The 71,912-nt window shown below is 53.5% G+C and overlaps 1 protein-coding gene across 1 annotated transcript; it reads left to right on the forward strand.

Annotated features, from left to right (window-relative positions):
• The first annotated feature begins 33,403 nt into the window (after positions 1-33,403).
• On the forward strand, positions 33,404-56,378 carry LOC144952228 (sperm axonemal maintenance protein CFAP97D1-like). The gene is made up of 6 exons (XM_078882648.1): positions 33,404-33,424; positions 33,620-33,677; positions 41,685-41,765; positions 43,087-43,205; positions 43,979-44,228; positions 55,527-56,378. Exons 3-6 carry the CDS (start codon positions 41,760-41,762, stop codon positions 55,605-55,607), a joined length of 456 nt encoding a protein of 151 aa, XP_078738774.1. The 5' UTR covers positions 33,404-33,424; positions 33,620-33,677; positions 41,685-41,759; the 3' UTR covers positions 55,608-56,378.
• Positions 56,379-71,912: the final 15,534 nt, after the last annotated feature.

A 71,912-nucleotide genomic window follows, 5' to 3' on the forward strand; every position in this document is an offset into this window, starting at 1 on the left:
GGCCGTACGAAGCGCAGCAAAAGCGGCCTCCTCCTCTTCTTCCCCAGCGAAATTTCTGTCCTTTGGCAGAGAGTGCGTGCAGTGGCTTCGCAATGGTCGCAAAATCCCGGACGGACCGGCGATAGTACGATGCGAAGCCCACAAAGCTACGCACCTCAGCGACAGATGTAGGAGTCGGCCACGTCCGTATACAAGCAGTCTTTTCCGGATCCGTGGCCACACCTGACGCACTCACAACGTGGCCCAAATACTTCACCGATGGCTGCAGCAGATGGCATTTCCCGTGACCCCCGAGTCGGACCCCCCAGAGATGGGCCCGTGAAGATGGACCCTAACCCCCGCGAGATGCCATCGGCCGTGCGATGGATGTGTCGCGACTTGCCTGGTGCCCGGGAGGTCCCGCCGCTGGAGGGACGTCTGCGGGAGGAGAAGCCTTGGTGTAGGCCCCGGGGGTGTTGTTGCACCCCCTCGCGAAGTTGCCCAGCTGGCCACAACGGAAGCAAGTGACCCGCCCCCGGACTTGCGAATGGGAAGGAGCCGCTCGGCCCGGCCCCCTGTCCGGCGAGCAGATCCGCCGATCCCGCAGCGATCGTAGGTCGTTGCCGCTGCTGCGAGAGCTTCTTCCTCTCGGCACGCCACCACATCCGCCGGTGCCGGAGCACCTGCGCATGCCGCCATCGCCCCAGGACGCCGCAGCGCCGGTTGAATTTGAATGTTCTGGGCGACGGCCAACAATGTGATCTCGGACTCTGCCGCGATGGACACAGCGACTCCTAACTCCCCCGCGAGATCCAGCAGCCTGTCCAACTCTAGATTTGAAGCTTGAAGACGGAAGCTTGTGCTGCCTCCGAAACGTCGTGATTTTATTGTTTTATTTTTATTAATTTTAATTTCATTTTTTACCTACGTGACTTTACCGAAAGAACTAAGAGTATGAAGCCTGTCCAACGCCAGGGAGTCCATCGCGGCCCCCTCCACGTCGGGGTATGCGGCCTGAGCCAGCGCCAGGAGGCGGCAGCGAAAAGCAAGAGGCGACTCCCCCTCCTCCCGCCGACGCGCCGCGAACTTGAGTCGCGCCGCAGATGGTGGCTCATAGACCGCAGCCATGTGATCAAAGGCGGAACCGCAGCGTGGACTGTAGCGCTGGTCAAATGCCCAAAAAGGTCTGCAAGGCCCTAGCGTCCAAGCATGTGGGCAGCAGCGCTAACAGGGCCTCCTCCTCCGGCCAGCGCACCGACTGGTAGGCCACCACGAAGCGGGCCTGGAAGTCTGCCCAGTCCCCACCCGTAGCCACAAACGGCTCGACCGGGGGCAGCCGACGCAGGCGAGCCCCCCCATCCCCCGACGCACGTCCACCTGCAGAGGCGGTCGCTGGCGTCAACGCGGCGCAGCCCCCGTGCCCGAACGTGGAGCCCCGGCGGCCCCGGCAGGGAGCGGCAGCGCCACCCCCCGACCAGCGTCGGCGGCCGCAGCCGCCTCCACCGGCCTCGCCCGCGGCGAGCCCGCCGCGACATCCGCGGCGACGTACGGAGCGCCGGCGCTCACGGGCACCGCCATTACAGGCGCGGAAAAAATGGCGGCGCCCTGCTCTGGCGCAGCCAGCGCGAAAGTGGCGGGAGCCGAAGTCGCGGCGGCCAAATCACGACGATCGCGCGTCCCCCCGCCCGCGACGTGTGTGCGCGCTCCCACCGCCGCCAGCACGACAGGGCGTCGTCTGGCAGCACCGCAGCTCCCCCAGTCGCCTCCTTCGGCCCCAGCCAGGCCACCTCTCCGGCCCGCGTCTCCGGGGCCCCGGACTCCGGGGTCTCCGCCGATCCAGCCGCAGCTTCGTCCTCCCCCACCGGAGGTACGCCAGGCATGGTCTTCCGTTTCGCGCCGGATTTTGACATTTCTGCGAGTACGGAAGCCACTTCCGACACCAGAACTAAACGGGTGGATCTTGTCAATGATCTCAAGGCAGCTGGGACCATAGTCACCAAGAAACCAGTTGGTAACACACTACGCCGTGAAGGACTGAAATCCTGCAGCGTCCGCAAGGTCCCCCCTACTCAAGAAAGCACAAATACATGCCCGTCTGAAGTTTGCCAATGAACATCTGAATGATTCAGAGGACAACTGGGTGAAAATGTTGTGGTCAGATGAGGCCAAAATGGAGCTCTTTGGCATCAACTCAACTCGCCGTGTTTGGAGGAGGAATGCTGCCTATGACCCCAAGAACACCATCACCACAGTCAAACATGGAGGTGGAAACATTATGCTTTGGGGGTGTTTTTCTGCTAAGGGGACAGGACAACTTCACCGCATCAAAGGGACGATGGACGGGGCCATGTACCGTCAAATCTTGGATGAGAACCTCCTTCCCTCAGCCAGGGCATTGAAAATGGGTCGTGGATGGGTATTCCAGCATGGCAATGACCCAAAACACACGGCCAAGGCAACAAAGGAGTGGCTCAAGAAGAAGCACATTAAGGTCCTGGAGTGGCCTAGCCAGTCTCCAGACCTTAATCCCATAGGAAATCTGTGGAGGGAGCTGAAGGTTCGAGTTGCCAAACGTCACCCTCGAAACTTTAATGACTTGGAGAAGATCTGCAAAGAGGAGGGGGACAACATCCCTCCTGAGATGTGTGCAAACCTGGTGGCCACCTACAAGAGACGTCTGACCTCTGTGATTGCCAACAAGGGTTTTGCCACCAAGTACTAAGTCCTGTTTTGCAGAGGGGGTCAAATACTTATTTCCCTCATTAAAATGCAATCCATTTATAACATTCTTGACATGCGTTTATCTGGATTTTTTTGTTTTTATTCTGTCTCTCACTGTTCAAATAAACCTACCATTAAAACTTTCGACTGATCATTTCTTTGTCAGTGAGCAAACGTACAAAATCAGCAGGGGATTAAATCATTTTTTCCCTCACTGTATGTGTGCAGTGTCTATATGTGTGAAGTGTCTACATATATTTCGATTTAAAGCTTTCGTGACTGCAGGGATTCATCTTCTTGGTTCTTTCGGTAAAGTCACTTAGAAGGGAAATAATAAAATAATAAAACAATACAATTCTCACGACGTTTCGATTGCAACACAAGCAATCATCGAAAGAACCAATAATATGTGCCCATATAGTTTAATGGCTGCAGAGTTTGGTAGTACATGTTGTTTACGTCGTTTATTGTGAAAATTCGGTCACAGTTCCTATGACCTGCACTGTTTCATTGATTTCATGGCTTCATTTTGGTGATTTTCGAAAAGTTTTTTGGTTTGGCCATGTTTGTGTTGTTGTAGTACAGAGTTAGACTGATGGCCTTAGTCTAAGTTGTCTTGTGGTTGTTGTTGTTGTTGTTTGACTTGCATCCCACTGGGATTTTTGCACAGAGCGTTGGTGTACGGGTGCTTTTTCTGCAATATTTTGCTGTCTTTTCTTGGATTTTCTGTTTGCACTCAGTCACACATAGTCACTTTAAGATGTTTTTTTGTTCATGTTTTTGTTTTTTGTTTGTTGCGGTTGCACCCGATTCAAGAGCCGAATGGCTCACAGGGCTACACCTAATACATGAACTTTGAACTTTGAACACTTAGGCTTTCGCGACCAGTATTATAGTCATAATAAAGGTGTTTGGGTCAGATGGCGTTATTTATAAATGTGTCGTAACCCTCCACCACCCGACACGGCCAATCAGCAAAACAAAAGTGTCACGTTGACAAAAGACAAAATAGTTCACTGCTTTAGCCCACCAGTGGTGTGTTGGAGAGTTGATCCACAACATTTACAAATTTTTTTTTTAGTACAACGTTTCGCTGCTAATTACACATCCAGCACCTTCGGGCGATTTGCCAGAATAGTGACGTCATCCAGCTGCTTCCGGCTGGATGACGTCAGGCTGACGTCATCGTTGTTGTTGAACCCCATCGCGATTCGAGATCAGAAGCGGGGGTGGGGGTGAATGTAATTATGTCATCGATCAGTAATCCGCCACTTAGGGGACCGTCCATAAATGACGTCACGCGATTTTGGACGATTTTTGACAACCCCCCCCTCAAATATGACGTCACAAAGCTCTCCCCCCCCACCCCCCCCAAAACCATATTTCCATTTTGACAAATAAAAGATGCTTCAAATCGCTTTAAACTATTGTCATTGTAGTGCGTATTTAGTGTGGCGCTGCACTCTGATGTTGTAGGAGAAAACATTTATTAAAAAGTCTATTTAATTAAGTAGAACGTGTTGTCTATATTCATTTAAAGTTGCGCATTTTGACGTGACGTCACATTTCTCAAACTCCCCAGCCCTCGTGACACATCGTCACAAATGGCTGACCCCCCCCACGTGACGTCATATTTGCGGGTGAGTGTTTGGGTGAGTGAGTGAGTTAGTTGGTGAGTGGTTGGGTGAGTGGGTGATTGAGTGGGTGGGTGAGTGTTTGGGTGAGTGAGTGAGTTAGTTGGTGAGTGGGTGAGTGGTTGGGTGAGTGGGTGATTGAGTGGGTGGGTGAGTGTTTGGGTGAGTGAGTGAGTTAATTGGTGAGTGGGTGAGTGATTGGGTGAGTGGGTGATTGAGTGGGTGGGTGAGTGTTTGGGTGAGTGAGTGAGTTAGTTGGTGAGTGGGTGAGTGGTTGGGTGAGTGGGTGGTTGAGTGGGTGGGTGAGTGTTTGGGTGAGTGAGTGAGTTAGTTGGTGAGTGGGTGAGTGGTTGGGTGAGTGGGTGATTGAGTGGGTGGGTGGGTGAGTGTTTGGGTGAGTGAGTGAGTTAGTTAGTTGGTGAGTGGGTGAGTGAGTGGTTGGGTGAGTGGGTGATTGAGTTGACGTGTGAGTGGAATGGGGGAGCGGCTGGGTGAGTGAGCGGCTGGGTGAGTGGATGAGTGAGTTGGTGAGTGGGTTGGTGAGTGGGTGGGTGAGCGGCTGAGTGAGTGGGTGAGCGGCTGGCTGAGTAGTTGAGTGAGTTGGTGAGTGGGTGAGTGAGTGGGTGAGCGGCTGGGTGAGTGAGTGGGTGAGTGGCTGAGTGAGTGGGTGAGTAGCTGAGTGAATTGGTGAGTGGGTGAGTGAGTGGGTGAGTAGCTGAGTGGGTGAGTGGGTGGGTGAGCGGCTGAGTGAGTTAGTGAGTGGGTGAGTGAGTGGGTGAGTAGCTGAGTGGGTTAGTGGGTGGGTGAGTGGCTGAGTGAGTTGGTGAGTGGGTGAGTAGCTGAGTGGGTGAGTGAGTGGGTGAGTAGCTGAGTGGGTGAGTGAGTGGGTGAGTAGCTGAGTGAGTTGGTGAGTGGCTGGCTGAGTGAGTGGCTGAGTGAGTGGCTGAGTGAGCGGCTGGGTGAGTGGGTGAGCGGCTGGCTGAGTGGGTGAGTGAGTTGGTGAGTAGCTGAGTGAGTTGGTGAGTGGGTGAGTGGCTGGGTGAGTGAGTGGGTGAGCGGCTGAGTGAGTGGGTGGGTGAGCGGCTGGCTGAGTGGGTGAGTAGCTGAGTGAGTTGGTGAGTGGGTTGGTGAGTGGCTGGGTGAGTGGGTGAGCGGCTAGCTGAGTGAGTGGGTGAGTAGCTGGCTGAGTAGCTGAGTGAGTTGGTGAGTGGCTGAGTGAGTGGGTGAGCGGCTGAGTGAGTGAGTAGGTGGGTAGCTGGCTGAGTAGCTGAGTGAGATGGTGAGTGGGTGAGTGAGTGGGTGAGCGGCTGGCTGAGTGAGTGGGTGAGTAGCTGGCTGAGTAGCTGATTGAGTTGGTGAGTGGCTGAGCGGCTGGGTGTAGATTTGCGCGTTGGCCAAATCCAGCGCCTCCCGCTATCGGCGTTTCCCACCAGAGCAGATCAAAGACCAAAGATCACCCGATGCGTCGTTTGAGTTCACGCGATTCTAAAACGGACGTTCCATACCAGGGCCCCTGACCTCACCTGCTAATGGAACCCTCACATCCTACGCCACCAGCGTCACTTTGCAGTAAAACATCAAATACAAAAAAACCACCCCGACTCAAAATAGCCCCCGAACAGACAGAGAGAGAAGCCACAACGGGAACTGAAAGAATTTCGATTTGGTTGGGGGCAGTTGGAGACGTCATCTTGACTGGTACTCAATAAATTTCGATTTAAAGCTTTCGTGACTGCAGGGATTCATCTTCTTGGTTCTTTCGGTAAAGTCACGTAGAAGGGAAGTAATAAAATCACATACCTGCATTTCCCATGACCCCCATCCTTTGATGCTACTAATCCTGCATAACGCACGGGCATAAGTAGTACTAATCACATACCTGCATTTCCCATATCCCCTCCCTTTGATGCTGCTAATCCTGCATAATGCACGGGCATAAGTAGTACTATTCACATACCTGCATTTCCCATATCCATTCCCTTTGATGCTGCTAATCCTGCATAATGCACGGGCATAAGTAGTACTAATCACATTTCCCATAAATATGCTAAATTCCTCTTGATAAGCTTAAATAGACGCTCCAAGATCGTGTGCTGTTTCATGCAGACGCTGTCGCCTCGACAGACCTGGTCTTCACCTGAGGACGGCTGCTTACGTTGTGGCCGAAACGTCGTGAGAATTGTATTTTATACTGGTAGGAACGAAGTGGACCAGACCACCAATAGATTAATGTGTCCGTCCGTCCGTCTGTCCGACAAGATGGCCGCCCGCTTCCCCTGCGATCTGTGAACTAAACAAGATGGCAGTCGCTTCTGGCGCCTCACGGCGAAACTTTAAACTTCGCTTCAAAATTACTTTACTGAAACGCAGCACGTTTTTTAAAAAAAATTACTTTACTGAAACGCAGCACGTTTTTAAAAAAAAAAATACTTTACTGAAACGCAGCAGGTTTTTTATACACAGAAACAAGAAAAATTTATTAACACAGAGACGAGATACATTTAATCGCCTTATTTGTGCACGAAAAGCACGGCGCGAGGCCTAGTGCGGCAGGCTTCGCGAGGCCTAGTGCGGCAGGCTTATTAACACAGAGACGAGATACATTTAATCGCCTTATTTGTGCACGAAAAGCGCGGCTTCACGAGGCCTACTGCAGAGGCTTCGCGAGGCCTAGTGCAGAAGGCTTCGCTAAGTCTACTGCAGAGAAGGCTTCGTGAGGCCTAGTGCAGTAGGCTTCGCGAGGCCTAGTGCGGCAGGCTTCGCGAGGCCTAGTGCGGGAGGCTTATTAACACAGAGACGAGATACATTTAATCGCCTTATTTGTGCACGAAAAGCACGGCGCGAGGCCTAGTGCGGCAGGCTTCGCGAGGCCTAGTGCGGCAGGCTTATTAACACAGAGACGAGATACATTTAATCGCCTTATTTGTGCACGAAAAGCGCGGCTTCAGGAGGCCTACTGCAGAGGCTTCGCGAGGCCTAGTGCAGAAGGCTTCGCTAAGTCTACTGCAGAGAAGGCTTCGTGAGGCCTAGTGCAGTAGGCTTCGCGAGGCCTAGTGCGGCAGGCTTCGCGAGGCCTAGTGCGGGAGGCTTATTAACACAGAGACGAGATACATTTAATCGCCTTATTTGTGCACGAAAAGCGCGGCTTCGCGAGGCCTACCGCAGAGGCTTCGCGAGGCCTAGTGCAGAAGGCTTCACTAAGTCTACTGCAGAGGCTTCGCGAGGCCTAGTGCAGCAGGCTTCGCGAGGCCTAGTGCGGCAGGCTTCGCGAGGCCTAGTGCGGCAGGCTTATTAACACAGAGACGAGATACATTTAATCGCCTTATTTGTGCACGAAAAGCGCGGCTTCGCGAGGCCTACTGCAGAGGCTTCGCGAGGCCTAGTGCAGAAGGCTTCACTAAGTCTACTGCAGAGAAGGCTTTGCGAGGCCTAGTGCGGCAGGCTTCGCGAGGCCTAGTGCGGGAGGCTTATTAACACAGAGACGAGATACATTTAATCGCCTTATTTGTGCACGAAAAGCGCGGCTTCGCGAGGCCTACTGCAGAGGCTTCGCGAGGCCTAGTGCAGAAGGCTTCACTAAGTCTACTGCAGCAGGCTTCGCGAGGCCTAGTGCGGCAGGCTTCGCGAGGCCTAGTGCGGCAGGCTTATTAACACAGAGACGAGATACATTTAATCGCCTTATTTGTGCACGAAAAGCGCGGCTTCGCGAGGCCTACTGCAGAGGCTTCGCGAGGCCTAGTGCAGAAGGCTTCGCTAAGTCTACTGCAGAGAAGGCTTCGTGAGGCCTAGTGCAGTAGGCTTCGCGAGGCCTAGTGCGGCAGGCTTCGCGAGGCCTAGTGCGGGAGGCTTATTAACACAGAGACGAGATACATTTAATCGCCTTATTTGTGCACGAAAAGCGCGGCTTCGCGAGGCCTACCGCAGAGGCTTCGCGAGGCCTAGTGCAGAAGGCTTCACTAAGTCTACTGCAGAGGCTTCGCGAGGCCTAGTGCAGCAGGCTTCGCGAGGCCTAGTGCGGCAGGCTTCGCGAGGCCTAGTGCGGCAGGCTTATTAACACAGAGACGAGATACATTTAATCGCCTTATTTGTGCACGAAAAGCGCGGCTTCGCGAGGCCTACTGCAGAGGCTTCGCGAGGCCTAGTGCAGAAGGCTTCACTAAGTCTACTGCAGAGAAGGCTTTGCGAGGCCTAGTGCGGCAGGCTTCGCGAGGCCTAGTGCGGGAGGCTTATTAACACAGAGACGAGATACATTTAATCGCCTTATTTGTGCACGAAAAGCGCGGCTTCGCGAGGCCTACTGCAGAGGCTTCGCGAGGCCTAGTGCAGAAGGCTTCACTAAGTCTACTGCAGCAGGCTTCGCGAGGCCTAGTGCGGCAGGCTTCGCGAGGCCTAGTGCGGCAGGCTTATTAACACAGAGACGAGATACATTTAATCGCCTTATTTGTGCACGAAAAGCGCGGCTTCGCGAGGCCTCCTGCAGAGGCTTTGCGAGGCCTAGTGCAGAAGGCTTCGCTAAGTCTACTGCAGAGGCTTCGCGAGGCCTAGTGCAGCAGGCTTCGCGAGGCCTAGTGCGGCAGGCTTCGCGAGGCCTAGTGCGGCAGGCTTATTAACACAGAGACGAGATACATTTAATCGCCTTATTTGTGCACGAAAAGCGCGGCTTCGCGAGGCCTACTGCAGAGGCTTCGCGAGGCCTAGTGCAGAAGGCTTCGCTAAGTCTACTGCAGAGAAGGCTTCGCGAGGCCTAGTGCAGCAGGCTTCGCGAGGCCTAGTGCGGCAGGCTTCGCGAGGCTTAGTGCGGCAGGCTTATTAACACAGAGACGAGATACATTTAATCGCCTTATTTGTGCACGAAAAGCGCGGCTTCGCGAGGCCTACTGCAGAGGCTTCGCGAGGCCTAGTGCAGAAGGCTTCGCTAAGTCTACTGCAGAGAAGGCTTCGCGAGGCCTAGTGCGGCAGGCTTCGCGAGGCCTAGTGCGGGAGGCTTATTAACACAGAGACGAGATACATTTAATCGCCTTATTTGTGCACGAAAAGCGCGGCTTCGCGAGGCCTACTGCAGAGGCTTCGCGAGGCCTAGTGCAGAAGGCTTTACTAAGTCTACTGCAGAGGCTTCGCGAGGCCTAGTGCAGCAGGCTTCGCGAGGCCTAGTGCGGCAGGCTTCGCGAGGCCTAGTGCGGCAGGCTTATTAACACAGAGACGAGATACATTTAATCGCCTTATTTGTGCACGAAAAGCGCGGCTTCGCGAGGCCTACTGCAGAGGCTTCGCGAGGCCTAGTGCAGAAGGCTTCGCTAAGTCTACTGCAGAGAAGGCTTCGCGAGGCCTAGTGCAGCAGGCTTCGTGAGGCCTAGTGCGGCAGGCTTCGCGAGGCTTAGTGCGGCAGGCTTATTAACACAGAGACGAGATACATTTAATCGCCTTATTTGTGCACGAAAAGCGCGGCTTCGCGAGGCCTACTGCAGAGGCTTCGCGAGGCCTAGTGCAGAAAGCTTCACTAAGTCTACTGCAGAGGCTTCGCGAGGCCTAGTGCAGCAGGCTTCGCGAGGCCTAGTGCGGCAGGCTTCGCGAGGTCTAGTGCGGCAGGCTTATTAACACAGAGACGAGATACATTTAATCGCCTTATTTGTGCACGAAAAGCGCGGCTTCGCGAGGCCTCCTGCAGAGGCTTTGCGAGGCCTAGTGCAGAAGGCTTCGCTAAGTCTACTGCAGAGGCTTCGCGAGGCCTAGTGCAGCAGGCTTCGCGAGGCCTAGTGCGGCAGGCTTCGCGAGGCCTAGTGCGGCAGGCTTATTAACACAGAGACGAGATACATTTAATCGCCTTATTTGTGCACGAAAAGCGCGGCTTCGCGAGGCCTACTGCAGAGGCTTCGCGAGGCCTAGTGCAGAAGGCTTCGCTAAGTCTACTGCAGAGAAGGCTTCGCGAGGCCTAGTGCAGCAGGCTTCGCGAGGCCTAGTGCGGCAGGCTTCGCGAGGCTTAGTGCGGCAGGCTTATTAACACAGAGACGAGATACATTTAATCGCCTTATTTGTGCACGAAAAGCGCGGCTTCGCGAGGCCTACTGCAGAGGCTTCGCGAGGCCTAGTGCAGAAGGCTTCGCTAAGTCTACTGCAGAGAAGGCTTCGCGAGGCCTAGTGCGGCAGGCTTCGCGAGGCCTAGTGCGGGAGGCTTATTAACACAGAGACGAGATACATTTAATCGCCTTATTTGTGCACGAAAAGCGCGGCTTCGCGAGGCCTACTGCAGAGGCTTCGCGAGGCCTAGTGCAGAAGGCTTCGCTAAGTCTACTGCAGAGAAGGCTTCGTGAGGCCTAGTGCAGTAGGCTTCGCGAGGCCTAGTGCGGCAGGCTTCGCGAGTCCTAGTGCGGGAGGCTTATTAACACAGAGACGAGATACATTTATTCGCCTTATTTGTGCACGAAAAGCACGGCTTCGCGAGGCCTACTGCAGAGGCTTCGCGAGGCCTAGTGCAGAAGGCTTCACTAAGTCTACTGCAGAGGCTTCGCGAGGCCTAGTGCAGCAGGCTTCGCGAGGCCTAGTGCGGCAGGCTTCGCGAGGCCTAGTGCGGCAGGCTTATTAACACAGAGACGAGATACATTTAATCGCCTTATTTGTGCACGAAAAGCGCGGCTTCGCGAGGCCTACTGCAGAGGCTTCGCGAGGCCTAGTGCAGAAGGCTTCGCTAAGTCTACTGCAGAGAAGGCTTCGCGAGGCCTAGTGCAGCAGGCTTCGTGAGGCCTAGTGCGGCAGGCTTCGCGAGGCTTAGTGCGGCAGGCTTATTAACACAGAGACGAGATACATTTATTCGCCTTATTTGTGCACGAAAAGCACGGCTTCGCGAGGCCTACTGCAGAGGCTTGGCGAGGCCTAGTGCAGAAGGCTTCACTAAGTCTACTGCAGAGGCTTCGCGAGGCCTAGTGCAGCAGGCTTCGCGAGGCCTAGTGCGGCAGGCTTCGCGAGGCCTAGTGCGGCAGGCTTATTAACACAGAGACGAGATACATTTAATCGCCTTATTTGTGCACGAAAAGCGCGGCTTCGCGAGGCCTACTGCAGAGGCTTCGCGAGGCCTAGTGCAGAAGGCTTCACTAAGTCTACTGCAGAAAAGGCTTCGCGAGGCCTAGTGCGGCAGGCTTCGCGAGGCCTAGTGCGGGAGGCTTATTAACACAGAGACGAGATACATTTAATCGCCTTATTTGTGCACGAAAAGCACGGCTTCGCGAGGCCTACTGCAGAGGCTTCGCGAGGCCTAGTGCAGAAGGCTTCACTAAGTCTACTGCAGCAGGCTTCGCGAGGCCTAGTGCGGCAGGCTTCGCGAGGCCTAGTGCGGCAGGCTTATTAACACAGAGACGAGATACATTTAATCGCCTTATTTGTGCACGAAAAGCGCGGCTTCGCGAGGCCTCCTGCAGAGGCTTTGCGAGGCCTAGTGCAGAAGGCTTCGCTAAGTCTACTGCAGAGAAGGCTTCGCGAGGCCTAGTGCAGCAGGCTTCGCGAGGCCTAGTGCGGCAGGCTTCGCGAGGCTTAGTGCGGCAGGCTTATTAACACAGAGACGAGATACATTTAATCGCCTTATTTGTGCACGAAAAGCGCGGCTTCGCGAGGCCTACTGCAGAGGCTTCGCGAGGCCTAGTGCAGAAGGCTTCGCTAAGTCTACTGCAGAGAAGGCTTCGCGAGGCCTAGTGCGGCAGGCTTCGCGAGGCCTAGTGCGGGAGGCTTATTAACACAGAGACGAGATACATTTAATCGCCTTATTTGTGCACGAAAAGCGCGGCTTCGCGAGGCCTACTGCAGAGGCTTCGCGAGGCCTAGTGCAGAAGGCTTCGCTAAGTCTACTGCAGAGAAGGCTTCGTGAGGCCTAGTGCAGTAGGCTTCGCGAGGCCTAGTGCGGCAGGCTTCGCGAGGCCTAGTGCGGGAGGCTTATTAACACAGAGACGAGATACATTTATTCGCCTTATTTGTGCACGAAAAGCACGGCTTCGCGAGGCCTACTGCAGAGGCTTCGCGAGGCCTAGTGCAGAAGGCTTCACTAAGTCTACTGCAGAGGCTTCGCGAGGCCTAGTGCAGCAGGCTTCGCGAGGCCTAGTGCGGCAGGCTTCGCGAGGCCTAGTGCGGCAGGCTTATTAACACAGAGACGAGATACATTTAATCGCCTTATTTGTGCACGAAAAGCGCGGCTTCGCGAGGCCTACTGCAGAGGCTTCGCGAGGCCTAGTGCAGAAGGCTTCGCTAAGTCTACTGCAGAGAAGGCTTCGCGAGACCTAGTGCAGCAGGCTTCGTGAGTCCTAGTGCGGCAGGCTTCGCGAGGCTTAGTGCGGCAGGCTTATTAACACAGAGACGAGATACATTTAATCGCCTTATTTGTGCACGAAAAGCACGGCTTCGCGAGGCCTACTGCAGAGGCTTCGCGAGGCCTAGTGCAGAAGGCTTCACTAAGTCTACTGCAGAGGCTTCGCGAGGCCTAGTGCGGCAGGCTTCGCGAGGCCTAGTGCGGCAGGCTTATTAACACAGAGACGAGATACATTTAATCGCCTTATTTGTGCACGAAAAGCGCGGCTTCGCGAGGCCTCCTGCAGAGGCTTTGCGAGGCCTAGTGCAGAAGGCTTCGCTAAGTCTACTGCAGAGGCTTCGCGAGGCCTAGTGCAGCAGGCTTCGCGAGGCCTAGTGCGGCAGGCTTCGCGAGGCCTAGTGCGGCAGGCTTATTAACACAGAGACGAGATACATTTAATCGCCTTATTTGTGCACGAAAAGCGCGGCTTCGCGAGGCCTACTGCAGAGGCTTCGCGAGGCCTAGTGCAGAAGGCTTCGCTAAGTCTACTGCAGAGAAGGCTTCGCGAGGCCTAGTGCAGCAGGCTTCGCGAGGCCTAGTGCGGCAGGCTTCGCGAGGCTTAGTGCGGCAGGCTTATTAACACAGAGACGAGATACATTTAATCGCCTTATTTGTGCACGAAAAGCGCGGCTTCGCGAGGCCTACTGCAGAGGCTTTGCGAGGCCTAGTGCAGAAGGCTTCGCTAAGTCTACTGCAGAGAAGGCTTCGCGAGGCCTAGTGCGGCAGGCTTCGCGAGGCCTAGTGCGGGAGGCTTATTAACACAGAGACGAGATACATTTAATCGCCTTATTTGTGCACGAAAAGCGCGGCTTCGCGAGGCCTACTGCAGAGGCTTCGCGAGGCCTAGTGCAGAAGGCTTCGCTAAGTCTACTGCAGAGAAGGCTTCGCGAGGCCTAGTGCGGCAGGCTTCGCGAGGCCTAGTGCGGGAGGCTTATTAACACAGAGACGAGATACATTTAATCGCCTTATTTGTGCACGAAAAGCACGGCTTCGCGAGGCCTACTGCAGAGGCTTCGCGAGGCCTAGTGCAGAAGGCTTCGCTAAGCCTACTGCAGAGAAGGCTTCGCGAGGCCTAGTGCGGCAGGCTTCGCGAGGCCTAGTGCGGCAGGCTTCGCGAGGCCTAGTGCAGAAGGTGGTGGTGGGGGGTGGTGGGGTGGTGGTGGTGGGGTTGGGTGGTGGTGGGGGGTTGTGGGCTGGTGGTGAGGGCTGGTGGGAGGGGTGGTGTTGAGGGTGGTGTTGGGGGGTCTTTAAATCTCACAGCGTTTCTTGTCAAAACAAACACTTTTAATTAACGTTACACTAGAATACAGTAATTTTTTCTTTAACTCCTCTATACCCGGTCGATATCCCTGTGCCGGTACTGAGTATTATTCCTACCAGCCCACCCCGCAGGGTCCTGTTTTTATTATGTTTTATTTGTATTATTTTATTACTTCCCTTCTACGTGACTTTACCGAAAGAACCAAGAAGATGAATCCCTGCAGTCACGAAAGCTTTAAATCGAAATTTGGTGTAAATGTTCTCTGTGTTTGATCACGTTGATCAACTTGCATTGTATTGATCACGTTGAACATGTTGATCACAAGAAACGTATCGATCACCTTGTCACTTGTGTGGATAGCAGGATCAATAATCCGTCATGTAGAGTGGTGTAAATCTTCTCTGTGTTTGATCACGTTGATCACCTTGCCTCCTATTGATCACGGTGGTCACGTTGATTTGATTGATCACATTGTCACTTGTGCGAGTAGCAGAATCAATAATCCGTTATGTAAAGTGGCTTAAATGTTCATATTCTTAGGGTTTTTTCGGTAAAGTCGCGTAGGTAAAAAAACTATGAATCCTTGCAGTCACGAAAGCTTCAAATCGAGGTGTAAATGTTGTTAGTGTTTGATCACGAAAAACGGCTTTCTTTTGAGCCTCTTCTCAAACTGTGCTGGACCAGAGGACGCCAAAAGTTGAACAGCTGAAATAAATACGTCTTTGGTATGGACCAATCAGTTGCAAAGACAATGCCACAGATATTACATTGGTCAACACACTTTTTCTGGCATAAGGTATTCCAACGGTTGTATAAGGTAATTTTGGGGTGCTGATTCCAAATCAGTTTCTGTCTATCACATCAGGTTTTTGAGATATCAAACATTGCATTTTCAATAAAAACTGCTGAAGAAAAATATTAAATAAATGTGGATATCTACATGAAATGATATTATAAACACACTATCCTAAAAATACAGCACCACATTTTAACACTAAAGCAGTCACTGACTCGCAACAACTTGCAATCATAAGTGACGGAGTTAATTTCGGGTAAAAGCAATGAAAATGGGGTATGCCGATGGCATAAAAATGAGATGTGATAGAGCAAATCTGAGATCAGATTTGGAATCGGCGCCCTGAAATTAGACTAGAACAGCTGCAAAAGTCCAGGCCAGAAAGAAATGATTTTTTTTTTGTTGACCAGTGAATTATCAGAGTGTGTTTTAAAATCTCGATTTGAAGCTATTCGTGACTGCATGAGTCCACACTCTTTGGTTCTTTCGGTAAAGTCGTCACGTAGAAGGCAAATAATGAAATACTAAAAATAAAACGTAATAAAAATGACGTTTTGATTGCAACACAAGCAATCGTCATCAGGTGTGACAACCACAGCAAGAACCTTCTAGCTGTGGCTTTCACACCTGATGACGATTGCTTGTGTTGCAATCGAGACGTCATTTTTATTATGTTTAATTTAATTATTTCCCTTCTACGTGACGACTTTACCGAAAGAACCAAGAATGCGAATCCCTGCAGTCACCAAAGCTTTACATCGAAATCCAAAGAACGTGTTTTTTGTTTGCATTCTGACGCGATTCCTCGTACAAAGGTTGCAGTTTGGTGTTTGAACATTTGAACTCGGCCGTATTGTCGCCAGAAAAAAGAGGAAACGTCTATTATGAGTTCATAGTTCCGTTTCGTCTGGTGTCACGACGCAATTATAGACATGCGGGTCAGAGCATGTGGCGGCTATAAATGTCCACGTGATGTTGATGATGATGATGAGCAACCCTGAAATTAGTCTAAAACAGCTGCAAAAGTCCAGGCCAGAAAAAAATGTTATTTTTTGTAGACCAGTGTTATCAGAGTGTGTTTTTTTCTTCTTCGTTCTTTCGGTAAAGTCATCACGTAGAAGGGAAATAATAAAATAATAAAAATAAAACATAATAAAATACAATTCTCACGAGGTTTCGGCCACAACGCAAGCAGCCGTCCTCAGGTGAAGAACAGGTCTGTCGAGAAGACAGCGTCTGAATGAAACACCACCAGGCTTGGCAGCGTATATTTAAGCTGGGTTGGAGGGGGAAGAGCGCCTTGACAAAGGAATTTGCATATCAAGAGAAATTTAGCATATTTATGGGAAATGCAGATATGGGATTAGTCACTACTCTTTCTTGGTTCTTTCGGTAAAGTCACGTAGAAGGGAAGTAATAAAATACGTGACTTTACCGAAAGAACCAAGAAGATGAATCCCTGCAGTCACGAAAGCATTAAATGAAATTTAGTCACTACTTGTGAAATGCGTAGGAGGTGGGCGGGGGGTTTCAAAGTCATATTATGCCCGTGCATTATGCAGGATTAGCAGCATCAAAGGGAGGGGATATGGGAAATGCAGGTGTGTGATTAGTGCTACTCATGCCCGTGCATTATGCAGGATTAGCAGCATCAAAGGGAGGGGATATGGGAAATGCAGGTGTGTGATTAGTGCTACTTATGGCCGTGCATTATGCAGGATTAGCAGCATCAAAGGGAGGGGATATGGGAAATGCAGGTGTGTGATTAGTGCTACTTATGCCCGTGCATTATGCAGGATTAGCTGCATCAAAGGGAGGGGATATGGGAAATGCAGGTGTGTGATTAGTGCTACTCATGCCCGTGCATTATGCAGGATTAGCAGTATCAAAGGGAGGGGATATGGGAAATGCAGGTGTGTGATTAGTGCTACTCATGCCCGTGCATTATGCAGGATAAGCAGTATCAAAGGGAGGGGATATGGGAAATGCAGGTGTGTGATTAGTGCTACTTATGCCCGTGCATTATGCAGGATTAGCAGCATCAAAGGATGGGGATATGGGAAATGCAGGTGTGTGATTAGTGCTACTCATGCCCGTGCATTATGCAGGATTAGCAGCATCAAAGGATGGGGATATGGGAAATGCAGGTGTGTGATTAGCGCTACTCATGCCCGTGCATTATGCAGGATTAGCAGCATCAAAGGATGGGGATATGGGAAATGCAGGTGTGTGATTAGCGCTACTCATGCCCGTGCATCATGCAGGATTAGCAGCATCAAAGGGAGGGGATATGGGAAATGCAGGTGTGTGATTAGTGCTACTCATGCCCGTGCATTATGCAGGATTAGCAGCATCAAAGGGAGGGGATATGGGAAATGCAGGTGTGTGATTAGTGCTACTCATGCCCGTGCATTATGCAGGATAAGCAGCATCAAAGGGAGAGGATATGGGAAATGCAGGTGTGTGATTAGTGCTACTCATGCCCGTGCATTATGCAGGATAAGCAGTATCAAAGGGAGGGGATATGGGAAATGCAGGTGTGTGATTAGTGCTACTCATGCCCGTGCATTATGCAGGATAAGCAGTATCAAAGGGAGGGGATATGGGAAATGCAGGTGTGTGATTAGTGCTACTTATGCCCGTGCATTATGCAGGATTAGCAGCATCAAAGGGAGGGGATATGGGAAATGCAGGTGTGTGATTAGTGCTACTCATGCCCGTGCATTATGCAGGATTAGCAGCATCAAAGGATGGGGATATGGGAAATGCAGGTGTGTGATTAGTGCTACTCATGCCCGTGCATTATGCAGGATAAGCAGTATCAAAGGGAGGGGATATGGGAAATGCAGGTGTGTGATTAGTGCTACTTATGCCCGTGCATTATGCAGGATTAGCAGCATCAAAGGGAGGGGATATGGGAAATGCAGGTGTGTGATTAGTGCTACTCATGCCCGTGCATTATGCAGGATAAGCAGCATCAAAGGGAGGGGATATGGGAAATGCAGGTGTGTGATTAGTGCTACTTATGCCCGTGCATTATGCAGGATTAGCAGCATCACAGGGAGGGGATATGGGAAATGCAGGTGTGTGATTAGTGCTACTCATGCCCGTGCATTATGCAGGATAAGCAGCATCAAAGGGAGGGGATATGGGAAATGCAGGTGTGTGATTAGTGCTACTCATGCCCGTGCATTATGCAGGATAAGCAGCATCAAAGGGAGGGGATATGGGAAATGCAGGTGTGTGATTAGTGCTACTCATGCCCGTGCATTATGCAGGATAAGCAGTATCAAAGGGAGAGGATAGGGGGTAGCATTAATAAAGGGAAGGAATGTTAATAGTATGTAGCTGCAGTAACTAAACCAGCACGTAAAAAACTAAAGTATAAACTACATAGTATCATCAGTATACTAAATGTACTCTCCAATAAGCTGAGCTACTAACAGTAAGTGTGTTTTTTTGTTTGCATTCTAACCACAAATATTGTGGTTAACGCAGTGACACGATTCCTCGTAAAAAGGTTTCAGTTTGGGTGTTTTAACAACTTAACGCAGCTGTTTAGTTGCCAGAACAAAAGGGGAGAAACCTCTCCTCAAGTCTCTCACCTCTCCTGCAGTGCCATGCGTGGTGGCTTCAAGTCACAGCGGATCATCTCGCTTGTCAAATTCTGCAGCTATCACACGAACGCAAACCGCCAGTTGGGCAGTATTTTTAAATCCTTTATATTAAGTTCGCTTGCTTGCTTGCTTAGGACCGTGCAAATCTTTCGGTCGTTTTTTAACCCACTTCCCGTGATCCAATCGAGCTGACATTTTGCACACAGACTCGTTGTGCGTGACAATGCATTCTCGTGAAAAATGTTTTCCAAAATTTTACACTGTTTAGGGAAAAAAATTAAATATTTAATTACCAATTGTTTAATGCTGCCAGACAATCATCTGACCCATAGGTGGCAGCCATCTCAAGCCAGAGGACGAGAGGACTCTAGCCGCCCCGATTCCACGGATATAAAGGATTTATAGTGAAAAACTTTGTTTTTACGGGTTAATTTTTTCGATTTCAAGCTTTCGTGACTGCAGGGATTCATCTTCTTGGTTCTTTCGGTAAAGTCACGTAGAAGGGAAATAATAAAATAATAAAAATAAAACATAATAAAATACAATTCTCACGACGTTTCGGCCACAACGCAAGCAGCCGTCCTCAGGTGAAGAACAGGTCTATCGAGAAGACAGCGTCTGAATGAACAGGTCTGTCGGAAAGACAACGTCTGAATGAACAGGTCTGTCGGAAAGACAGCGTCTGAATGAACAGGTCTGTCGGAAAGACAACGTCTGAATGAACAGGTCTGTCGGAAAGACAGCGTCTGAATGAACAGGTCTGTCGGAATTCATTCAGACGCTGTCTTTCCGACAGACCTGTTCTTCACCTGACGACGGCTGCTTGCGTTGTGGCCGAAACGTCGTGAGAATTATTTTATTATGTTTTATTTTTATTATTTTATTATTTCCATTCTACGTGACTTTACCGAAAGAACCAAGAAGATGGGCAGTATTTGTTACGTCCGTGGTCTTTTTTTTTACGATCAGTGGAAACAACAAGATGCTCGGTGTAGTCGGCACTTTGCATCGTTCATCATTTAGTTTTTATTAATTAAAAATTTTCAAATTCTTAGGTTTTTTTTCCGTAAAGTCTCGTAGGCAAAACATTAAAAAAGTAAAATAAAATAAAAATCACGACGTTTTAATATTTTACTATTTTATTTTTATTTTATTTTACTATTTTATTTTTATTTTATTTTACTTTTTTAATGTTTTACCTACATGGTGACTTTACCGAAAAAACCTAAGCATATGAATCCTTGCAGTCACGAAAGCTTCAAATCTAGAATTATAATGTTTCAACTTTGCTTCATGTAAACATCCACCTCTCGCTCACCCTCTCGCTCACCCTCTCGCTCACCCTCTCGCTCACCCTCTCGCTCACCCTCTCGCTCACCCTCTCGCTCACCCTCTCGCTCACCCTCTCGCTCACCCTCTCGCTCACCCTCTCGCTCACCCTCTCGCTCACCCTCTCGCTCACCCTCTCGCTCACCCTCTCGCTCACCCTCTCGCTCACCCTCTCGCTCACCCTCTCGCTCACCCTCTCGCTCACCCTCTCGCTCACCCTCTCGCTCACCCTCTCGCTCACCCTCTCGCTCACCCTCTCGCTCACCCTCTCGCTCACCCTCTCGCTCACCCTCTCGCTCACCCTCTCGCTCACCCTCTCGCTCACCCTCTCGCTCACCCTCTCGCTCACCCTCTCGCTCACCCTCTCGCTCACCCTCTCGCTCACCCTCTCGCTCACCCTCTCGCTCACCCTCTCGCTCACCCTCTCGCTCACCCTCTCGCTCACCCTCTCGCTCACCCTCTCGCTCACCCTCTCGCTCACCCTCTCGCTCACCCTCTCGCTCACCCTCTCGCTCACCCTCTCGCTCACCCTCTCGCTCACCCTCTCGCTCACCCTCTCGCTCACCCTCTCGCTCACCCTCTCGCTCACCCTCTCGCTCACCCTCTCGCTCACCCTCTCGCTCACCCTCTCGCTCACCCTCTCGCTCACCCTCTCGCTCACCCTCTCGCTCACCCTCTCGCTCACCCTCTCGCTCACCCTCTCGCTCACCCTCTCGCTCACCCTCTCGCTCACCCTCTCGCTCACCCTCTCGCTCACCCTCTCGCTCACCCTCTCGCTCACCCTCTCGCTCACCCTCTCGCTCACCCTCTCGCTCACCCTCTCGCTCACCCTCTCGCTCACCCTCTCGCTCACCCTCTCGCTCACCCTCTCGCTCACCCTCTCGCTCACCCTCTCGCTCACCCTCTCGCTCACCCTCTCGCTCACCCTCTCGCTCACCCTCTCGCTCACCCTCTCGCTCACCCTCTCGCTCACCCTCTCGCTCACCCTCTCGCTCACCCTCTCGCTCACCCTCTCGCTCACCCTCTCGCTCACCCTCTCGCTCACCCTCTCGCTCACCCTCTCGCTCACCCTCTCGCTCACCCTCTCGCTCACCCTCTCGCTCACCCTCTCGCTCACCCTCTCGCTCACCCTCTCGCTCACCCTCTCGCTCACCCTCTCGCTCACCCTCTCGCTCACCCTCTCGCTCACCCTCTCGCTCACCCTCTCGCTCACCCTCTCGCTCACCCTCTCGCTCACCCTCTCGCTCACCCTCTCGCTCACCCTCTCGCTCACCCTCTCGCTCACCCTCTCGCTCACCCTCTCGCTCACCCTCTCGCTCACCCTCTCGCTCACCCTCTCGCTCACCCTCTCGCTCACCCTCTCGCTCACCCTCTCGCTCACCCTCTCGCTCACCCTCTCGCTCACCCTCTCGCTCACCCTCTCGCTCACCCTCTCGCTCACCCTCTCGCTCACCCTCTCGCTCACCCTCTCGCTCACCCTCTCGCTCACCCTCTCGCTCACCCTCTCGCTCACCCTCTCGCTCACCCTCTCGCTCACCCTCTCGCTCACCCTCTCGCTCACCCTCTCGCTCACCCTCTCGCTCACCCTCTCGCTACGTCCGTGGTCTCGTCACAAGCCGGAGAGAAACAATTGGAAATCTCCTGCAGAACCCTTTAAGGGGCCGTCCATAAATGACGTCACGTGATTTTGGACGATTGTTGACCCCGCCCCCCCCCTCGTTACACGGCGTCACAAAAAGTGAGACCCCCCCCCCCCGTTCAAGTATGACGTCACAAAATTGCGCATTTTGATGTGACGTCATATTTCTCAACACTCCCCCCCTCCACCCCTCGTCACACATCGTCACAAATGTCTGACCCCCCCCCCCCCCCTGGGTGCGTGACGTCATTTATGGACGGTCCCAAAGGGAGAACGATCTGGAGGTAAACCCTCTACTCTGGCAAGACAGAGAGGTCTGGAGGGAAACCCTCTGTTCTGTTAAAGTGAGATCGATCTGGAGGTAAACCCTCTACTCTGACAAGGTAGGGGGGAGTTTGGAGGGAAACCCTCCGCTCTGGCAAGGTATGGGGGAGTTTGGAGGGAAACCCTCCGCTCTGACAAGGGAGGGGCGAGTTTGGAGGGAAACCCTCCGCTCTGGAAAGGTAGGGGGGGTTGGAGGGAAACCCTCTGTTCTGATAAAGGAAGAACGATCTGGAGGGAAACCCTCTGCTCTGGCAAAGCAGCTGGTATCTGGAGGGAAACCCTCTCTTCTGTTAACCGGGAGAACAATCTGGAGGGAAACCCTCTGCTTTGGCAAGGCAGGGGGGGGGTCTGGAAGGAAACCCTCTGTTCTGACAAGGCAGGGAGATCTGGAGGGAAACCCTCTGTTCTGACAAAGCAGGGAGATTTGGAGGGAAACCCTCTGCTCTGGCAAAAAAGGGGAGATCTGGAGGGAAACTCTCCGCTCTGGCAAGGAAGGGGAGATCTGGAGGGAAACCCTCTGTTCTGGCAAGGCAGGGAGATTTGGAGGGAAACCCTCTGCTCTGGGAAAAAAGGGGAGATCTAGAGGGAAACTCTCCGCTCTGGCAAGGAAGGGGAGATCTGGAGGGAAACTCTCTGTTCTGACAAGGCATGGAGATCTGGAGGGAAACCCTCTGCTCTGGCAAAAAAGGGGAGGGGGGTCTGGAGGAAAACCCTCCGCTCTGGCAAGGAAGGGGAGATCTGGAGGGAAACCCTCTGCTCTGGTAAGGTAGGGAGGGTCTGGAGGGAAACCCTCTGCTCTGACAAGACAGAGAGATCTGGAGGGAAACCCTCTATTCTGTTAAAGGGAGAGAGATCTGGAGGGAAACCCTCCGCTCTGGCAAGGCAGCTGGTATCTGGAGGGAAACCCTCTGTTCTGTTAACCGGGAGAACAATCTGGAGGGAAACCCTCTGCTTTGGCAAGGCAGGGAGATCTGGAAGGAAACCCTCTGTTCTGACAAGGCAGGGAGATCTGGAGGGAAACCCTCTGCTCTGGCAAGGCAGGGAGATCTGGAGGGAAACCCTCTGCTCTGGCAAGGCAGGGAGATCTGGAGGAAAACCCTCCGCTCTGGTAAGGAAGGGGAGATCTGGAGGGAAACCCTCTGCTCTGGAAAGGTAGGGAGGGTCTGGAGGGAAACCCTCTGCTCTGGCAAGGAAGGGGAGGGGGGTCTGGAGGGAAACCCTCTGCTTTGGCAAGGTAGGGAGGGTTTGGAGGGAAACCCTCTGCTCTGACAAGACAGAGAGATCTGGAGGGAAACCCTCTGCTTTGGCAAGGTAGGGAGGGTCTGGAGGGAAACCCTCTGCTCTGACAAGGCAGGGAGATCTGGAGGGAAACCCTCTGCTCTGGCAATGCAGGGAGATCTGGAGGGAAACCCTCTGCTCTGGCAAGGCATTGAGATCTGGAGGAAAACCCTCCGCTCTGGTAAGGAAGGGGAGATCTGGAGGGAAACCCTCTGCTCTGGTAAGGTAGGGAGGGTCTAGAGGGAAACCCTCTGCTCTGACAAGACAGAGAGATCTGGAGGGAAACCCTCTATTCTGTTAAAGGGAGAAGGAACTGGAGGGAAACCCTCCGCTCTGGCAAGACAGCGGGCATCTGGAGGGAAACCCTCTGTTCTGTAATCTGGGAGAACGATCTGGAGGGAAACCCTCTGCTCTGGCAAGGGGAGGGGGGGGGGGGTCTGGAGGGAAACCCTCTGCTCTGGCAAGTCAAGGGGGTCTGGAGGGAAACCCTCTGCTCTGGCAAGGGGAGGGGGGGGTCTGGAGGGAAACCCTTTGCTCTGGCAAAGGGGGGGGGGAGTCTGGAGGGAAACCCTCTGCTCTGGCAAGGCAGGGGGGGTTTGGAAAGAAACCCTCTGCTCCGGCAAGGCAGGGAGGGTGTAGAGGGAAACCCTCTGCTCTGACAAGACAGAGAGATCTGGAGGGAAACCCTCTATTCTGTTAAAGGGAGAGAGATCTGGAGGGAAACCCTCCGCTCTGGCAAGGCAGCTGGTATCTGGAGGGAAACCCTCTGTTCTGTTAACCGGGAGAACAATCTGGAGGGAAACCCTCTGCTTTGGCACGGCAGGGAGATCTGGAAGGAAACCCTCTGTTCTGACAAGGCAGGGAGATCTGGAGGGAAACCCTCTGCTCTGGCAAGGCAGGGAGATCTGGAGGGAAACCCTCTGCTCTGGCAAGGCAGGGAGATCTGGAGGAAAACCCTCCGCTCTGGTAAGGAAGGGGAGATCTGGAGGGAAACCCTCTGCTCTGGAAAGGTAGGGAGGGTCTGGAGGGAAACCCTCTGCTCTGGCAAGGAAGGGGAGGGGGGTCTGGAGGGAAACCCTCTGCTTTGGCAAGGTAGGGAGGGTTTGGAGGGAAACCCTCTGCTCTGACAAGACAGAGAGATCTGGAGGGAAACCCTCTGCTTTGGCAAGGTAGGGAGGGTCTGGAGGGAAACCCTCTGCTCTGACAAGGCAGGGAGATCTGGAGGGAAACCCTCTGCTCTGGCAATGCAGGGAGATCTAGAGGGAAACCCTCTGCTCTGGCAAGGCAGGGAGATCTGGAGGAAAACCCTCCGCTCTGGTAAGGAAGGGGAGATCTGGAGGGAAACCCTCTGCTCTGGTAAGGTAGGGAGGGTCTAGAGGGAAACCCTCTGCTCTGACAAGACAGAGAGTTCTGGAGGGAAACCCTCTATTCTGTTAAAGGGAGAAGGAACTGGAGGGAAACCCTCCGCTCTGGCAAGACAGCGGGCATCTGGAGGGAAACCCTCTGTTCTGTAATCTGGGAGAACGATCTGGAGGGAAACCCTCTGCTCTGGCAAGGGGAGGGGGGGTCTGGAGGGAAACCCTCTGCTCTGGCAAGTCAAGGGGGTCTGGAGGGAAACCCTCTGCTCTGGCAAGGGGAGGGGGGGGTCTGGAGGGAAACCCTTTGCTCTGGCAAAGGGGGGGGGGAGTCTGGAGGGAAACCCTCTGCTCTGGCAAGGCAGGGGGGGTTTGGAAAGAAACCCTCTGCTCCGGCAAGGCAGGGAGGGTGTAGAGGGAAAACCTCTGCTCTGGCAATGCATGGGGGGTTTAGAGGGAAACCCTCTGCTCCGGCAAGGCAAGGGGGGTTTAGAGGGAAACCCTCTGCTCTGGCAAGTCAAGGGGGGTTTAGAGGGAAACCCTCTGCTCCGGCAAGGCAGGGGGAGTTTAGAGGGAAACCCTCTGCTCCGGCAAGGCAGGGGGGGTGTAGAGGGAAACCCTCTGCTCTGGCAAGGCAAGGGGGGTTTAGAGGGAAACCCTCTGCTCCGGCAAGGCAGGGGGAGTTTAGAGGGAAACCCTCTGCTCCGGCAAGGCAGGGGGGGGTGTAGAGGGAAACCCTCCGCTCTGGCAAGGCACGGGTCGGTCTGGAGGGAAACCCTCTGCTCTGGCAAGGCAGGGGGGGTCTGGAGGGAAACCCTCTGCTCCGGCAAGGCGCCAGCTTAGTGCAATGCTCCATCAGCCCCACCAAAACGAAGCACCTTCCTGGGTATTTTGTACCATCGGACACTCCACCCTCACAACTCCCAATCGGTGATGGGGCAGTTGTGGAGAGAGTGGAGAGTTTCCCATACCTGGGCAGTGTGCTCATGACCGGCTCCAGTTTATCAGCAGAGGTCTCACTCCGAATCAGTCGAGCGGCAATATCTTTTCATCGGTTGCGTAACGCTGTGTGGAAGCTACCTGGTCTGTCGCTCCGCACGAAGCTTCAGGTCTTCTCGGCCACGGTCATTCCCTCCCTTCTCTACGCTTGCGAAACGTGGACCCCTCTAATGGAGCATCTTCGCCGGTTATAAACATTTAGGCTGGCCTGCCTACGATCCATCCTGGGTTTAACCTGCAGGCTGGATTGTGTGAGGAGCTCACAAATCCTTGAAAGATCTGGACAAAGTCCCATCGGTGAGCTCCTCCGGCAGGCAAGGTTGCGTTGGCTGGGTCATGTAGCCCGCATGCCCAGCCACCGCATGCCCAAACAGCTTTTGTTCGGCCGGATCGAGGGGGCTGAACAGGCGCAGCACGGGCTAGAGAAGAGATGGAGTGATGTGGTGCAGGAGGACTTGGAGCTGAGTGGACTTGCCGATGACTGGTACCAGCGGTGTCCAACGTGGACCACCCCTCTAATGGAACATCTTCGCCGGTTAGAAACATTCAGGCTGGCCTGCCTACGATCAATCCTGGGTTTAACCACACGCAGACGCAGAGTTGGTCATAGCAAACCAAGACACTTAACTCCCTAATATAGTTTAGTTTCGATTTAAAGCTTTCGTGACTGCAGGGATTCATCTTTTCGGTTATTTCGGTAAAGTCACGTAGAAGGGAAATAATAAAATATTAAACGTAATAAAATATAATTCTCACGACGTTTCGGCCACAACGCAAGCAGCCGTCCTCAGGTGAAGACCAGGTCTGTCGAGAAGACAGCGTCTGAATGAGACTGAATGTGACGCTGTCTTCTCGACAGACCTGTTCTTCACCTGAGGACGGCTACTTGCGTTGTGGCCGAAACGTCGTGAGAATTGTATTTTATTATGTTTTATTATTGTATTATTTCCCTTCTACGTGACTTTACCGAAAGAACCAAGGAGATGAGTTACGTGTTTTATTTTATTTAGGACCCTTCAAACCAACACATGCTACCGGCCCTGCCCCTGGCTTCATCCGGCACCGGTTCAAACCCAAGCCACGGTACCTGCCAGATCTCAGATCGCCTCGTGAACGTCGGTGGAGCATCGCTACTAGAGAGTTGCCCGCGGAGATGGGTGAGTGAGTGAGTGGGTGAGTGAGTGGGTGGGTGGGTGGGTGAGTGAGTGAGTGAGTGGGTGAGTGAGTGAGTGAGTGGGTGGGTGAGTGAGTGAGTGAGTGAGTGAGTGGGTGAGTGAGTGAGTGGGTGAGTGAGTGAGTGGGTGAGTGAGTGAGTGAGTGGGTGAGTGAGTGAGTGGATGGGTGATTGAGTGAGTGAGTGAGTGGGTGATTGAGTGAGTGAGTGGGTGAGTGAGTGGGTGAGTGAGTGGGTGGGTGGGTGAGTGAGTGAGTTAGTGGGTGAGTGAGTGAATGGGTGAGTGAGTGGGTGAGTGAGTGGGTGATTGAATGAGTGAGTGGGTGAGTGGTTGGGTGAGTGAGTGGGTGAGTGAGTGGGTGATTGAGTGAGTGAGTGAGTGGGTGAGTGAGTGGGTGGGTGGGTGAGTGAGTGAGTTAGTGGGTGAGTGAGTGAATGGGTGAGTGAGTGGGTGAGTGAGTGGGTGATTGAATGAGTGAGTGGGTGAGTGGTTGGGTGAGTGAGTGGGTGAGTGAGTGGGTGATTGAGTGAGTGAGTGGGTGAGTGAGTGGGTGGGTGGGTGAGTGAGTGAGTGAGTGAGTGAGTGAGTGGGTGAGTGGGTGAGTGGGTGACTGAGTGGGTGAGTGAGTGAGTGGGTGGGTGAGTGAGTGGGTGAGTGAGTGGGTGAGTGGGTGAGTGAATGGGTGAGTGGGTGAGTGATTGAGTGAGTGGGTGGGTGGGTGAGTGAGTGAGTGAGTGAGTGGGTGAGTGAGTGGGTGATTGAGTGGGTGAGTGGGTGAGTGAATGGGTGAGTGGGTGAGTGATTGAGTGAGTGAGTGGGTGAGTGAGTGAGTGGGTGAGTGAGTGGGTGATTGAGTGAGTGAGTGGGTGAGTGAGTGAGTGAGTGGGTGAGTGGATGAGTGAGTGGGTGGGTGAGTGAATGGGTGAGTGAGTGGGTGATTGAGTGAATGAGTGAGTGGGTGAGTGAGTGAGTGGGTGAGTGAGTGAGTGAGTGGGTGAGTGAGTGAGTGGATGGGTGATTGAGTGAGTGAGTGGGTGATTGAGTGAGTGAGTGGGTGAGTGAGTGGGTGAGTGAGTGAGTGGGTGGGTGGGTGAGTGAGTGAGTTAGTGGGTGAGTGAGTGAATGGGTGAGTGAGTGGGTGAGTGAGTGGGTGATTGAATGAGTGAGTGGGTGAGTGGTTGGGTGAGTGAGTGGGTGAGTGAGTGGGTGATTGAGTGAGTGAGTGAGTGGGTGAGTGAGTGGGTGGGTGGGTGGGTGAGTGAGTGAGTGGGTGAGTGGGTGGGTGAGTGGGTGAGTGGGTGGGTGAGTGGGTGGGTGAGTGAGTGGGTGAGTGAGTGGGTGAGTGGGTGAGTGAATGGGTGAGTGGGTGAGTGATCGAGTGAGTGGGTGGGTGGGTGGGTGGGTGAGTGAGTGAGTGGGTGAGTGGGTGAGTGAGTGGGTGAGTGAGTGGGTGATTGAGTGGGTGAGTGGGTGAGTGAATGGGTGAGTGGGTGAGTGATTGAGTGGGTGAGTGAGTGAGTGGGTGAGTGAGTGGGTGATTGAGTGAGTGGGTGGGTGAGTGAGTGAGTGAGTGAGTGGGTGAGTGAGTGAGTGGGTGAGTGAGTGGGTGATTGAGTGGGTGATTGAGTGAGTGGGTGAATGAGTGAGTGGGTGAGTGAGTGGGTGAGTGAGTGAGTGGGTGAGTGGGTGGGTGAGTGAGATGGGCCCTCTTGCGCGCCCTCCGCATGCACGCGCGTTTCGTTTTCTGCGGTGCCCTTCGTTGCCGCAGAGGCACAGCTAGGGGGGGGGGGGCAGGGGGGTACATATGTAATATGAGGATATATCCGGCTCACTGACGTATCACAACTCGTCATGGTGATTGGCTCTGCCGGTCCTGGTTTACAGCCAATGGGGGGAAGCCTGGGGGCGTGGCCCTGACGTGATGGAAAGGTGACAGCTGTAAGGATTGGTTCTGCTGGCTTTGGCCTCAGCCAATGGGGAGACGAGTCAGGGGCGTGGTCCCCGGAGCTGACGAGGGAGCCTGGAAGATTCGATGCAGGCTAACGAGGATTGGTTGAAACGTACCACGTGACCCGGGTATTAAATAGGGGGGGAGAGGAACGACACGTGGTCAGAACGGGAACGAACGGAGGAAGGGGGCCACGCGGGAGCGGGGCTCCGAGTTGCCACGTGGCAGTGTGTCTCCCTGTGTCTATCTGTCCCTCTCTGTCTATCTGTCTCTCTCACGCTGCCTATCAGCAGCGTGAAGTACTGTAACATAAGTTGAATAGAAGACGGATTCCAGAAGTCGTCTCAACGAGCTTTATTACACGTATGTCCCCGGGTGCCAAGGTAAAGGGGCGCCAAAATGAGGCTTACAACGTTACATTATAATTCTAGATTTGAAGCTTTCGTGACTGCAATGATTCATATCCTTAGGTTTTTTCGGTAAAGTCACGTGGGTAAAAACATAAAAAAGTAAAATAAAATAAAAAATAAAAATCACGACGTTTCGGAGGCAACACAAGCTTCCGTCTTCAGGTGGTACCGTCACAGCCACGACAGCTGTATCAAGTAAAAATTATTTTATTTTACTTTTTAATGGTTTTACCTACGTGACTTTACCGAAAAAAACCCTAAGAATATGTTACATTATAACTTATTGCGGTGAGCCTGAAACTACTGCACAAATCTACACCTCAACCTAAAACTTAAAAATGGGACGAGATCGTCTCAGCGGCGTTGCTCTTCTTAGCGTTGAAAGAGAAACTTTGGAAAAAAAACAGATTTTGATTACGTGATTGACCAGTTTGCGACAGTGAAATCAAGAAAAATTAATCTTTCGTAGACTATGTCAACCAGTCTACGACAGTGACTGAGTGAGCTATGTAATATAATTTCTATAAATTTGCTTCTTTAAATACAATGTCGACCCATTGAAAGCCCGGGTTCATGGACGGGGAGATTTGAGTTTTCAGGTCAATGCAGAAATTTCAATAGGGGCATAAAAAATGTGTCTATTTGTTTGTGTTTCTCCATTGCAATGGGACTTTGAGGGATGGAAGTTGAGGTTGATAAGGGGGTACGGGGTGACCAATAGGGTCTGAATTGGTCTGTGATAAGGTACGGTACTGATAAGGGGTTGACAGGTTTGTTGAAGTTTCCCATAGACTTCAATGTTAAAGTCTCCCATAGACTTCAATGTTAAAGTGTCTGCCACAGACTCCAAACTTAAAGTCTCCCATAGACTCCAATGTTAAAGTGTCTACCCATAGACTCCAATGGTAAAGTCTCCAATAGACTCCAATGTGAAAGTCTCCCATAGACTTCAATGTTGAAGTCTCTACCCATAGACTCCAATGTTAAAGTCTCTACCCATAGACTCCAATGTTAAAGTCTCCCATATACTTCAATGTTGAAGTCTCTACCCATAGACTCCAATGTTAAAGTCTCTACCCATAGACTCCAATGTTAAAGTCTCCCATATACTTCAATGTTAAAGTCTCTACCCATAGACTCCAATGTTAAAGTCTCCCATAGACTCCAATGTTAAAGTCTCCCATATACTTCAATGTTAAAGTCTCTACCCATAGACTCCAATGTTAAAGTCTCCCATAGACTCCAATATTAAAGTGTCCCATAGACTCCAATGTTAAAGTCTCCCATAGACTCCAATGTTAAAGTCTCCCATAGACTCCAATGTTAAAGTCTCTACCCATAGACTCCAATGTTAAAGTCTCCCATAGACTCCAATGTGAAAGTCTCTCATAGACTCCAATGTTAAAGTCTCCCATAGACTCCAATGTTAAAGTCTCCCATAGACTTCAATGTTAAAGTCTCCCATAGACTTCAATGTTAAAGTCTCTCATAGACTCCAATGTTAAAGTCTCCCATAGACTTCAATGTTAAAGTCTCCCATAGACTCCAATGTTAAAGTCTCCCATAGACTTCAATGTTAAAGTCTCCCATAGACTCCAATGTTAAAGTCTCCCATAGACTCCAATGTTACAGTCTCTACCCATAGACTCCAATGTTAAAGTGTCCCATAGACTCCAATGTTAAAGTCTCTATCCATCGACTCCAATGTTAAAGTCTCCCATAGACTCCAATGTTAAAGTCTCCCATAGACTCTAATGTTATAGTCTCCCATAGACTCCAATGTTAAAGTCTCCCATAGACTCCAATGTGGGTGGGTGAGTGGCTGAGTGAGTGGATGAGTGAGTGGCTGGGTGAGTGGGTGAGTGAGTGGGTGAGTGGGTGAGTGGGTGGGTGGGAGAGTGAGTGAGTGGGTGAGTGAGTGGGTGAGTGAGTGGGTGGGTGAGTGAGTGGCTGGGTGAGTGAGTGAGTGAGTGGGTGAGTGAGTGAGTGAGTGGGTGAGTGAGTGGGTGAGTGAGTGAGTGAGTGGGTGAGTGAGTGAGTGGGTGAGTGAGTGGGTGAGCTCAAGGCGTGGCTCTGGCTGGAGCACGCCATGTACCACACGCATGTTGGTGATGTACCACACGCATGTTGGTGATGTGCCACACACATGTCGGTGATGTGAGGAGCGTCTTCTTCAAACGCTGAGGAGCCGGACAAGCCCCCCTCTCTGTAGCAGCGTGGACGTCACCCTCGTGGTGTTCACCTTCTGAAGCGCTCGCTCGTCACTGTGGCATGCGCGATGACCACCACCACCACCACAACCACCACAACCACCACCACCACAACCACCACCACCTCCACAACTATCACCTCCACCACCACCTCCACCACCTCCACCACCACCTCCACCACCACTGCCAACCACCACCACCACCTCCACCACTTCCACCACCTCCACCACCACTGCCAACCACCACCACCACCTCCACCACTTCCACCACCACCACCACCACCACAACCACCACAACCACCACCACCACAACCACCACCACCACCTCCACAACTATCACCTCCACCACCACCTCCACCACCTCCACCACCACCTCCACCACCTCCACCACCACTGCCAACCACCACCACCACCTCCACCACTTCCACCACCACAACTGCCAACCACCACCACCACAACTGCCAACCACCACCACCACCTCCACCACTTCCACCACCTCCACCACCACTGCCAACCACCACCACCACCTCCACCACCACCACAACCACCACAACCACCACAACAACCACCACCACGTGGCTTTTCTCTCGTGTTGTGCGCGGTGCATTAAGCGCCACAGCGTGTGGATTTATAGCGATTGTTTATTTAGACTGATGGCCTTAATCTAAGTTGTCTTGTGGTTGTTGTTGTTGTTTGACTTGCATCCCACTGGGAGTTTTGCACACAGCGTTGGTGTACGGTGATTTTTTCTGCAATATTTTGCTGTCTTTTCTTGGATTTTCTGTTTGCACTCAGTCACACAGAGTCACTTTAAGATGTTTTGTTCATGTTTTTGTTTTTTGTTTGTTGCGGTTGCACCCGATTCAAGAGCCGAATGGCTCACAGGGCTATGTACCTAATACGTGAACTTGATTTGTGTTGCTGGTGACTTTGTGTTTTTCGTATCGGAATCGCCTCCAGTGCTGCTGCTGCTGCTGGCGGCAATACAAGTTGCTTACAAATCTACCCCCCTCTCTCTTTTTTTTCTCACGATCAGAGGAATCGAGAAGATGCTCGGTGTAGTCGGCACTTTGCTTCGTTCATCATTTCGTATTTTTTTTTTATAATAACTTTGCTTCATGTAAACCCCCACCTCTCGCTCGCTCTCTCGCTCGCTCGCTCACTATTTTTTTTAAACTACTCACCTCCCTCTCTCCACTGGCAGCCACTCTCTCTCTCTCGCTCCCCACCTCCCCCGTCTCTCCCACTTCACTCTCCTCCTACCTCGAGAGCCCCTCTGCAACTCCTCCACCCTTCACATTCCTCACCTCTCTCCACTCTCGCTCCATAGCTCCTACAGCTGTAACACTCTCTCTCCACTCTCTCCATCTCACCCCCTCCAGTCTTCTACACTCAATTCTCAAGTCTCTCACTTCAGTTCTCTCCCCACCCCTCTCACTCCCCTCTCTCCACCCTCTCAACCCCCCCTCTCTCCTCTCTCCTCTCTCACCCCTCCCCCCCCCTCTCTCTTTATTTTCTCCCCTCTCCCCCCTCTGCGTCCTCGCTCTCCCATCTCCACCCTCTCAACTCCCCCCCCCTTCTCCCTCCCCTCTACCCCCTCTCCCCCTCCTCTCTCCCCTCTCTTCCCCCCCCCTCTACCCTCCCTCCCCTCTACCCTCTCTCCCTCCCCCCTCTCCCTCATTTCTCCCCCCGTCTCCACCCTCTCAACTCCCCCCCCCCTCTCTCTCCCCCCCCCGTCCCCCCCTCTCCCCCCCTCTCCACCCTCTCCCCCTCCCACCCCCTCTCCCCCCCTCTCCCTCTCCTCCCCCTCTCCCTCCCCCCTCTCCCCCCCCCCTCTCTCCCCCCCCGTCCTCCCCTCTCCCCCCCTCTCCACCCTCTCCCCCTCCCACCCCCTCTCCCCCCCCCTCTCCCTCTCCCCCCCCCTCTCCCCCCTCCCCCCCCTCTCCCCCCCCCCCATCCCCCCCTCTCCCCCCCTCTCCCTCTCCTCCCCCTCTCCCTCCCCCCTCTCCCCCTCCCCCCCCTCTCCCCCCGCCCTTCCCCCCCTCCCTCCTCCCCTCTCCACCCACCCCCCCCTCTCCCCCCCCCTCTCCCCCCCCCTCCTCCCCTCCTCCCTTCCTCCCTCTCCACCCCCCCTCTCCCCCCCCCACTCCCCCCCCGTCCCCCCCTCTCCCCCCCCCTCTCCCCCCCCCTCCTCCCCTCCTCCCTTCCTCCCTCTCCCCCCCCCTCTCCCCCCCCGTCCCCCCCTCTCCCCCCCCCTCTCCCCCCCCCTCCTCCCCTCCTCCCTTCCTCCCCCTCCCCCCCCCGTCCCCCCCTCCCCCCCCGTCCCCCCCTCTCCCCCCCCCTCCACCCCCCCCCCCCTCCGTCCTCGCTCTCAGGAGGCGCTGCCGCTGTCCCAGTCGGTGGCGGTTCGCGGAGACGTTGGCGGTTTGTTGTTGTGACGGTGGTAGTGGTGGTAGTGGTGGTGGTAGTTGTGGTGGTAGTGGTTGGTGGTGGTAGTCGTGGTGGTGGTTGTTGTGGTGGTAGTCGTGGTGGTGGTAGTGGTGGTTGTTGTTGTGGTGGTTGTTGTTGTTGTTGTGGTGGTTGTTTGCACCACTCCCACCAGTCTCTGCTGCCCTCCAGCAGTCGCCTGCTGCAGCAGCGCTGGGATGAGACCAACTACGGCGAGCACCGGCGGAAGGTACCACAACCACTACAACCACAACAACAACTACCACTACTACCACTACTACCACAACAACAACAACAACTACCACTACAACAACTACCACTACTACCACTACTACCACTACTACCACAACAACAACCACCACAACAACAACAACAACCACCACTACCACTACTACCACAACAACAACTACCACCACCACGACAACCACCACAACAACTATAAATACAACCACAACAACTACCACCACAACAACAACTACAACAACCACCACTACCACTACAACAACAACCACCACAACCACTACCACCACAACAACAACCACCACAACCACTACCACCACAACAACAACAACCACCACAACAACTATAAATACAACCACAACAACTACCACCACAACAACAACTACAACAACCACCACAACAACAACTACAACAACCACCACTACCACTACTACCACTACTACCACAACCACTACCACTACTACCACTACTACCACAACCACTACCACAACAACAACAACCACAACAACAACAACAACCACTACCACTACTACCACCACAACAACTACAACAACCACCACTACTACCACTACCACAACAACAACCACAACCACAACAACCACCACAACAACTACAACAACAACAACAACAACCACCACAACCACCACTACCACCACCAGAACCACCACAACCACTACCACCACCACAACCACCACTACAACAACCACCACTACCACCACAACCACAAAAACCCCCACTACCACCACAACCACTACCACCACCACAATCACCACCACTACCACCACCACTACCACCACCACTACCACCACCACCACCACTACCACCACCACTACCACCACCACTACCACCACCACTACCACCACCACCACCACCACCACCACCACCACCACTACCACCACCACTACCACCACCACCACCACTACCACCACCACTACCACCACCACCACCACTACCACCACCACTACCACCACCACCACCACTACCACCACCACTACCACCACCACTACCACCACCACTACCACCACCACCACCACCACCACCACCACCACCACTACCACCACCACTACCACCACCACTACCACCACCACCACCACTACCACCACCACTACCACCACCACCACCACTACCACCACCACTACCACCACCACTACCACCACCACTACCACCACCACTACCACCACCACCACCACTACCACCACCACTACCACCACCACTACCACCACCACCACCACCACCACCACTACCACCACCACTACCACCACCACTACCACCACCACCACCACTACCACCACCACTACCACCACCACCACCACCACCACTACCACCACCACTACCACCACCACTACCACCACCACTACCACCACCACCACCACTAGCACTACCACTACCAACAACAACAACCACACAGACACACACACACTGACACACACAGACATACACACAGACACCCACACACACAGACACCCACACACACAGACACTCACATGCACAGACAGACACACATACACACTCACACACACACAGTGACACACACATAACAACAACAACCGCCATTCGCCACTAAGTGGCGGTGACGTCACCACGACGCTTGTGCCAGGCCAAGTGCACCTTGAGGCTACCACGTGAAGTGTCGAACGCCCGCTGGCAGGAGGTCACGGGGCAGACCCAGCAGGTGCCACGGGTTGAATGCTGTGCCAGGCTAGGTGCATGAGGAGGTCACGGGGCAGACCCAGCAGGTGCCATGGGTTGAATGCTGTGCCAGGCTAGGTGCATGAGGAGGTCACGGGGCAGACCCAGCAGGTGCCATGGGTTGAATGCTGTGCCAGGCTAGGTGCATGAGGAGGAGGTCACGGGGCAGACCCAGCAGGTGCCATGGGTTGAATGCTGTGCCAGGCTAGGTGCATGAGGAGGAGGTCACGGGGCAGACCCAGCAGGTGCCATGGGTTGAATGCTGTGCCAGGCTAGGTGCAGGAGGAGGAGGTCACGGGGCAGACCCAGCAGGTGCCATGGGTTGTACTGCTGTGCCAGGCTAGGTGCATGAGGAGGAGGTCACGGGGCAGACCCAGCAGGTGCCATGGGTTGTACTGCTGTGCCAGGCTAGGTGCATGAGGAGGTCACGGGGCAGACCCAGCAGGTGCCATGGGTTGAATGCTGTGCCAGGCTAGGTGCATGAGGAGGTCACGGGGCAGACCCAGCAGGTGCCATGGGTTGAATGCTGTGCCAGGCTAGGTGCATGAGGAGGAGGTCACGGGGCAGACCCAGCAGGTGCCATGGGTTGAATGCTGTGCCAGGCTAGGTGCATGAGGAGGAGGTCACGGGGCAGACCCAGCAGGTGCCATGGGTTGAATGCTGTGCCAGGCTAGGTGCAGGAGGAGGAGGTCACGGGGCAGACCCAGCAGGTGCCATGGGTTGTACTGCTGTGCCAGGCTAGGTGCATGAGGAGGAGGTCACGGGGCAGACCCAGCAGGTGCCATGGGTTGTACTGCTGTGCCAGGCTAGGTGCATGAGGAGGTCACGGGGCAGACCCAGCAGGTGCCATGGGTTGAATGCTGTGCCAGGCTAGGTGCATGAGGAGGTCACGGGGCAGACCCAGCAGGTGCCATGGGTTGAATGCTGTGCCAGGCTAGGTGCATGAGGAGGTCACGTGGCAGACCCAGCAGGTGCCATGGGTTGAATGCTGTGCCAGGCTAGGTGCATGAGGAGGAGGTCACGGGGCAGACCCAGCAGGTGCCATGGGTTGGCTGCTGTGCCAGGCTAGGTGCATGAGGAGGTCACGTGGCAGACCCAGCAGGTGCCATGGGTTGTACTGCTGTGCCAGGCTAGGTGGATGAGGAGGTCACGGGGCAGACCCAGCAGGTGCCATGGGTTGCACTGCTGTGCCAGGCTAGGTGCATGAGGAGGTCACGGGGCAGACCCAGCAGGTGCCACGGGTCGACTGACCGAGATGACCGAGATGACTGGCTGATGCACCACCTGTGCCCCCTACTGCGCCAACTCGCTGGGCCAAACAACATTATCAACATAAGAATTAGCCTGTTTATATTTGGTCAAACGTTGAATTAACTCGCCCCTAATGCGATGGGTTGGAACTGCTTCTCTTTAGCCAGGCGTGTGATGATGTTGTTAGCTGGTGTTGATGATGATGTTAGCTGGTGTTGATGATGATGTTAGCTGGTGTTGATGATGTTGTTAGCTGGTGTTGATGATGATGTTAGCTGGTGTTGATGATGATGTTAGCTGGTGTTGATGATGATGTTAGCTGGTATTGATGATGATGTTAGCTGGTGTTGATGATGATGTTAGCTGGTGTTGATGATGATGTTAGCTGGTGTTGATGATGTTGTTAGCTGGTGTTGATGATGATGTTAGCTGGTGTTGATGATGATGTTAGCTGGTGTTGATGATGATGTTAGCTGGTGTTGATGATGATGTTAGCTGGTGTTGATGATGATGTTAGCTGGTGTTGATGATGATGTTAGCTGCTGTTGATGATGATGATGTTAGCTGGTGTTGATGATGATGTTAGCTGCTGTTGATGATGATGATGTTAGCTGGTGTTGATGGTGATGTTAGCTGGTGTTGATGGTGATGTTAGCTGGTGTTGATGGTGATGTTAGCTGGTGTTGATGATGATGTTAGCTGGTGTTGATGGTGATGTTAGCTGGTGTTGATGGTGATGTTAGCTGGTGTTGATGATGATGTTAGCTGGTGTTGATGATGATGTTAGCTGGTGTTGATGATGATGTTAGCTGGTGTTGATGATGATGTTAGCTGGTGTTGATGATGATGTTAGCTGGTGTTGATGATGTTAGCTGGTGTTGATGATGATGTTAGCTGGTGTTGATGATGATGTTAGCTGATGTTGATGATGATGTTAGCTGGTGTTGATGATGATGTTAGCTGGTGTTGATGATGATGTTAGCTGGTGTTGATGATGATGTTAGCTGGTGTTGATGATGATGTTAGCTGGTGTTGATGATGATGTTAGCTGGTGTTGATGATGTTAGCTGGTGTTGATGATGATGTTAGCTGGTGTTGATGATGATGTTAGCTGATGTTGATGATGATGTTAGCTGGTGTTGATGATGATGTTAGCTGGTGTTGATGATGATGTTAGCTGGTGTTGATGATGATGTTAGCTGGTGTTGATGATGATGTTAGCTGGTGTTGATGATGATGTTAGCTGGTGTTGATGATGATGTTAGCTGGTATTGATGATGATGTTAGCTGGTGTTGATGATGATGTTAGCTGGTATTGATGATGATGTTAGCTGGTGTTGATGATGATGTTAGCTGGTATTGATGATGATGTTAGCTGGTGTTGATGATGATGTTAGCTGGTGTTGATGATGATGTTAGCTGGTGTTGATGATGATGTTAGCTGGTGTTGATGATGATGTTAGCTGGTGTTGATGATGATGTTAGCTGGTGTTGATGATGATGTTAGCTGGTGTTGATGATGATGTTAGCTGGTGTTGATGATGATGTTAGCTGGTATTGATGATGATGTTAGCTGGTGTTGATGATGATGTTAGCTGGTGTTGATGATGATGTTAGCTGGTGTTGATGATGATGTTAGCTGGTGTTGATGATGATGTTAGCTGGTGTTGATGATGATGTTAGCTGGTGTTGATGATGTTGTTAGCTGGTATTGATGATGATGTTAGCTGGTATTGATGATGATGTTAGCTGGTGTTGATGATGATGTTAGCTGGTGTTGATGATGATGTTAGCTGCTGTTGATGATGTTGTTAGCTGGTGTTGATGATGATGTTAGCTGGTGTTGATGATGATGTTAGCTGATGTTGATGATGATGTTAGCTGGTGTTGATGATGATGTTAGCTGGTGTTGATGATGATGTTAGCTGGTGATGATGATGATGTTAGCTGGTATTGATGATGATGTTAGCTGCTGTTGATGATGATGTTAGCTGGTGTTGATGATGATGTTAGCTGCTGTTGATGATGATGTTAGCTGGTGTTGATGATGTTGTTAGCTGGTGTTGATGATGATGTTAGCTGGTGTTGATGATGATGTTAGCTGATGTTGATGATGATGTTAGCTGCTGTTGATGATGATGTTAGCTGGTGTTGATGATGATGTTAGCTGCTGTTGATGATGATGTTAGCTGGTGTTGATGATGTTGTTAGCTGGTGTTGATGATGATGTTAGCTGGTGTTGATGATGATGTTAGCTGATGTTGATGATGATGTTAGCTGGTGATGATGATGATGTTAGCTGGTATTGATGATGATGTTAGCTGGTGTTGATGATGATGTTAGCTGGTGTTGATGATGATGTTAGCTGGTGTTGATGATGATGTTAGCTGATGTTGATGATGATGTTAGCTGGTGTTGATGATGATGTTAGCTGGTGTTGATGATGTTGTTAGCTGGTGTTGATGATGATGTTAGCTGGTGTTGATGATGATGTTAGCTGGTGTTGGTGATGATGTTAGCTGGTGTTGATGATGATGTTAGCTGGTGTTGATGATGATGTTAGCTGGTGTTGATGATGATGTTAGCTGGTGTTGATGATGATGTTAGCTGGTGTTGGTGATGATGTTAGCTGGTGTTGATGATGATGTTAGCTGGTGTTGGTGATGATGTTAGCTGGTGTTGGTGATGATGTTAGCTGGTGTTGATGATGATGTTAGCTGGTGTTGATGATGATGTTAGCTGGTGTTGATGATGATGTTAGCTGGTGTTGATGATGATGTTAGCTGGTGTTGGTGATGATGTTAGCTGGTGTTGATGATGATGTTAGCTGGTGTTGGTGATGATGTTAGCTGGTGTTGATGATGTTGTTAGCTGGTGTTGATGATGATGTTAGCTGGTGTTGATGATGATGTTAGCTGGTGTTGATGATGATGTTAGCTGGTGTTGATGATGATGTTAGCTGGTGTTGATGATGTTGTTAGCTGGTGTTGATGATGATGTTAGCTGGTGTTGATGATGTTGTTAGCTGGTGTTGATGATGTTGTTAGCTGGTGTTGATGATGATGTTAGCTGGTGTTGATGATGATGTTAGCTGGTGTTGATGATGATGTTAGCTGGTGTTGATGATGTTGTTAGCTGGTGTTGATGATGATGTTAGCTGGTGTTGATGATGATGTTAGCTGGTGTTGATGATGATGTTAGCTGGTGTTGATGATGATGTTAGCTGGTGTTGGTGATGATGTTAGCTGGTGTTGATGATGATGTTAGCTGGTGTTGATGATGATGTTAGCTGATGTTGATGATGATGTTAGCTGGTGTTGATGATGTTGTTAGCTGGTGTTGATGATGATGTTAGCTGGTATTGATGATGATGTTAGCTGGTGTTGATGATGATGTTAGCTGGTGTTGGTGATGATGTTAGCTGGTGTTGATGATGATGTTAGCTGGTGTTGATGATGTTGTTAGCTGGTGTTGATGATGATGTTAGCTGGTGTTGATGATGATGTTAGCTGGTGTTGATGATGATGTTAGCTGGTGTTGATGATGATGTTAGCTGGTGTTGATGATGATGTTAGCTGGTGTTGATGATGATGTTAGCTGGTGTTGATGATGTTGTTAGCTGGTATTGATGATGATGTTAGCTGGTGTTGGTGATGATGTTAGCTGGTATTGATGATGATGTTAGCTGGTGTTGATGATGTTGTTAGCTGGTGTTGATGATGATGTTAGCTGGTGTTGATGATGATGTTAGCTGGTGTTGGTGATGATGTTAGCTGGTGTTGATGATGATGTTAGCTGGTGTTGATGATGATGTTAGCTGGTGTTGATGATGATGTTAGCTGGTGTTGATGATGATGTTAGCTGGTGTTGGTGATGATGTTAGCTGGTGTTGATGATGATGTTAGCTGGTGTTGGTGATGATGTTAGCTGGTGTTGATGATGATGTTAGCTGGTGTTGATGATGTTGTTAGCTGGTGTTGATGATGATGTTAGCTGGTGTTGATGATGATGTTAGCTGGTGTTGATGATGATGTTAGCTGGTGTTGATGATGTTGTTAGCTGGTGTTGATGATGATGTTAGCTGGTGTTGATGATGATGTTAGCTGGTGTTGATGATGATGTTAGCTGGTGTTGATGATGATGTTAGCTGGTGTTGGTGATGATGTTAGCTGGTGTTGATGATGTTGTTAGCTGGTGTTGATGATGATGTTAGCTGGTATTGATGATGATGTTAGCTGGTGTTGATGATGATGTTAGCTGGTGTTGGTGATGATGTTAGCTGGTGTTGATGATGATGTTAGCTGGTGTTGATGATGTTGTTAGCTGGTGTTGATGATGATGTTAGCTGGTGTTGATGATGATGTTAGCTGGTGTTGATGATGATGTTAGCTGGTGTTGATGATGATGTTAGCTGGTGTTGATGATGATGTTAGCTGGTGTTGATGATGATGTTAGCTGGTGTTGATGATGTTGTTAGCTGGTATTGATGATGATGTTAGCTGGTGTTGGTGATGATGTTAGCTGGTATTGATGATGATGTTAGCTGGTGTTGATGATGATGTTAGCTGGTATTGATGATGATGTTAGCTGGTGTTGATGATGATGTTAGCTGGTGTTGATGATGATGTTAGCTGGTGTTGATGATGATGTTAGCTGGTGTTGATGATGATGTTAGCTGGTGTTGATGATGATGTTAGCTGGTATTGATGATGATGTTAGCTGGTATTGATGATGATGTTAGCTGGTGTTGATGATGTTGTTAGCTGGTGTTGATGATGATGTTAGCTGGTGTTGATGATGATGTTAGCTGGTGTTGATGATGATGTTAGCTGGCTATTGATGATGTTGTTAGCTGGCTATGGATGATGTTGTTAGCTGGTCTTGATGATGATGTTGCTGCTGCTAGTTCAGTTTTTCCAGTTTTTCTCCTCGATTTGTGGAATTTCGAGTCGTGCGGTTGCCTTGGCAGGGCCAGACCCAAATGATTTCGCGAGGCCTCATGCGGCCGGACTTTTCCCCCACCCCGAGTTTAACTCACATCCATACATCCCTGAAGGTCCTTGAAGCCAAGCCCGTGGTGGATACCAGCTCTCCCAGGACATGCGACCATCTGAACACGAGGAGCAAAAAGATGCAGGTACATTGACATCTACAGGATGTTACGACGACGGCGATGATGTTGTTGATTGATGATGAGGATTGATTGATAATAATTACGATTTAGATTCGTAACCCGCTCTCGAACGAGGGTGTCTCAAGAACGCTGTGCGGCTAAGGCAGTTGTGGTGATGGTGGTGGTGATGGTGGTGGTGATGGTGATGGTGGTGATGGTCGTGGTAATGATGGTGGTGGTCATGATGATTGTGGTGATGATGATGGTGGTGGTGGTGATGATGGTGGTGGTGGGGATGGTGGTGATGGTGATGGTGGTAATGGTGGTGATGGTTATGGTGATGATGGTGGTGGTGATGATGATGATGGTGGTCATGATGATTGTGGTGATGGTTATGGTGATGATGGTGGTGGTGGTGATAATGATGGTGGTCATGATGGTGGTCATGATGGTGATGACGGTGGTGATGGTGATGATGGTGGTTATGGTGATGGTGGTGGTAGGGATGGTGGTGATGCTGATGATGGTTATGGTTATGATGCTGATGGTGGGGTTAGTGGTGGTGCTGATGATGGTTATGATGCTGATGATGGTTATGGTTATGATGGTGGTGGTGGTAATGATGATGGTGGTGGTGGTGGTGATGATGATGGTGGTGGTCATGATGGTGATGGTGGTGACGGTGATGATGGTGGTTATGGTGATGGTGGTGGTAGGGATGGTGGTGGTGCTGATGATGGTTATGGTTATGATGCTGATGGTGGTGACGGTGATAGTTATGGTGATAATGGTGGTGACGTTGGTGGTGGGGTTGGTGGTGGTGCTGATGATGGTTATGATGGTGGTGGTGATGGTGGTGATGATGATGGTGGTCATGATGGTCGTGGTGGTGGTGATGGTGATGATGGTAGTTATCGTGATGGTGGTGGTGGTGGGGATGGTGGTGATGGTGCTGATGATGGTTATGGTTATGATGCTGATGGTGGTGACGGTGATGGTGGTGATGATGGTGGTGACGGTGATGGTGGTGGTGATGGTGGTGGTGATGATGGTGGTGACGGTGATGGTTATGATGCTGATGGTGGTGACGGTGATGGTGGTGGTGATGATGGTGGTGACGGTGATGGTGGTGGTGATGATGGTGGTGACGGTGATGGTTATGATGCTGATGGTGGTGACGGTGATGGTTATGGCGGTGGTGCTGATGATGGTTATGATGGTGATGATGGTGATGGTTATGATGATGCTGATGGTGGTGACGGTGATGGTTATGGTGATGATGTTGTCGATGTCGTCGATGTCGTCGATGTCGTCGTCGACGTCGACGTTTCTGGCTCCCCACCAGGCGCAGGAGGAGCGAGTGGCGGCCATCGAGCACGAGAACCGGGCCCTGCTGGGCCGCATGGCGCACATCGCCGGCACGGGCGGGCGGCTCGACCACCGCAACTCCTACGTCGCCCGCAGGTAACGGGGAGCCTTTTCCACTGCGCTCGACCCGTGCCAGACCCGTGCCAGACGCCGTGCGAGGCCTGGATCAAAGCCGTACCAGACGTGTGTTGGACCCCTACGTGGGCAGTGAGAGACACGTGCCAGACCCGTGCCAGACCCGTGTCAGATCCGTGCCAGATCAATGCCAGAAACCGTGTCAGATACGTGCCAGATCCATGCCAGACCCGTGTCAGATCCTTGCCAGATCCATGCCAGACCTGTGTCAGATACGTGCCAGATCCATGCCAGACCCGTGTCAGATCCTTGCCAGATCCATGCCAGACCCGTGCCAGATCCGTGCCAGATCCATGCCAGACCCGTGTCAGATCCGTGCCAGATCCATGCCAGACCCGTGTCAGATCCGTGCCAGATCCATGCCAGACCCGTGCCAGATCCGTGCCAGATCCATGCCAGACCCGTGTCAGATCCGTGCCAGATCCATGCCAGACTCGTGTCAGATCCGTGCCAGACCTGTACCAAACCCATAGCAGACCTGTGGCAGACCCGTGCTAGACCCGTGCTAGACCCATGCCAGACCCGTGCCAGACCCGTGCCAAGATCCGTGCCACACCTGTACCGAACCCGTATCAGACCTGCAGCAGACCCATACCGGAGCAGTGCGAGACCCGTGCCAGACCCGTGCTAGACCCGTGCCAGACCCATGCCAGACCCGTGCCAGCGAATTTTTTTTTCCACAACCACACGGCCGCCCTCTCCCCGCTGAACTCTCTCTCTCTCCGCTCTCTCAGCCTGAACGGCGAGCAGCGAGGGCGTGAGCTGGAGCGGCTGGCACGGGAGAACCGGGCACTGCTGATGAGGCTGCAAAAGTCGAAGGCGTCGTACAGTGCCCAGCAGTGGGAGCAGCAGTGGCTTCGCTCCCAGCAGATCACCAGCAACATCAGCCGCTTCCCTCGGGGTGGAGGCGGTGGTGGCGGTGGTGGTAGTGGCGGTGGTGGTGGCGGCGGTGGTGGCGGTGGTGGCGGTGGTGGTGGTGGACAGGTAAGACAAAGACAAAGGTCCAGCCCTCCCGTACCGTAGAGCCTTAACAGGCTGTTGGGGCAAGGGCTGTTAGCGAGCACACACCGACACACACAGACACGCACACAGACACACACACACAGACACACAGACACACTCACACATGCACACACAGACTCACTCACACAGACACACTCACAGACACACTCACAGAGACACGCACAAACAGACACACACAGACACACTCACACAGACACACTCATTTAACAGGCTGTTGGGGCAAGTGCTGTTAGGGAACACACACAGACACACACATAGACAAACTTACACATACGCACTAACATGCACACACACACACACAGACTCACTCACACAGACACACTCACACTGACACACTCACAGACACACAAAGACACACTCACACACTGACACACTCACATACACACACAGACACACAGACACACTCACACAGACACACACACCAAAACCAAGCCCACCATTTGTCACGAAGTGGCGGTGACGTCACCACGGCGTCTGTGCCAGGCCAGGTGCACTTTGAGGCCACGTGAAGTGTTGAATGCTCACTGACAGGAGGTCTCTGTGCCATGGGTTGGCTGACTGACATGATTTTAGAGCCCGGCGCTCCGCTCGTTGTTGTGAGCGTCGCTCCTCCGCCCTCCGTTGTTGTTGGAGGGCGACTGCCTCCAACTGCCCAGTAGCGTCCTTCACGAGCCTCCTCCACAGAGGCCGATCTTGACACCGCTGGTACCAGTCATCGGAAAGTCCACTCAGCTCCACGTCCTCCTGTACCACATCACTCCATCTCTTCTCTAGCCCGTGCCGCGCCCGTTTAGCCCCCTCGATCCGGCCGAACAAAAGCTGTTTAGGCATGCGGTGGCTGGGCATGCAGGCTACATGACCCAGCCAACGCAGCCTTGCCTGCCGGAGGAGCTCACTGATGGGACTATGTCCAGATATTTCAAGGATTTGTGAGCTGCTCACACAATCCAGCCTGGTTAAACCCAGGATGGATCGTAGGCAGGCTAGTCTAAATGTGTCTAACCGGTGAATTCTATTAGGGGTGGTCCACGTTTCGCAAGCGTAGAGAAAGGAGGGAATGACTGTGGCCGAGAAAACCTGAAACTTCTGACGCCAGTTGTAATGTAGTAACTCGGCGGGAGACGACTTCACGGGTAGCACACTCTTTATTTCACCAACTTCGGTTCACAGGCGACTAACACCCACTCAGTTACTCGGGTGACTAACACCCACTTGGTTACCCGGGTGACTAACACCCACTTAGCTACTCGGGTGACTAACACCCACTTAGCTACTCGGGTGACTAACACCCACTTAGCTACTCGGGTGACTAACACCCACTCAGCTACTCGGGTGACTAACACCCACTTGGTTACTCGGGTGACTAACACCCACTTGGTTACTCGGGTGACTAACACCCACTCAGCTACTCGGGTGACTAACACCCACTCAGCTACTCGGGTGACTAACACCCACTCAGCTACTCGGGTGACTAACACCCACTCAGCTACTCGGGTGACTAACACCCACGTGGTTACTCGGGTGACTAACACCCACTTGGTTACCCGGGTGACTAACACCCACTTGGTTACTCGGGTGACTAACACCCACTCAGCTACTCGGGTGACTAACACCCACTTGGTTACTCGGGTGACTAACACCCACTTGGTTACTCGGGTGACTAACACCCACTCAGCTACTCGGGTGACTAACACCCACGTGGTTACTCGGGTGACTAACACCCACTTGGTTACCCGGGTGACTAACACCCACGTGGTTACTCGGGTGACTAACACCCACTCAGCTACTCGGGTGACTAACACCCACTTGGTTACTCGGGTGACTAACACCCACTTGGTTACTCGGGTGACTAACACCCACTCAGCTACTCGGGTGACTAACACCCACGTGGTTACTCGGGTGACTAACACCCACGTGGTTACTCGGGTGACTAACACCCACTCAGCTACTCGGGTGACTAACACCCACGTGGTTACTCGGGTGACTAACACCCACGTGGTTACTCGGGTGACTAACGCCCACTGAGCTACTCGGGTGACAAACACCCACTTAGCTACTCGGCGACTAACGCCCACTGAGCTACTCGGGTGACAAACACCCACTTAGCTACTCGGCGACTAACGCCCACTGAGCTACTCGGGTGACTAACACCCACGTGGTTACTCGGGTGACTAACACCCACGTGGTTACTCGGGTGACTAACACCCACGTGGTTACTCGGGTGACTAACGCCCACTGAGCTACTCGGGTGACAAACACCCACTTAGCTACTCGGCGACTAACGCCCACTGAGCTACTCGGGTGACAAACACCCACTTAGCTACTCGGCGACTAACGCCCCCTGAGCTACTCGGGTGACAAACACCCACTCAGCTACTCGGCGACTAACGCCCCCTGAGCTACTCGGGTGACAAACACCCACTTAGCTACTCGGCGACTAACGCCCCCTGAGCTACTCGGGTGACAAACACCCACTCAGCTACTCGGCGACTAACGCCCACTGAGCTACTCGGGTGACTAACACCCACTCAGCTACTCGGCGACTAACGCCCCCTGAGCTACTCGGGTGACAAACACCCAGTGTGCCCCGTAACACAACAAGAAGAACAACAACCAACGTAACAACACAACACAACGCGAACACTGCCATCCGCAACCATCAACCAATGCCACTACACAACAACAGAACAATATATACAATCCGGCGAGTGACAATACCAAATGTGTATGCAGAAAAGAAAAATAATTTTTTTTTTTTTTCCGACTCGTGCAGCGTCCCATTCTTTCCGAGCGTCCCTAGAACGGGACATGACCCCGGCAGAGGGGGAACACCGGGCGAGCTCGGTGTTGAAAAATGTCTTCATGAAAAGTGTTGTGCCCTAGCCCGAGTCCGCCTTGCCGGTTCGTCGTACGGCACCAGACGCGGTTGACCGTCCGGCGGTGCCGGCAGTTCAGGAAGGCACGGGCCAGGCATCGGGGACCCGTGCGTGCCGCGGGGTTCCGGTTCCCGACGGTCAGCAGCCGTCAGGCCCGAGACACCTGGGGGAGGGTCAGGTGGAGACACGTGAGGATCAGCCTGCGACACATCCCTCCCCGAGTCGACGGTCACATCACACGCCCGGTCGTTACGGCACAGAACGGGGTCACACGGTGCCGCATAGGGCTTCAGTCGGGAGGGGTGCACGTACCAACGGCGTTTTCCCCATTTAATCTGTATACTCTGGGGTCGTGCAACCCGCACAATTTCCACCGGTCCCCTCCAAGGTCTCAACAATTTGGGGGACGTAGCCAACGGTGCATGTGGACAATGCAGCCAGGCCTTATCGCCTGGTTTCCAATCGTGCGTATGCACCCTCCGTCCATGCAATCTCTCGTTCGCGATTTGCCGAGACCGCGAATTCAATCTCGCCGCCTCCCGCGCTTCAGCCAATTTGGCGATATTAAATTTGATGTGATCTGCCAATTTTGATTTTGCACGTGGCTGGGAAATCCCCAGTTGGACGTCCATGACCGGATCGGCCTCCCGCCCATACATAAGAAAAAATGGGGAAAACCCCGTCGCCGCATGAGGGGCCATTCGATAGGCCGCGAGTACCCCCGGCACCTGTAAGTCCCAATCAACCTGATCGTCGCAGACCTGTTGGCACAGCATAGACGTAATCGTCCTGTTCAGACGCTCAACCATCCCGTCAGTCTGCGGGTGGTACGGGGAAGTCCGCACTTTCTTTGTACCCAACAGGTCGCACACCTCGCGCAACAAAACGCTCGAAAAATTCTTTCCTTGATCCGTCAGCAAGCGTTCGGGGGCGCCCTTGTCCAAAACATAACCCTGGACGAAGGCGTCCGCAACCGCTGCAGCCGACTGGTTGGCGAGTGGCCATGCCATGGGCCATCGGGTGAAGTACTCTATGCCAACCAGCAGGAACCTATTTCCCCTCGGCGTAGCAGGAAAGGGCCCCAAGATGTCTAACGCAACCAATTCGTTTGTGCGCGAAACTTGAATGGATTGCAGCGGTGGATTAGCCGCCAATGGTGGCGGTTTTCTCCGGGCGCACCCTACGCATCCCTTAAGAATGTTCGCCACGTCGTTACCCATCCCCGGCCAATAATAGTCTCGCTGGATTAGGGCGAGCGTTTTGTGAAAACCCAGATGCATGAGTCGTTCATGAGCAGCCAGAACGACCCTACCCCGCATAGCCAAAGGCACAACAAGCACGTGACGCCGGGACATGTTGTCCCACTTCATCAAGAGGCCCTGTCTGCACACCCAGGAACCGACCCGCGCATCCCCTACCTCGGGAGCGTCAACTTTACGACGTAGCGTAAGCAGGGAGCTGTCGGACATTTGGAGACGGCCCCACTCAATGAGGGGCAACGATAACAGCGAGTCCCTCCCCGTGGGAGCGTCGACACCCGGGGTGTCAGTGGCGGCGAGCGCAACTCCCGCGGTGTCGGTGACCGGGGATTTACACCGCGCCGATCCCAGCAAACATGCGCAGTCCGTGTGCGGTGGCAACCGCGACAAGGCGTCCGCATTTGAGTGTCGTAATCCCTTGTGGTAAATCGTCGTGAATTGGTAGTCCTGAAGGACCTCCAACCATCGGGACAATTGGCCCGATGGCTGCGCCACCCGCATAGCGTATTGAAGAGCCGCATGGTCCGTACGAACCGTAAAATGACGGCCGTAAAGATACGGCCTGAATTGCTGTGTAAAAAACACAATCGCTAACAATTCACGGCGAGTCACGCAATAGCGTTGTTCGGCGGGGGAAAGAACTCTACTACCGTAGGCGACCACCTGTTCGACCCCCCCGACCACCTGTGAGAGCACTCCCCCGATACCCGTGTTGCTGGCATCCGTGTCAAGAAAAAACGGTTGTGTGAAATCGGGGTAACACAAGGGGGGAGCCTGCACCAAGGCGTCACGAAGGGAGCAGAACGCAGCCTCCTCTTCCGCCCCCCAGTGAAACCGCACACCCTTAGCCGTCAAAGCGTGCAGGGGCCTGGCTATGGTGGCAAACTGCTTGACAAAACGACGGTAATAGGAGGCGAATCCAATAAAGCTGCGAACCTCCGTGACCGAGGTTGGCGTTGGCCATGAGCTGACGCAGTGCGTCTTAGCAGGGTCTGTCGAGATCCCTGAACGACTCACGATATGGCCCAAATACCTGACCGATTCCCGAAGCAGAAAACATTTAGTCGGCTTAAATTTAAGCTTAGCGGAACGCATCCTGAGGAACACCGCTCTCAGTCGCTGGAGGTGCTCCTCAAAAGTCTGGCTGAAAACGATGATATCGTCGAGATAAATCAAACAGGTGTCCCATTGGAGGCCCGACAAAACCAATTCCATGAGCCTCTGGAACGTGGCGGGAGCGGAATGTAAGCCCATGGGCAAACGGTTGAATTCAAATAGGCCACCAGGTGTCCGGAAAGCGGTTTTAGGTTTAGATTCGTTATCGAGGGGCAATTGCCAAAATCCGGAAAGCAGATCGAGTGTGGAAAAAAACTGTGCTCCCGCCAAGGCATCCAGCGACTCATCCATTCTGGGGAGCGGATACGCATCCGCCATCGAGATTTTATTTAAGCGGCGGAAATCGACACAGAACCGCAAAGACCCGTCCTGTTTTTTAACTAGGACAATAGGAGCACCCCACGGACTGGAAGAGGGCGAAATAATGTCGACCGCCAACATATCATTAACCGCCGACTGCACATGCTCCTTCTCGGCTGGGCTGAGCCGGAAGGGATTCTGTCGAATAGGGGCCGCGTCCCCCGTAGCTATGTGGTGGCGCAACAGGTCTGTGCAGCCGATATCGTACTTATGTCTGCTGAACACATCAGCAAACTCGAGTAGCAAACCCCTCAATGCTCCCAATTGCACCTTGGACAAGTTAGCAGACCCGGCACACAACGAGTCCAACCACTCTGTCCCCTCATCACTTGGAGGATGCGACTCGACACTGAAATCGGCGTGAGCAACGAGCTGTTCCTCAACGGGTAGCGGCGCGGCGTGAGCCAGCACCGTTCCCTGCGTAATTATGGCCGGCCGCGACCCCGTATTCAGGACCATTACGAACGGCTCGCTGTCCCCTCTCACCATGGTTTGAGCTACCGCCAAGTCGAGGCCCCTTTTGGCCCTGTTAGACGGCCCCAACAGTACTCCCTGTGCCCCCGCACCCACCCCGAGTGGTTTCCTCAACCGAAGGGGTACCAACATTTGCGATCCCGGGGGCACCCGTACAGTCTGAGTTGCCAGCGCCTGCACCGTCGCACAAACCGTGCGTATTTTGGTAGGGCTTGTCAAGAACGCAACCCGCCGTCCCGACGGAAGCTCAATGCAGGCCTGATCTATGAGAATTTTGATGGGCATTTTGGACAAAAAGTCCGTACCTAGCAAACAAGGAACGGCCAGCGATGATGATACAAAAATAGGGCCCGCCAATTTGATGTCACCAATGCAAATAGTCGCCCGAATCTGGCCGATGATCCCCAGGGATCCCCCATGATACAAAATAGGGCCCGCCAATTTGATGTCACCAATGCAAATAGTCGCCCGAATCTGGCCGATGATCCCCAGGGATCCCCCATTCGCCGCATAAAATGGCACGTCCACAGGCAGAAGGGGTCGACTTTGGACGGGAAGAATGTTATAAATAAGGTCCGAAATGATAGTGGCCGACGCACCCATGTCCACAAGCACCCGGACCTCAACCCCGTCAATAAACCCCGTTACCACGGACGACCCGGCCGACGCAGCCACTATCCTGTGGGCCAATTCGGACCATTCGACTGCTTGCGGGCCGTGTACGGACCCCCCCCGCCGAAGTGAACCCCCGGCACCCAGCCGCTGACCCCCCACCGCCAAGCGGCGACCCGAACGTGCCGCGTATGTGGACCGGGCGTGTGAGGTGCCGCGACTTGCCGGGTTTAGTTGGGATGACTTGTGGGCCTGGTCGTCGTCCCGACGTGGTCCCGTGGCGCGCTGACGCGGGGCCCGGCACCCGGCTGCGACGTGACCCCGAAGGCCGCAGTTGTAGCAGACGACGAGGGACGTCGTAGGTTTCGGTTGCTCCAGCTTGCGGGATGAACGTGTGGGTGAATGACCTCCCGTTCTCCACTCCCCCGGACGCGATACAGCAAAGGCCTGCTCCCGATCCGCAGCTGGCTGAGGCTCGGCGATCGTGGCGGCCAGTGCCGCGTTCTCCGCCAATTTGCAGACGACCGTCGGCTTGCGCTTGAGGACCTCGTACGCGTGAATACTCGTGGCGATCGCCAGGGAGCAGATATCCATTTCGTCTGCCACATTGATGGGGACTCCCAACTCGTGGGCCAACGCCAGCAGCTGCTCCGTCACCATGGCGTCCTTCCCCTCCTTGTCCATGCGGGAAAAAGCTGCGTCCGCCAAGGCGAGCAGCGCCGTGCGATAGGCGAGCGTTGTTTCCCCAGCCACCTTCCGCCGATCGTAGAATTGGTGGCGGCAGGTCGAGGGCGGGCCGAACACCCTAGCCATCAGGTGTAGCGCGGCCTGTAGCGTTGAGCGAGACGACCTTGGGGCCGATGTGAAGGCTGCAAGCGCGTCGTCGTCGAGCATCGCTGGCAGAGCGCGCAGGGCAGTGGTGTCGGACCACCCCGACATTTCTTGATGTGCGAGGAACCTTCGGTGGAAGGCTCCCCAGTCGCCTCCGTCTGCCTTGAACGCCGACAGCGCGGGCAATCGTTGCTGGAGGACTCGGTCGTCGTCGGAACGATTTTCCCCCGCGCCACTGTGGTTGTACAAAATGTCGGCTCTGTCAGCAGTCGCACCCTGGAGAGCTCCGGCGCGCGCCGATGACGCGGGCCGCGCTGAGTGGAGATCTCCGGCCACGTGGTGTCCCCGCTTCCCGCCAAACAATGGCGGTCCCTCAAAAACGGCGCCAACCTCAAAACTTTTGGCGCGAAGTGCCTTCTGGCGGGAACCCTCCAGCCGCGCCGCCTCCTCCAACCCCGCAGCCGTCCCTCCGCCCGCTGGAACAGAGATCTCCGCCAAAACTGCAGCGGCGGCGAGCAGCAACTCCGCCAGGCGGGAGTGCGCGTCCTGTAGGCTGGTGTCGGAGGCGAGCTGAGCGTCGGCCATCGCCGCGAAGTGCTGCATCGGCGGCAACTCCTCGTCCTCTCCTCCCGAGGTTGGTGTCTCCGGTACGCCGTCGTCTTCCCGATCTCGCTCGTGGGTACGGGTAGTCTTCCTAGTATCCATTCTTCTTGAAGACAAGTTTACTTCTGACGCCAGTTGTAATGTAGTAACTCGGCGGGAGACGACTTCACGGGTAGCACACTCTTTATTTCACCAACTTCGGTTCACAGGCGACTAACACCCACTGTAGTATCTCGGGTGACTAACACCCACTCAGTTACTCGGGTGACTAACACCCACTTGGTTACCCGGGTGACTAACACCCACTTAGCTACTCGGGTGACTAACACCCACTTGGTTACTCGGGTGACTAACACCCACTTAGCTACTCGGCGACTAACGCCCACTGAGCTACTCTGGCGACTAACGCCCCCTGAGCTACTCGGGTGACAAACACCCACTGAGCTACTTGGGACACACCCTGCCGGGGTGTCCGTCTCGACTGTGGGTCCCCCAGTCCCGACCCACGTGGGCGTCGAACCACGGGTCCCACAGTCTCGCCTCCGAGCCACACAGGGCCCCGGTCCCTACAAGGACAGCGGGACTAGGGGTCTCGGGGCACTATCTCTTCAACTCCATCTTCGATCTTCAACTGGTTAACAACCCCGAGTGCTCTCGCGCGTCCCCCTTTATACCCCACCTGCGGACGTCGCTGAGAGCACCCATCCTATTTGACCAATCACTGGGCACTCGCTACGATCCTGTTTTCCCACATCTCAGCGTGCCTCACCACCCACGCCGCGCCGCCCCGTCATCCGTCACTCCCGGCGCGCGCGTCCATACCACGCCCACAACGCGTGCCCAACCCCGCACCCCGTGCCGCCCCGTGATCCATCACTGTCACAGTCGGCGCGCGTCAACACCACCACTACACCTGCATCCCTCCACTGATGTTCATCTTCGGTGGGGACATAAGTAACCACGACCACCACTCCTCGCCTCTTATTGATGGGGAGGCAAGCCCAGAGCAGCCTGGGGCTTACAGCTTCCCACACCTCACCGCCACGCTCCCACGCCCCCTTCATTCTTTTGTTCAAAAGAAGAGCCACTCCCTGTTGTTTGGCAGTCTCCTGCCCGAGTAGAAGACTGTCCACCCGTCATGGTGGCAGGAGCCAGAGCCGGTCCACCGGACCTCCTGAATACCGCAGAGATCCAGGCGGTACCGGTCCAGCTCCTGACAGAGGGGTGGCAGCCTCCCCTTCGCAGTGAGCGTTCGAACATTCCACGTGGCCACACGTAGTGGTTTTTTTACTGTTTGTGGAGGAGCCCCGAGGGTAAAGATTCAGTCTCCTGGCTCCGCCAAATGGAGTTTGGCCAGGAGACGTCATAGACGCCTGTCCCCCCGGGGCCTCTGGCACAAGTTTAGTTGGATATTTGTTTCGTGGTTTAGTGGTAATGAATTGAAGGTGGAGGGGGTGACCAGCCCCTCGCACCCATCCAGAGCCCCCTTTGGCCGCTGTGGTGGTCACAGACGCCATGAGGGGGTGGGTCAATCGACAATTGACGCTCCCCCCATGGCACTGCTGCTCACCAAAGCGTTGCGCGTTCATCACCAACGAGGAGGTCGAGGGTTGTTTTGTAGGACTCTCACACACAGACACACACATACACACATACACTCACACACACACCCTCTCTGTCACACTCTCACACACACACACTCACACACACTCTCACATACAGACACACACATACACACATACACTCACACACACACTCACACACACACCCTCTCTCACACACATACACACTCTCTCACACACACACACACCCTCTCTGTCACACTCTCACACACACACGCTCACACACGCTCACACACTCACTCACACACAGACACACACATACACACATACACTCATACACTCACACACACACCCTCTCACACACATACACACTCTCTCACACTCACACACACACACATCCTCTCTGTCACACTCTCACACACACACGCTCACACACACACTCACACACACACTCACACACGCTCACACACTCACACACACTCATCACACACACTCACACTCTCTCACACTCACACCCTCTCTGTCACTCTCACACACACACACTCACACACACACTCACACACACACTCACACACGCTCACACACTCACTCACACTCACACACTCACGCACACTCACACACTTACGCACACTCACACACACTCATCACACACACACTCACACAGACACTCACACACTCACACACAGACACACTCAGACAAACACACACTTACTGTGACACAAAAGGTAAAGACAAATATCCCCCGTGTAGCCTCAACAGACTGTAGGGGCAAGTGCTGTTAGCGAGCACCTATGAAGGCCGCAACGGCACACGAGGGGGTGGGTGGCCAGCACCACGCCCGACCGCCTTTGTCTCCCCAGTGGCGATGTTTACACACCGCACCGGGTACTCATTTTAGGCTGAGTCGACCTAGGGGAGGCCCAGGACCGGTTCAGATATAATCGTCACTGGTGTTGGCCGTGAGCGGGAATCGAACCCGGGTCGTTGGGTTCATAGCGCAGCGTGGCGCTGGTTGTTGTTGTGGTTGTGATTGTTGTGGTGGTTGTTATGATTGTTCTTGTGGTTGTTGTTGTGGTTGTTGCTGGTGTGGTTGTTGTTATGGTTGTTGTTGTGGTTGTTGTTGTGGTTGTTGTTGTGGTTGTTGTTGTGGTTGTGATTGTTGTGGTGGTTGTTATGATTGTTCTTGTGGTTGTTGTTGTGGTTGTTGCTGGTGTGGTTGTTGTTATGGTTGTTGTTGTGGTTGTTGTTGTGGTTGTTGCTGGTGTGGTTGTTATGGTTGTTCATGTGGTTGTTGTGGTTGTTGTTGTGGTTGTTGTTGTTATGGTTGTTATTGTGGTTGTTGTTGTGGTTGTTGTTGTTGTTATGGTTGTTATTGTGGTTGTTGTTGTGGTTGTTGTTGTGGTTGTTGTTGTTGTGGTTGTTGTGGTTGTTGTTATGGTTGTGGTTGCTGGTGTGGTTGTTGTTGCTGGTGTGGTTGTTGTTATGGTTGTGGTTGTGGTTGTTGTGGATGTTGTTGTGGTTATTGTTGTGGTTGTGGTTGTTGTTGTTGTGGTTGTGGCTCTGCAGCTGAAGCCCGCGGGAGGAGCCCCCAGGAGAGGCGAGGCGAGTCCCAGAGGCGCGGCGACCAGGAGCCCCGAGCAGCCGTGACGTCACCAACCCACGTGACGTCACTACCCCACGTGGCGTCACCACCCCACGTGACGTCACCACCCCACGTGGCGTCACCACCCCACGTGACGTCACCACCCCACGTGGCGTCACCACCCACGTGACGTCACTACCCCACGTGACGTCACTACCCCACGTGACGTCACCACCCCACGTGACGTCACCACCCCACGTGGCGTCACCACCCCACGTGGCGTCACCACCCCACGTGGCGTCACCACCCCACGTGACGTCACCACCCCACGTGACGTCACCACCCCACGTGACGTCACCACCCCACGTGACGCCACCACCCCACGTGACGTCACCATCCCACGTGACGTCACCACCCCACGTGATGTCTCCACGTGATGTCACTACCCCACGTGATGTCTCCACGTGATGTCTCTACCCCACGTGGTTTATCTAAACCACGTGCTCCTCTGTCTCTCTCTCTCTGTGTGATCACCATCATCGTGGTTTAGGGGGGCCGTCCATAAATGACGTCACGCGATTTTGGACGATTTTTGACCCCTCCCCCCCCCGTCGTCACAAAAAGTCTGACCCCCCCCCCCCAAAAAAAAAACATATTTCCATTTTGACAAATAAAACACGCTTCAAATGGCGTTAAACTATTGTTGTCATTGTAGTGCGTATTTAATGTGGCGCTGCACTCTGGTGTTGTAGGAGTGTTGTTATAACAATTAGTCTGCTTGGCTCTTTCGGTAAAGTCACGTAGAAGGGAAATAATAAAATGATGAAAATAAAACATAATATAAAATTTTTTATGATTTTATTATTTCCACTCCACGTGACGACTTTACCGAAAGAACCAAGAAGATGAATCCCTGCAGTCACGAAAGAAGCTTTAAATCGAAATATAACAATTAGTGTCGTTATCACAATTCGTGTTGATATAACAATTCTATATTTATTTAAAGTTGCTCATTTTGATGTGACGTCACATTTCTCACCCCCCCCCCCCCCACCCCACCTAGGTGCGTGACGTCATTTATGGCCGGCCCTTTTTAGGCAATAAAACAGGAGTTGCGTTACGATGTTCAAACGCCAAATACATTAAAAAACCTTTTTGCAAGGAATCAACGAGTGCGTTAAGGGGCCGTCCATAAATGACGTCACACAATTTTGGACGATTTTTGACCCCCCTCAAATATGACGTCACAAAGCTCTGCCCCCCCCCCTCCCCCCCAAAACCATATTTTCATTTAAAAAATAAAACACGCTTCAAATCGCTTTAAACTATTGTTGTCATTGTAGTGCGTATTCAATGTGGCGCTGCACTCTGATGTTGTAGGAGAAAACATTTATTTAAAGTCTATATAATTGAATAGAACGTGTCGTCTATATTCATTTAAAGTTGCGCATTTTGATGTGACGTCACATTTCTCACCCCCCCCCCCCCCCTTCGTCACACATCGTCACAAATGTCTGACCCCGCCCTCCACCCCCACTAGGTGCGTGACGTCATTTATGGATGGCCCCTTATTCACTGCTGGATGGGGTTCAATGATGATGATGATTTGTGTTATAAAATCCACGTGTTTCTCTCTCTCTCTCTCGTCGATTTCCGATTCCTCCTGTGCCGATAAGATGTTGACCACCTCGCCTGGTGCACAGGAGGTCGTGGGTTCCATCCCAGACCCTGACGATGACTGAATGAGAGGGTAAGATGTTGACTACCTCGCCTGGTGCACAGGAGGTCGTGGGTTCCATCCCAGACCCTGACGATGACTGAATGAGAGGGTAAGATGTTGACTACCTCGCCTGGTGCACAGGAGGTCGTGGGTTCCATCCCAGACCCTGACGATGACTGAATGAGAGGGTAAGATGTTGACCGCCTCGCCTGGTGCACAGGAGGTCGTGGGTTCAATCCCGATCCTCACGATGCCTGCTGCTGCTGCTGTGTATGTGGAGTCTGCGTGTCTCTCTCTCTCATCATCATCACGGTGGCTATGAGATGTTGACCACCTCGCCTGGTGCACAGGAGGTCGTGGGTTCCATCCCGATCCTGACGATGCCTGCTGCTGTATATTTGGAGTTTGCGTGTCTCTCTCATCATCATCACGGTGGCTATGAGATGTTGACTGCCTCGCCTGGTGCACAGGAGGTCGTGGGTTCGATCGAAACTCCAACGTATCCCTGCTGCTCTGTATTTGGAGTCTGCGTCTCTCTCTCTCTTCTCGTGGTTTGCGTGGAGTTTTTTGTGTTTCATTCGGGCCCTCCAATTCTTCCTCTCCACGTTCAGAATCGCTAAGAGCATTTGGCCCGTAAGCCTCTTCAATGCTACACGGGATGGGGTCTTTGTGTGTGTTGTGTTGTAGCGATCTGTGTTGCTGATATTAAACTGTGATTCAGAATGAGCACCGTCTCTCTCTCCCTCGCTCAGGAGGTTCACAATGGCCATGTCAGAGACACTGAGCCACACGCAGACTCACCTAGAGACTCACTCACCCACTCACCCACATACTCACAGACTCACCCACATACTCACAGACTCACCTACTCACTCACCCACAGATGCACATACTCACAGACTCACCTACTCACTCACCCACATACTCACAGACTCACCCACATACTCACAGACTCACCTACTCACTCACCCACCCACTCACTCACCCACGCACAGACTCACCCACTCACCCACAGACTCAACTACTCACTCACCCACCTACTCACCGACCCACTCACAGACTCACCTACTCACTCACCCACCCACTCACTCACACACTCACAGACTCAATCATCCACCCACTCACCCACAGACTCACCTACTCACTCACCTACTCACTCACCCACCCACTCACTCACGGACTCACCGACTCATTCACACACTCACCCACAGACTCACCTACTCACCCACTCACCCACTCACAGACTCACCTACTCACTCACCCACCCACTCACAGACTCACCTACTCACTCACCCACCTACTCACTCACAGACTCACATACTCACCGACCCACTCACAGACTCACCTACTCACTTACCTACTCACTCACCCACCCACTCACAGACTCACCTACTTACTCACCCACTCACTCACAGACTCACTCACAGACTCACCCACCCACTCACCCACCCACTCACAGACTCACCTACTCACCCACTCACTCACCGACCCACTCACAGACTCACCCACTCATTCACCCACCCACTCACGAATCACCTACTCACCCACTCACTCACCCACCCACTCACTCACCCACTCACTCACCCACTCACCCACCCACTCACAGACTCACCTACTCACCCACTCACTCACCCACCCACTCACAGACTCACCCACTCACTCACCCACCCACTCACGAATCACCTACTCACCCACTCACTCACCCACCCACAGATTCACCTACTCATTCACCCACCCACTCACCCACCCACTCACAGACTCACCTACTCACCCACTCACTCACCCACTCATAGACTCACCCACTCACTCACAGACTCACCTACTCACCCACTCACTCACCCACCCACTCACAGACTCACCCACTCATTCACCCACCAACTCATAGACTCACCCACTCACTCACCCACCCACTCACGAATCACCTACTCACTCACCCACAGACTCACCCACTCATTCACCCACCCACGCACTCACAGACTCACCCACTCACTCACCCACCCACCCACAGACTCACCTACTCATTCACCCACTCACCCACTCATTCACCCACCCACTCATGAATCACCTACTCACCCACTCACTCACCCACCCACTCACGAATCACCTACTCACCCACTCACTCACCCACCCATCCATTCACCCGCTGACTCACCCCACTCAGCCACCCACCCATCCAGTCTCCCGCTTGCCCGCTCACTCAACACGCTTTGCACACACGCGCGCACAAAGACAAAGACCCCCCGTGTAGCCTGTGACAGGCTGTCGGGGCAAGTGCAACCTGTGAAGGCTACCGGACACTGGCACACACGAGGGGGTGGGTGGCCAGCACCACGCCCGGCCGCCTTTGTCTCCCCAGTGGCGATGTTTACACAACGCACCAGGTACTTATTTGAGGCTGAGTCGACCTAGGGGAGCAGGCCCAGGACCGGTTTCAGAGAATGGTCACAGTGACACACATACACTGTGACACGTACAATGACACACACACACAGTGACACACACAGTGACATACACACCGTAACACACACACTGACACACACACTGACACACACACTGACACACACACACTGACACACACAGTGACACACACACATTGACACACACACAGTGACACGCACACACTGACACACACACAGTGACACACACACACTGACACACACACAGTGACACACACACACTGACACACACAGTGACACGCACACACTGAAACACACACAGTGACACACACACAGTGACACACACACAGTGACACACACACATTGACACACACACAGTGACACATACACCGTAACAACAACAACCGCCATTCGCCACTAAGTGGCGGTGACGTCACCACGACGCTTGTGCCAGGCCATGTGCACCTTGAGGCCACGTGAAGTGTCGAACGCCCGCTGGCAGGAGGTCACGGGGCAGACCCAGGTGCCACGGGTCGACTGACCGAGATGACCGAGATGACTGGCTGATGCACCACCTGTGCCCCCTACTGTGCCAACTTGCTGTGCTTTAGCCACCCGGCGCTCCGCTCGTTGTTGTGAGCGTCGCTCCTCCGCCCTCCGATGTTGTCGGAGGGCGACTGCCTCCAACTGCCCAGTAGCGTCCTTCACGAGCCTCCTCCACTGAGGCCGATCTTGACACCGCTGGTACCAGTCATCGGCAAGTCCACTCAGCTCCACGTCCTCCTGTACCACATCACTCCATCTCTTCTCTAGCCCGTGCCGCGCCCGTTTAGCCCCCTCGATCCGGCCGAACAAAAGCTGTTTAGGCATGCGGTGGCTGGGCATGCGGGCTACATGACCCAGCCAACGCAGCCTTGCCTGCCGGAGGAGCTCACTGATGGGACTTTGCCCAGATCTTTCAAGGACTTGTGAGCTCCTCACACAATCCAGCCTGGTTAAACCCAGGATGGATCGTAGGCAGGCCAGCCTAAATGTTTCCAACCGGCGAAGATGCTCCACTAGGGGGGTCCACGTTTCGCAAGCATAGAGAAGGGAGGGAATGACCGTGGCCGAGAAGACCTGAAGCTTCGTGCGGAGCGACAGACCAGGTAGCTTCCACACAGCGTTACGCAACCGATGAAAAGATATTGCCGCTCGACTGATTCGGAGTGAGACCTCTGCTGATAAACTGGAGCCGGTCATGAGCACACTGCCCAGGTATGGGAAACTCTCTACTCTCTCCACAACTGCCCCATCACCGATTGGGAGTTGTGGGGGCGGAGTGCCCGATGGTACAAAATACCCAGGCAGGTGCTTAGTTTTGGTGGGGCTGATGGTAAGGCCCCACCTCTTAGTGGCACGCTCCAGTCTCAGCAGCAGCGTCTCCAACTCCTCTTCTGAATGAGCAGCTATTACCAAATCATCGGCATACATAACGTGGTTGACCAATAGGGAGCCATCCCTTGATCGCACCCGGGCGTCGATCAGCCTCCCATTGTATCTGTACCAAATGGTAATTCCCCCGGTACAGCTATTGAAGGCTTCACGAACTACGCAGTCGAAATAGATGTTAAATAATGTGGGAGCCAGAGGACATCCCTGTCGCACCCCAAGGTGTACAGGGAAAGGCTCCGACTCCCGGCCACGTAGTTTTACCCGGGCCCGCTCACCATCATGAAGGTCCTTAATGATCGTGAGCAGAGGGTCAGGGACTCCGAAAGCACGAAGAACAACCCACAGCCCAGTCCTACTGATGGTATCATAGGCCTTGACCAGGTCAATAAAGCAGAGATGTAGGTCTTTTTGGAATTCCCTACACCTCTGCTGTAGCAGACGGACAGAAAATATGGCATCTGTGCAGGACCGCCCTTTCCTGAAACCACATTGGGGCTCCGCAAGCCTCTCCTCAGCATGCCTAGCAAGGCGATGTTGAATAATCCTTGCCAGGACCTTACCCGGCACACTGAGGAGTGAGATGCCCCTGTAGTTGTTACAGTCGGTACGGTCCCCCTTCTTAAAGAGGGGGACCACCAGGGCATCCTTCCAGTCCTGCGGAACCCGTCCAGTGGTCCAGACTGTTGTTATGATGTCATATAGGGCAGTCTGTGCACAAACGCCACCCTCCCTCAGCATTTCGCCTGGGAGATCATCTCTGCCCGGTGCCTTCCCTGGTCTCAGACTCCGGATCGCCCTCAGTACTTCCTCAACAGATGGCACCTCAGCCAGCCACTCACAGGGGGTGACCTCTTCCAATATTTGAGGCACCGCAGCCTCAGCAGGGTTATCCCCACTTTGTGCCATGATGTTTTCCTGGCTGAGAGATTTTCCCTCCCCCAGGACCTCACAGAAATGCTCAGCAAATCTGCAAACCTGTTCCTGGGGGTCGGAGATTGGATCACCGTTTTTTCCTCTAATGATGGTAATAGGTGTGGCGCTGCAGGTTACTTTTTTGATGGAGTTAAATAGTGATTTGTGATCGCGGGCCACTGAGGCAGACTCCATCTCCTCAGCAACCCGCGACCACCACCCATCCTTACAGCGCCTCACGGCTCTCCGAACCTCCGAGCGAAGACTGCGGTAAACCTCCTCATTCTCTGACGTGGGATGCTGTAGGCGATGAGAGTGGGCCTGTCGCTTTTTCTCAATTAACCTGAACACCTCCTCCGTCAGCCAGGGTTCCCGGGGAGGTCTGGACCGCGTACCCAAAGCAGCCATTGCAGCTGCATGAGTCACAGTCTTAAACCTCGCCCATTTACCCTCGACATCAGGTGGAGTGGGGGACGATGCCAACCCCAGCTGCAAGCGATGATGAAATTCTCGCTTGCAACTTTCATCAGCTAACTTAGACCAGGCCACTTTTGGTTGGAATGGGATCCTGGGTGTACACCCACCACCGGAGTGGAAGAATGGCAGGCGCATCTTACAGATGACTAGTCGATGGTCAGAGGGCAGATCAGCTCCACGGTAGGTCCTGGTGTCAAGGACATGGGCTCGCATCCGCTGGTCCGTCACTACGTAGTCCAGCAGATGTTCTTGCTTGGACCCGGCATGCATCCATGATGTTGTGTGGATGCGCCGATGCCGGAAGAGCGTGTTAGTAATTACAAGCCCATGGGCTGCACAAAAATCTAGCAGCCTCCTACCGTTATTATTGAGCTGATCTGGCCCATGCCTTCCAATCACTCCAGACCAGGTGCCAGTATCATGACCAACTCGGGCATTGAAGTCACCCAACAAGATGACTCTGTCCCGAGTGGCCACTTTAGCCAGCACCTGTGACAGGAGGTCATAGAAAGCGTCCGACTCATCGGCTTTGCCTGCATCCCTCCACAGATGTTCGTCTTCGGTGGGGGCATAAGTAACCACGACCACCACTCCTCGCCTCTGGTTGATGGGAAAGTGATCCCAAAGTAGCCTGGGGCTTACAGCTTCCCACACCTCACCGCCACGCTCCCACGCCCCCTTCATTCTTTTGTTCAGAAGAAGAGCCACACCCTGTTTTTTGGCAGTCTCCTGCCCCGAGTAGAGGACTGTCCACCCCCTCATGGTGGCAGGAGCCAGAACCGGTCCACCGGACCTCCTGAATGCCACAGAGATCCAGGCGGTACCGGTCCAGCTCCCGACAGAGGAGTGGCAGCCTCTCCTCCGCAGTGAGCGTTCGAACATTCCACGTGGCCATCCGCAATGGTTTTTCGTTGTTTCTGGAGGAGCCCCGAGGGTTAAAATTCAATCTCCTGGCTCCGCCAAATGGGGTTTGGCCAGGAGACGTCATAAAAGCCTGACCCCCCGGGGCCTCCGGCACAAGCTTATTAATTACAGGTACACCGTAACACACACAATGACACACACACACACAGCGACACACACGCACACTGACACATAACCAGTGACACCCCATACACATAGTGATACAACAACAACCGCTATTCGCCACTAAGTGGCGGTGACGTCACCACGACGCTTGTGCCAGGCCAAGTGCACCTTGAGGCCACGTGAAGTGTCGAATGCCCGCTGGCAGGAGGTCACGGGGCAGACCCAGCAGATGCCACGGGTCGACTGACCGAGATGACCGAGATGACTGGCTGATGCACCACCTGTGCCCCCTACTGCGTCAACTTGCTGTGCTTTAGCCACCCGGCGCTCCGCTCGTTGTTGTGAGCGTCGCTCCTCCGCCCTCCGTTGTTGTTGGAGGGCGACTGCCTCCAACTGCCCAGTAGCGTCCTTCACGAGCCTCCTCCTCCACAGTGGAACACCTGGGCGAGTTGGCAGTCAAAGTGGTGGTGGTGGTAGGGGTGGTGGTGGTGGGGGTGGTGGAGGTGGTGGTGGTGGTGGTAGGGGTGGTGGTGGTGGGGGTGGTGGTTGTGGTGGTGGTGGGGGTGGGAGGGGTGGTGGTTGTGGTGGTGGTGGTGGTGGTGGGGGTGGTGGTGGTAGGGGTGGTGGTTGTGGTGGTGGTGGTGGTGGTAGGGGTGGTGGTGGGGGTGGTGGTGGTAGGGGTGGTGGTTGTGGTGGTGGTGGGGGTGGTAGGGGTGGTGGTGGTGGTAGGGGGTGGTAGGGGTGGTGGTTGTGGTGGTGGTGGGGGTGGTAGGGGTGGTGGTGGTGGTGGGGGTGGTAGGGGTGGTGGTGGTGGTGGGGGTGGTGGTGGTGGTGGTGGTTTTGGTTGTGGTGGTGGTGGTGGTGGTTGTGGTGGTGGTGGTTGTGGTGGTGGTGGTGGTTGTGGTGGTGGTGGGGGTGGTAGGGGTGGTGGTGGTGGTGGGGGTGGTGGTGGTAGGGGTGGTGGTGGTGGTGGGGGTGGTGGTGGTGGTGGTGGTTGTGGTGGTGGTGGTGGTTGTGGTGGTGGTGGGGGTGGTTCTTGATGTGAGTGGCACTCACCCAGCCGTCTCCCCAGCCGTGACCATCGCTAGGGGTGACGGCTCCACCACTCGTAACGAGCGGGGAGTGGGGGGAGGGGTGGGGGTGGAGTGGGGGGAGAGGGGTGGGGGTTGAGTGGGGGGAGGGGTGGGGGTGGAGTGGGGGGAGGGGTGGGGGTGGAGTGGGGGGAGAGGGGTGGGGGGTTGAGTGGGGGGAGGGGTGGGGGTTGAGTGGGGGGAGGGGTGGGGGTAGAGTGGGGGGAGAGGGGTGGGGGTTGAGTGGGGGGAGGGGTGGGGGTTGAGTGGGGGGAGGGGTGGGGGTGGAGTGGGGGGAGGGGTGGGGGTGGAGTGGGGGGAGGGGTGGGGGTTGAGGGGGGAGAGGGGTGGGGGTTGAGTGGGGGGAGGGGTGGGGGTTGAGTGGGGGGGAGGGGTGGGGGTGGAGTGGGGGGAGGGGTGGGGGTGGAGTGGGGGGAGGGGTGGGGGTGGAGTGGGGGGAGGGGTGGGGGTTGAGTGGGGGGAGGGGTGGGGGTGGAGTGGGGGGAGGGGTGGGGGTGAGTGGGGGGAGGGGTGGGGGTGGAGTGGGGGGAGGGGTGGGGGTTGAGTGGGGGGAGGGGTGGGGGTTGAGTGGGGGGAGGGGTGGGGGTGGAGTGGGGGAGGGGTGGGGGTTGAGTGGGGGGAGGGGTGGGGTTGAGTGGGGGGAGGGGTGGGGGTTGAGTGGGTGGAGGGGTGGGGGTTGAGGGGGGGGAGGGGTGGGGGTTGAGTGGGGGGGAGGGGTAGGGGTTGAGTGGGGGGAGGGGTGGGGGTGGAGTGGGGGGAGGGGGTGGGGGTTGAGTGGGGGGAGGGGTGGGGGTTGAGTGTGGGGAGGGGTGGGGGTGGAGTGGGGGGAGGGGTGGGGGTGGAGTGGGGGGGAGGGGTGGGGGTTGAGTGGGGGGGGGGTGGGGGTTGAGTGGGGGGTGGGGTGGGGGTGGAGTTGGGGGGAGGGGTGGGGGTGAGTGGGGGGAGGGGGTGGGGGGTGAGTGGGGGGAGGGGTGGGGGGGTGGAGTGGGGGGGAGGGGTGGGGGTGGAGTGGGGGGAGGGGTGGGGGGTGGAGTGGGGGGGAGGGGTGGGGGTGGTGTGGGGGGGTGGGGTGGGGTGGAGTGGGGGGTGGGGGTGGGGGGTGGGTGGGGGAGGGGTGGGGGTGGAGTGGGGGGAGGGGGTGGGGGTGAGTGGGGGGGAGGGGTGGGGGTGAGTGGGGGGAGGGGTGGGGGTTGGGTGGGGGGGGGGTGGGGGGTGGAGTGGGGGGAGGGGTGGGGGTGGTGGGGGGGGGGTGGGGTGAGTGGGGGGGGGTGGGGGTGGAGTGGGGGGAGGGGTGGGGGTGGAGTGGGGGGGAGGGGTGGGGGTGGAGTGGGGGGAGGGGTGGGGGTGGAGTGGGGGAGGGGTGGGGGTGGGGGGGGAGAGGGGTGGGGGGTGGAGTGGGGGGAGGGGTGGGGTGGGTGGGGGGAGGGGTGGGGGTTGAGTGGGGGGGGGGTGGGGGTTGAGTGGGGGGAGAGGTGGGGGTTGAGTGGGGGGTGAGGGGGTGGGGGTTGAGTGGGGGGAGGGGTGGGGGTTGAGTGGGGGGAGGGGTGGGGGGTTGAGTGGGGGGAGGGGTGGGGGTTGAGTGGGGGGGGGGGGTGGGGGTGAGTGGGGGGAGGGGTGGGGGTTGAGTGGGGGGGGGGTGGGGGTTGGGGGGGGAGGGGTGGGGGTTGAGTGGGGGGGGGGTGGGGGTTGGTGGGGGGTGAGGGGGTGGGGTGGTGGGGGGGGGTGGGGTGGGGGTGAGTGGGGGGTGAGGGGGTGGGGGTTGAGTGGGGGGAAGGGTGGGGGTGAGTGGGGGGGGGGGTGGGGGTGGGGGTTGAGTGGGGGGGAGGGGGTGGGGGTTGCGGGGGGGAGGGGTGGGGGTTGAGTGGGGGGAGGGGTGGGGGTGAGTGGGGGGTGAGGGGGTTGGGGGGTTGGTGGGGGGGGGGGTGGGGGTTGAGTGGGGGGTGAGGGGGTGGGGGTTGAGTGGGGGGAGGGTGGGGGTTGAGTGGGGTGAGGGGGTGGGGGTTGAGTGGGGGGGGGTGGGGGTTGAGTGGGGGGTGAGGGGTGGGGGTGGGTGGGGGGTGGGGTGGGGGTTAGTGTGGTGAGGGGTGGGGGTTGGTAGGTTGTGGGAGTGGTGGTGTGACGATGTGAGTGTGGTGTTGATGTGGGGTGATGGTGATGATGTGGAGGTGATGTTGTGATGATGGGAGTGTGGTGTTGATGGTGGGGGGTGTGGTGTTGATGTGGGAGTGGTGTGATGTGTGGTGGGTGTGATGTGGGTGTGATGTGAGGTGAGTGGGGGGTGATGTGGGAGTGTGGTGATGTTGTTGGGAGTGGTGATGTGTGAGTGATGGTGTTGATGTGGGCAGTGTTGGTGATGTGATGGGAGTGATGGTGTGATGATGGGAGTGATGGTGATGATGAGGTGAGTGATGGTGTTGATGATGGGAGTGATGGTGATGATGATGGAAGTGATGGTGATGATGATGGGGGTGATGGTGTTGTGATGTGAGTGATGGTGTGATGTTGGAGTGTGATGATGGGGGTGATGTTGTGATGATGTGAGTGATGGTGATGATGATGGGGGTGATGGTGTTGTGTGTGAGTATGGTGTTGATGATTGGAGTGATGATGATGGGGGTGATGTTGATGATGATGGGAGTGATGGTGATGATGATGGGTGTGATGGTGATGATGATGGGTGTGATGGTGTGATGTGGGGTGTTGGTGATGATGATGGGAGTGTTGGTGTGTGATGTGGTGAGTGTGGTGATGATGATGGGAGTGATGGTGGTGATGTGTTGTGATGGTGTGTGATGGTGAGTGTGGTGATGTAATGGGAGTGATGGTGATGATGATGGGGTGATGGTGATGGGGTGTGTGGTGTGATGTGGAGGTGTGGTGATGGTGAGTGATGGGTGTTGATGATGTGGTGATGGTGTTGATGGTGTGAGTGATGGTGTTGATGATGTTAGTGATGGTGTGATGAGGAATGTGGTGTGATGATGGTGTGATGGTGATGGGAGTGATGGTGTATGTGGGAGTGATGATGGTGTTGATGATGTGAGTGATGGTGTTGTGATGGAGTGTTGGTGTTGATGATGGGAGTGATGGTGATGATGATGGGAGTGATGGTGTTGATGATGTGTGAGTGATGGTGATGATGATGGGAGTGATGGTGATGATGTGGGAGTGATGGTGATGATGATGGGAGTGATGGTGTGTGATGGGTGTGGTGTTGATGATGGTGAGTGATGGTGTGATGTGGGAGTGATGGTGGTGATGATGTTAGTGATGGTGTTGATGATGGTGAGTGATGGTGATGTAATGGGAGTGATGGTGATGATGATGGGAGTGATGGTGATGGGAGTGATGGTGATGATGATGAGAGTGATGATGATGGTGAGTGCTGGTGTTGATGATGTGAGTGATGGTGTTGATGGTGTGAGTGATGGTGTGATGATGTTAGTGATGGTGATGGGATGATGGAATGATGGTGATGATGATGGTAGTGTGGTGATGGGAGTGATGGTGTTATGATGGGAGTGATGATGGTGTTTGATGTGTGTGGTGGTGTTGATGATGTGAGTGTTGGTGTTGATGATGGGGTGATGGTGATGTGATGGGAGTGATGGTGTTGATGGTGTGGGTGATGGTGTGTGATGGGAGTGATGGTGGTGGGGGTGATGGGGTTGATGATGTGTGAGTGTTTTTGTAGGTACAATGTTAAATATCGCACATAAAGCATCGCTAATGGAGTTGAGGTTGGTTAGAAGACACCCAAACTAAACTCAACAACAACAGCAACAGGAAATTCTAAACAAATTATTTTCTTGGCAATCGACAAAATCTTCTTGGTTCTTTCGGTAAAGACATCACGTAGAATGGAAATAATAAAATAATAATAATAAAACATAATAAAATAATTCTCACGACGTTTCGGCCACAACGCAAGCAGCCGTCCTCAGGTGAAGACCAGGTCTGTCGGGGAGACAGCGTCTGAATGAACAGGTCTGTCGGAAAGACAGCGTCTGAATGAACAAGTCTGTTGGAAAGACAGCGTCTGAATGAACAGGTCTGTCGGAAAGACAGCGTCTGAATGAACAGGTCTGTCAGAAAGACAGCGTCTGAATGAACAGGTCTGTCGAGAAGACAGCGTCTGAATGAACAGGTCTGTCGGAAAGACAGCGTCTGAATGAACAGGTCTGTCGGAAAGACAGCGTCTGAATGAACAGGTCCGTCGGAAAGACAGCATCTGAATGAACAGGTCTGTCGGAAAGACAGCGTCTGAATGAACAGGTCTGTCGGAAAGACAGCGTCTGAATGAACAGGTCTGTCGGAAAGACAGCATCTGAATGAACAGGTCTGTCGGAAAGACAGCGTCTGAATGAACAGGTCTGTCGGAAAGACAGCGTCTGAATGAACAGGTCCGTCGGAAAGACAGCGTCTGAATGAATAGGTCTGTCGGAAAGACAGCGTCTGAATGAACAGGTCTGTCGGAAAGACAGCGTCTGAATGAACAGGTCTGTCGAGAAGACAGCGTCTGAATGAACAGGTCTGTCGGAAAGACAGCGTCTGAATGACACGCCCCAGGCTTGGAGCGACTATTTAAACTGGGATGGAGGGGCGAAGAGCGTCTTGACAAAATAATTTGCATATCAAGAGGAATTTAGCATATTTATGGGAAATGCAGATATGCGATTAGTACTACTTGTGGAATGCGTAGGAGGTTTGGCGGGGGGTTTAAAGCCATTATGCCCGTGCGTTATGCATTTCCCATAAATATGCTAAATTCCTCTTGATATGCAAATTATTTTGTCAAGGCGCTCTTCGCCCCTCCATCCCAGCTTAAATAGTAGCTCCAAGCCTGGGGTGAGTCATTCAGACAGACCTGGTCTACACCTGAGGACGGCTGCTTGTGTTGTGGCCAAAACGTCGTGAGAATGATTTTATTATGTTTAATTTTCATTATTTTATTATTTCCATTCTACGTGACTTTACCGAAAGAACCAAGAAGATTAATCTCTGCAGTCACGAAAGCTTTAAATCGAAATTTAACCGAAAGAACCAAGAAGATGAATCCCTGCAGTCACGAAAGCTTTAAATCGAAATTTAACCGAAAGAACCAAGAAGATGAATCCCTGCAGTCACGAAAGCTTTAAATCGAAATTTAACCGAAAGAACCAAGAAGATGAATCCCTGCAGTCACGAAAGCTTTAAATCGAAATTTAAATCGACAAAATGGCGATCGGAAGAGGAGTCCGTTTCCGTAGTGGGCGGTGGCATCCGGGAGAAAGGAGGAGGGGCTTCGAGTGGGAGTGGCTACACAGAAGCCACGTGGTTTACGGAGGCGGGGGAAAGGGTGGTACCTTGAGCTGGTTTCTTAAACCATACTCTTAGGTTTTTTTCCGAGTGATGGTGATGATGATGGGAGTGATGGGTTTTTTTTCCGTAAAGTCACGTAGGTAAAAAAATTAAAATAATAAAAGTAAAATAAAAAACACTTGATACAGCTATCGTGCTGTGACGGTTCCACCTGAAGACGGAAGCTTGTGTTGCCTCCGAAACGTCGTGATTTTTATTTTATTTTTTATTTTACTTTTATTAATTTTTATTTTTTACCTACGTGACTTTACCGAAAAAAACCTGAGAATATGAATCCTTGCAGTCACGAAAGCTTCAAATCTAGAATTCTTTAAACCAATTGGGCAGTTGGGGACGGTGCCGGATTATCCTGGTAGCAGAAGTAGAATTGGAGGAGGCTCGTGAAGGATGCTGCCGCTACTGGGAAGTTGGGGGCATTGCCAGATTATCCTGGTGGCAAAAGTAGAATTGGAGGAGGCTCACGAAGGATGCTGCTGCTACTGGGCAGTTGGGGGACGGTGCCGATTATCCTGTTGGCAAAAGTAGAATTGGAGGAGGCTCGTGAAGGACGCTGCTGCTACTGGGAAGTTGGGGGCATTGCCAGATTATCGTGGTGGCAAAAGTAGAATTGGAGGAGGCTCGTGAAGGATGCTCCCGCTACTGGGAAGTTGGGGGCATTGCCGGATTATCCTGGTGGCAAAAGTAGAATTGGAGGAAGCTCACGAAGGATGCTGCCGCTACTGGGCAGTTGGGGGCATTGCCGATTTATCCTGATGGCAAAAGTAGAATTGGAGGAGGCTCACGAAGGATGCTGCCGCTACTGGGAAGTTGGGGGCATTGCCGGATTATCGTGGTGGCAAAAGTAGAATTGGAGGAGGCTCACGAAGGATGCTGCCGCTACTGGGAAGTTGGGGGCATTGCCGAATTATCCTGGTGGCAAAAGTAGCTACACATGCTACGGGCCCCGTACTTTCAAAGGCCTCACGCTAAATGCTTTCAAAGCTATCAATTCCGGTTTGGTGAGTCTGCACTCGCTCTATTACTATAGTACTACACTGCCTTCAGCTTTATGAACGACTGGGTGTTTAATGTTAGCGATTTGTCGTATTATCTGGCTGTATAGCAAATGAAAAAATACAATTACTACCTATGCAAGTTAACCATTTGTGTGTGTTAAATATTGACGTGTTTTGTTTTTAACTTCGTGCCCCGTCATGACTTATGCTACAGGCCCCGCACGAGCTTAACCCGGCACTGAGTTGTGCACAGACCCCTGGGGAGTTCGCTAAGCAATGCACCAGGGGGCGTACATCCAGAGGCGATTGATAAACGTGTTGCGATGAATACCGTGCGTGACGGGAGCCATTGGTGAATAGTAATAATGTTTACACCATTGGAACCTCCTTTGCCAGTAGCAAAATATGATAATTGGTTTTTTACCCTTTTATCTGGCAACAAAACTGACACCTTTTTTACAAGGAGTCATGTTTGCATTGACCACAATACCTGCAGTCATAATGCAAACAAAAAACACAACTCTGATAATGTATGCATTGTCCTTGAAATTGATTGGTCCACACCCGAGACAGCTTTCTATAGAGCCTAGTCTCACATGGTGTTGGACCAGATGACGCCAAAAAGCGCACAACTCAAGGACAATTAACCATTCGAGTATGAGAGCTCGGGGCAAGCATTTACACCATTGGAACCTCATTTGCCAGTAACAAAATATGATAATTGGACAGTGCATACATTATCAGAGTTATGTTTTTTGTTCGTTTGCATTACGACTGCAGGTATTGTGGTCTATGCGAACATGACTCCTTGTAAAAAAAGGTGTCAGTTTTGTTTCCAGATCAAAGGGTAAAAAAACAATTATCATATTTTGCTACTGGCAAATGAGGTTCCAATTGTGTAAATGCTTGCCCCGAGCTCTCATACTCTGATGGTGCATTGTCTTTGAGTTGTGCG

Source organism: Lampetra fluviatilis, chromosome 66 (assembly GCF_964198595.1).
Source record: "Lampetra fluviatilis chromosome 66, kcLamFluv1.1, whole genome shotgun sequence".
Taxonomy (NCBI): Eukaryota; Metazoa; Chordata; class Hyperoartia; order Petromyzontiformes; family Petromyzontidae; genus Lampetra; species Lampetra fluviatilis.

Bases quoted from the DNA above. Each gene is read 5' to 3' on its own strand.
- LOC144952228 (XM_078882648.1), top strand. The intron at 43,206-43,978 runs GTAACGGGGAGC...CCGCTCTCTCAG, and splicing joins AACTCCTACGTCGCCCGCAG to CCTGAACGGCGAGCAGCGAG. The intron at 44,229-55,526 runs GTAAGACAAAGA...GTGGCTCTGCAG, and splicing joins GCGGTGGTGGTGGTGGACAG to CTGAAGCCCGCGGGAGGAGC.